The following is a 60,948-nucleotide window of genomic DNA, read 5'->3' as shown; positions in this document are numbered from 1 at the left end:
TCCAAAGCGCCAGAAGGCTGGATAAGAAACGATGGAGGGAAACTAATCAAGGAGAGAAGCAACCTGGAATTAAGGAGAAACTTCCTAATAGTGAGAACAATTAGCCAGTGGAACAACCTGCCTCCAGAAGTGGTGGGTGGCCCATCACTGGAGGCTTTGTCTCAAAATGTATAGGGTCTCCTACTTGTGCAGGGGGTTGGACTAGATGATCTCCAAGGTCCCTTCCAGCTCTATTCTGATTCTGACTGATTGCTAAGGTTGAGAAACAGTACTCTAGAAAGTGAAAAGGGAACTTCGGGTCATTCTTTGTCCTTCTGAAGACGCTGTTAGCCTGTATCATCTGAGACGCTTAAGAACACACGACTTCCACGTAACAAACAAAACAGCAAGCGAGCTTCTATGAATTAAGTTTGCAGTGTAAAATTTAGTATTAATTGCTGCTTTCGCCGAGTCCTAGATGCCATGGCCACAAGAAACCAATCACATTTTCAAAAAAAAAAAAATTCTTTCCTACGTATTTTCTGTTGACCCATTCACTGCACCATCATAGCATACAAATCAAAATACAATGGGTATACTGGCTCACGTGTCCAAGGTTGTTAGTTTCATATAAACACTCAAACTCGCATAACTACAATACAAAATAAGTATAAATTTGAAATGAATTTTTTTTTAGGAAGTGTTTTTAAACTTTTCCCACGGGTGGAAGATAACGCAAGGATGGATGTGCGCAAAAGAGCGATGTCCTTAAGAGTCTCTCACGTATTCTCACGGAAACCACGAATCCTATGCCTACATTTAGGGTTTTAAGAGTTGTGAAAAGTGACTCAGAGACTTACAGATAAGTTGCCCATTTTTAAACTTCGCCTGGGTAAAAAAAAGAGGCTCTTGATAGCCACAGCAAGTAGCTTGTGTCCAACTACTTAAAGGCCGACTTTGAAAGGGTGGCCCTACTGAAGTTCACCACGAAACCCACTCAAATTGGTCATAATAAAACACTCTGATCTGGAAGGTTCCAGAAGCCTAGGTAGAAATGGCCTTCTCGGGAAAAACTGGACGTTTCATGGGGCAGAACTGTCCCACTGGCTGACTTGTGATGTCCCATCAAGCTTTCCTTGAATGAAGTCCAAAGTTCAAAGCTACAATTAAGGGGCAAAGGAGAAATGGGACTAGCTTATAGGAGCCAGATTGCCCGGCAAGGAGGATGATCCCTAACACTTGTTTCTTCTTGTACCAAAACAGTTCCACGTGGTTGCTGTCCTGCTTCTTAAAAAAAAAAGGAAACAGTAAATAATTGCCAAATATTGTCCTGGTCTCTAAATGCATTCATTCCTGCTGAAGCGGACTCCCATCAGAAGCCATAGGATCTGACACGGTGGAGCTGGCCTGCATATAGAACCACTCCAGGCCAGAGGGTCTGGATTGGGTCCTCTCCGCAAAGTCCTGCCGTTTGGCTTTCCATGTTGGCAGCCCAGCCTGTGTTCACGTTTGGGCGCCTCTGTCGTCTCAGACCACCTCCCAGGAAGGAGACGGTCACCCAAAATGGAAACGTTGGCCGGAGAGGCACCGGAGAGTCCAAATTTGCTACTCCTTGGCATCCTGTTCGTTGCCTTCTGCAAGTCCATCTTCACTCGCTTCCTTCTCTTTGCTGCGCTTGTTCTTTTTGTGCTTGTGTCGACGGTGGCTTTCCCCTTCTTCACTCTCATGCTGCTTGCTGGGGGGTGGGGGAGAGTGGGAAAGAAACACAGCATTAAGCTCTAATGACGGATATGTGGCAGGGTTCAATCTGGGTCAGTCATTGGAACCGGAGGTTTCGTCTTCCGAGCTTTTGGACTTGTGCTGGAGCCCATCCTCAAGGAACTTCCCTCTCTCCAGGATGTTCTTACCAAATTCTGGTGTGAGATGGAGAAGTTCCCCAAGGACGGGCTCCAGCACAAGTCCCAAAGCTCGGAAGACGACCGACCCAGATTGGATTCCGCAGCGTTACCCTGGGACACGTATATTTGCCTTCATTCGTGAGGGCTGTTGACGTTGAGCTTTTTCAAGCCCTAACCCAGAAGATAACACTTCTTTCAAGAGATTCCACAGTATATTAGAATTCAGTAGCTCCAGGCGATAGGCAAGGAAAGTCGATGGAAAGAACTGCTTCCAGTATTCAGATAAAGTCAAAGAGAATACGTGAGTATGGTCATCCCAAATGAGGCTGACCAGCAGGTTCTCAATGGAATATCTTGCCTCCTGGGGTGGTGGATGTTCCGTCACTGGAGCTTTTCAAAAATAGCCTGGATAACCATTTGACTGGGATGGCATAAAATTTCCTGCCTCAAGCGGGGGGGTGGGGTTGGACCTCTGAGGTCCCCTCCCGCCCTACGATTCTATGTTCTACCTTTTCACGGTGAGGGTCACCAATTCATTACCTGCTGTAGCAGAGACATTTTTGCAGCCACTGCTACGGCCAGCCCTACAAGACAGACTAGCCAAAGAAACTAAAATGATATATAGACAGTGATGACAGTAATGGGAGCCTATCTATCGTGGTTGCAAGTTATGATGGTCATAAAATGGGTTGTTCGTGTGATTTTACCTTCTTTTTTTTGCATACATTGGAAGCAAATCATTCGGTCATTAAGCAAATCTTCATTGGTGGTCATTATGCAAACCGACGGCTTGCTATGGATACAGTTTTGCCCAAAATCGGAAGGAAGTGTATGACAATCGTAAAACACTACCGTGTGATTTTGAGACGCTGCGAACAGGTGTAAATGTGACCTAGTACCCCAAGGGCAACAAGTGAGCACAGAGGAATTTTGAATCCGGGTCATAAGTAACTGAGGTAAGTCCAACTGGTCTCTTAAGTGACTGGTCACAAGTCAAGGACTACCTGTAGATCAGGGCTACCTTCATTGTAAAGTTTTAGTAACTTCCTCCTCCCCTTCATATTCAGGTAGGAACCAGACACGGCCCGATGGAGGCATTCTCTCAGGTAACTTCCTTGACCAGGGCTCAAGAGTCTTATCCAGAGGTCTTCAAACTTGGCCCTTTTATGACTTGTGGACTTCAACTCCCAGAATTCCTCAGCCAGGCACGCGTGCTTGGCTGAGGAATTCTGGGAGTTGAAGTCCACAAGTCATAAAAGGGCCAAGTTTGAAGACCTCTGCTCTTATCTAACTGTTGTCTTGGCGATGGCTCTTCCTCCTGTCCTCCCTCGGCCCTCTGCAGCTACACTACATGGCAATGCTGGCCGAGGGATTCCCTGTGGTGGAGACTCCAGACTTTTGAAGAATTTGCTCCAAATCTGAGTGAAAGATAGCCGCAATATGGGAACAACCTTTAACTGACCAAAAGCTTTTAACTAGCGCAGTTTAGGGAGAGGTTTGTTTTCATTAATTCAAACTTAGTTTGGAATACAATTCAGTGCTACTCTTATCACCAAACGTAGGGATTTGGCCTAAACCAAAAAGAGGAGCTAGCTGAGGAGCAGGCAATGACCTACCGGCGTGACGATTTATGTTTGCTGCCCTCTTCTTTGTCTCTATGCCTCCTTTCCCGGTGACGGTCTTCACGCTCCCGACTGCGATCTCTACTCCTGCGGTAGTCGCGCTCAAAATCGTAACTGCGTTCCCGGCTGTAATAACGGTATCTCTCATCGTCACTAGGAGAGAAGAATGAAATATAGGCGTCAGGCATAAAAACCAAGAAGAACACGTGGACAACTTCTGAGTAACAGAATAACAGAGTTGGAAGGGACCTTGAAGGTCTTCTAGTCCACCCCCTGCTCAGGCAGCGAGACCCTATATCAGTGATGGCGAACCTTTTAGAGACCGAGTGCCCAAACTGCAACCCAAAACCCACTTATGTATCGTTGGGTGCCGGGTGGGCGTGGCCCACTGGATGGGCGTGACTGTGGTGGTGACGGCAGAGTGGGTGGGACTAAAAAGTTCAATCAATCAATTCCAACTTTGTGAGATTTTTTTTCCCCGCAAGAAGTTGAAATTGATTGATTGAAGCTTTTTTTTTTTTGCACATGGCGGCGGAGGCCCAAAGCGAAAAGGTTTTATAAAACCCAGCTGAAGGAGTAGGACTGGGGCGACGATGCAAGTGCCCACAGAGAGGACTCTGCGTGCCACCCGTGGCATGCGTGCCATAGGTTCGCCACCACGGCCCTATATCATTTCAGATAAATGACTGTCCAGTCTCTTAAAAGTTTCCAGTGTTGGAGCATTCACAGCTTCTGGAGGCAGGTGGTTCCAGTGGTTAATTGTTCTAACTGTCAGGAAATTCCTCCTTAGTTCCAGGTTGCTTCTCTCCTTGATGAGTTTCCATCCGTTGCTCTTTGTCCTGCCTTCAGGGGCTTTGGAGAATAGCTTGACTCCCTCTTCTTTGGGGCAGCCCCTGAGATATTGGAAGACTGCTATCATGTCACCCCTAGTCCTTCTCTTTGTAAGACTACTTTGTTGTTCACCTACAGACAGAATCTTGCCAGACTAAAGCAACTATCTGCATAAATATGAATATACTCCATAGATCCTCTTCCTGCCTACCAGACATTCCAACCTCCGCTGCCCCTTTGCCCTCTGGGGGGGGCAGCCCTTCCCTCCTGGGGCTCCAGACTACATTCCACCACAACAGAACAGGAATTGGGAGGTTATTCACTGTTCAAACTGATTTCTGATCTAGAGTAAGGCCATCTGTGGGGTCAACATCTTAATTTTCTGCAGGAGCACAAAAAATCTGTGACATGCCTATACAGTGCAGGAGCTGGCTGGGGGAAGACAGGAATTTCACACTCCGAATTTGAGAATCCAACAATGGGCATCCCCATTTTTAAAATGCTAATCCCAGCAAACAATTTGGGAGGTCTAAGGAAGGGGTGTGATCAGCTTGTCTCCCCAAAGCTTCCTTTTCCATTTCTACTTTTAAACCCAAATAAATTCTTTTAAAAGCTGAAAAACTGAAAGCCTATCATTATGGCCTCAGGTAGTCTCAACCTAGTTACTCATTTCTTGTCACTGTTGTTTATTCTCGGAATTTCCACTTGTGATACTTAGTGGATTTAAGATTACACTGTCAAAAGAACTTGACTTCGCTGCCAAGAAAAACTGAAGTGTGTACCTGCAATTACACTAAGCTTATCTCTTAGCAGCCATGAAATTTAACTTCCCAGCTCTTTCTACATTAGTTCACACTTTGTCTTACAACATGAAAGGGCTACGTTCTTATTTGAAATACAAGCCGAGATCTTGAGCGTGCAGATTGTTGACCAGAAAGAAAGGACAGAAAGAAAAGAATGAATACGGATAGTCCTTGACTTAACAACCATTCATTTAGCGGCCATTCAAAGTTACATTGCAGCATCCCCATAGTCACAAGATCAAAATCTGGATGCTTGGCAACTGATTCGTATTTATGACGGTTGCGGTGTCCCGGGATCGTGCGACTACCTTTTGCCACCATTCGAAAAGCAAAGTTAATGGGGAAGCCAGATTCACTTAACAACCATGCTAACAACTGCAGCGACTCACTCAATAACCGTGGCAACCGTCTTGCTTAGCAACATGCATTTTGGGCTCAATTGCGATTGCACGTCGAGGACTACTTGTGTATTATTGTAATGAGTAAGTTGTGAGTCCAGCGTCTGTTGCAAACTTGAATTATGTAGCTGTACAATGACTAATATTGTGGCAGAACCCACACTCACTTGTTATATTCGCTTGTGGTGGGCGTCCGGTCCCGGTCTCTGTCCCTCTCTCTCCTTGAGCCTGAGTATTCCCAGTGGCTGCTGTCTGAAGCGCTGGAGGCCTTGTCAACTGTGGTCACCCAGGGGGTGTGTGAGGTCAAAATGGGCGGGTAGGTGATGAAACCTGAATCTAGAGAGGAAACGGGAGAGCTTTGCATCAGCTGATTCGGACCCTCATGGAGGACATGAGAGACGTCATCCCTAGCCTGATGGAGCTAGGAAAGTAGAAATAATATCAGGTTTGTTAAGGAAAGAGGAATTTCATCAGTGCATTAAACCATCGCAGATATATTCAGCTCAAACTCTTTATCAGGAAGAGCTGGGGTCTTCATATAGAGCTGGGGACTCCAAACGTGGCAACTTTTAAGAAGCAGGCTTGGCTTGCTGGGGAATTCTGGGAGTTGGAAGTCCACAAGTCTTAAAGTTGCCAAGGTTGGAGGCCCCTGACACACAGAAGGGCTAATCCTGCTCATTTTAGAAAGCACCTTTCCACAAGATATGGGGACAGGAAGATGAATATGATCAATGGTGAGCTAGTGAATATGAATATGAGCCATGGCAACTGGATTCCTGACAAATATGAATGAATGAACCTTTATTGTCGTACAACCATGTATACATTGAGATTGGCTGAGCCTCCCTTCGTGCCCCCACCACGCAGCTTACAGTGACACAAACCCTCCATCTTACTACACCATGTGAACTAATTGCACAACACACTGGCCTCGCAAGTCAATTATGCATAAAGTTTATAAAAATTATTTCCCGTTCAAAGGCCTAACAGCCCATGGATAAAAGCTGTTTTTCAGCCTGTTGGTGCGGCTGGCTATACTCCTATATCTCCTGCCCGATGGTATGTTGAATGTACTCTCCTTCTGTTTTTTTTAATCCTGCACTGTAATAGGCATGTCACAGATTGTTGTGCTTCTCCAGAAAATTAAGATGTTGACCTTACCTAATGACCTTACCCTAAATCAGAAATCAGCTTGAACACCTAATAACTTCCCGATTCCTGTTCTGTTGTAGTGGAATGTAGTCTGGAGTCCCAGGAGGGAAAGGTTGCCCCCCCTCCAGAGGGCAAAGGGGCAGCAGAGCTTGGAATGTCTGGTAGGCAGGAAGAGGATCCAGATGGCCCCTCTTGATCCGTGGAGCATATTCATATTTATGCAGATAGTTGCTTTACTCTGGCAAGATTCTGTCTGTAGGTGAACAATGAAAAAAATCTAACAGAGAAGGACTAGGGGCGATATGATAGCAGTCTTCCAATATTTGAGGGGCCACCACAAAGAAGAGGGGGTCAACCTATTCTCCAAAGCACCTGAGGGCAGGAGAAGGAAGTGACAGATCAAGTGACCTATCAGCAGCAACAGCCTGCACAGCTGTAGCATCAGGCAGTCTCCAAGGATAATCCCAGCTGGGGGGAAAAAACAAACCAACATAGGTTCTTTTTTCTCGAGAAAGTAAGAAGCCTTTCTAAGTTGAAAGATGACCAAATTGGGATTTCCCAGTTGGAAAATATTTATAGCTACCCGATTCTGTTTTCTCAAGAAATAAGTCTATCTAAGCTTAAAGATAACCCAGTGGGATTTCATAGGGGCTACTTCTTTGTTTAAAGTGCCTGCCCCACTCAATCAGGTTCTGAGACAGCCCTAGATACTGCTGAAAGGATCATGTCTACCCCGCTAGGATTCACTATAAGGATTGTCCTTGACTCACGACCGCTAATGACCCCAACTTTTCTGTTGCTAACTCAGACATTTCTCGAGTTTTGTCTCATTTTGTGACCTTTGTTGCCACAGTTGCTAAGGGAATCACTGCAATTGTTAAATTAGTAATGCAGTTCTAGAATGAATCTGGCTTCCCCACATTGACCTGGCTGGTCAGAAGGTCGCCAAAGGGGATCACGTGACCCCCAGGGACACCGCAACCATCATAAATGGGAACCAGTTGCCAAGCGTCCGAATTTTGATCATGTGACTGTGGGGGAATGCTGCAGCGGTCTTTTAAGTGTGAGAAATGGTCAAAAGCCACTTTTCCCAGTGCCGTTGTAACTTCGAACAGTCACTAAATGAAATTATAGTCTTACTCAACACATCTGTTGGTACACAGCCTTTAGGGATGTGAATTAAAGGCCAATAAAAACAAACTCCTTCAGGATGCAAAGATGAGCATTGATGCTGTGTGGATGATACCTATCTGAACCTCTTCATGTAGTCTGTTTATAGACATTTAATTATAAAGTCAGGCTCCTGTGGCTTAGCTTTTAGTGCGACAAACTCTTATTAGCCTTCAGGAGGGATGTGAAAAGCTGGTTCTGTGCACAGGCATTGAGCTAGCATGGAAATGAACCCAGCAAATTGCCTCCAGAAGTTCTGGATGTGTCAACACTGGAAGTTTTTAAGAAGAGATTGGACAACTATTTGTCTGAAATGGTATAGGTTTCATGCCTGAGCAGGGGGTTGGACTAGAAGACCTCCAGGGTCCCTTCCAACTCTGTTATTCTAAATTAAATGTATAGAGTTGGTGGGAGGCTGTGGTGCTATGATGGGTTATATGATGGTATTGGGGGATTTTGTATGTTATATTTATTCCAATTTTATGGAATGTTTGGAGCTGTGGAGAATTGTCATGTATGTGATAAGTGGCAATAAAAGCTTTGTAAACTAAACAACAAACCTCTTTTGGTCAACTCGCACTCTTAAGCCCAGAAGGCTCGGAGGCTACACCAAGCGTAACACAAGGGTAGCATCCACCACCACTGCACAAACATCAAGAGGGAAGAATCTTCTTGCCCACTTCAGACACAGCAATCCACTAGAACAGGGGTCCCCAGTCCACGGACTGGCCCAGTCTGCAGCCTGTTAGGAACCATTCCATGCAAGTGAGCAAAGCTTCACCTGTGCGTGCACAGATCTAGGTAGCATGTGAAACCATTCCCCCCCCACCACTGCCACTTGTCCATGGAAAAAGCTGGTCCCTGGTTAAAAAAAAAAGTTAGGGGGCTGATGGAAGAACAGGGGTCTCCAGCCTTGGTAACTTTAAGATTTGTGGACGTCAACTCCCAGAATTCCTCAGCCAGCCAAGTCTTAAAAGTTGCTACGGTTGGAGACCCCTGCACTACAAGCATGAAGACTGAGCTCTCCTTAACACCTTAATGACTAGAACAGGCGGAGAATCTTGCTTATCTGAAGATGCTTCTTGCTTGTACGTCACCCCTCATTAAGCTAATTAGAATTGGAAGTGGACAGCCAGAGCTTTCCTATTCAGGCAGACGTTTAATTTCAAGCATCTATTCAAGCAAGATGGGACCTTCTTAGAATTTATTGATCAGAATTTTTTTTTCTAACTTCTAACCAAAATTTGCCTTCCTGTATCTTTAGGCCATTATTCCAGGTCCTCAACTATAGCGCAATGGAGAAGAATATTATATATCCCCTATTTTTTTTCTTATTAACGTGACCAGGTCCTTCAGTCTCTTCTCTTGAGTTGTCAGTCCATTGATTCTTCAAGTCCTTCTCTGCAGCTGATCCATTCTGACTGAATCCTTCTTAAATTTATGGCGTTGAGAAGCAGGCATAGTGACCAAGTGGGGCCAGGTGCAGTTAAAAGAAGATTTGAAAGTTGTTTTCAAGCAAATAGGCTGTCCATTAATCAAATTCCTTCAGAACTGGGCAGAACAAGAGATAGAATGGAGGAACAGGCATCTTCTACTTTCTCCCACAGGCCTGACACTAATTTTAAATGAAGGGGGATGTTTACAATCCCAAGCGTTAAAATATCTGACATCCTCAAAGTTGCAAAGCTGCTAGGATAAGTAGCTGCAACCCTGTCCCAGACTGTTACAACTATGATGAGTAAATCAGTTGTGCCTTCCTTATGCCAAAGGAGGAAAATTACACAGCTATAGAAGCTCCACTATCTTGATGTAAAAAGTCCTGCTAAACATTTTACTATTGCAGTGATGGACAAAGTATTTACTCACTTCCGCCTGACCTTTAAAGAGATGGTCTGTCAGTTCTAAGTGCCACTTCAGGGTAAAAAATGTTTCAATGTCTCCTTTTGCCACAAATCCTGTTTCATGATAAATCCCACTATGGCAAATGTTTCTTTCTTGGAGCCTTTGTCGTTCTGTCCTTGACGGGTTCAGCTATACTATACACAGATCACTGAACATTGTAATACATCTTGATGTCACAATAGTCACCATATCTCTGATCCCCACTAAGTCCTTCAGGATGAAGGCCACAAAGCTCTCAGCATGATTTCAAGATACCTCCTTGGGAAATTAGACTTACAAGAGATGATATGATTCTCTCTATATATATACATCATTTAGTATAATTAAAGAATCATAGTAGATATTATTTGACATGGTATGGAATCCTTACGTTAACTTTTCCTTTTGAGGTAGTCCTGAATTCAGAAAATCAATCACACAGAAATGCACAGAACTAGGTATAACCTGCAACTGTTTTGCACAGAAGTTTCCCTTTGTCTGCTACCTAAAAGGAATATTAGGGTTTTAGCCTGAATGAAGCCTGATACAAGTCAGTGGTAACAGCTTGCAACACGCACGGACAGTGAAAAGTAAATGGTGATCCATTGGAATACAATTTGAGGGAGTGGGTGGGGTCTTTTTCAGGTCGTAAGAATAAGGCATTGTGTGGAAAAGTGAAAATCCTTGCAAATAAATTCATTGACATGTTGAAGGAGGAGATTATTGCTAAGGGTCGAGCGCAGGTATAAATAACATTACAAAACTCCAGTTTAACAATGGTAACCCAAGTGATGCCCTGAGGGAAGAAACAGGACCGAAAGGCCAGGATCCTGCAGCACTGCAGGATGCTCTACTAACTCTAGTTTGGCAGCTGATGGCTTCCCAGATCAGCCAATGCAGGACAATCACAGAAGAGTCCAGAGCTGTCCCCCAAGAGCTGAACTGGCCAATCCTTGTGACCCATCATGGGTTACGCAAAACAACAATCCACTCCGCCTCTCTTCTGCAAGGCCTCGGAGGGGCTCACCTGTGGAGTTGTAGCCAAAGGGAGGTGGCTGCCGGTTGCTGTAGCTGGCCGGCTGGCTTTGGGGAAAGAGGGAGAGAACACACAAGAAGAGTTAGCAACATCTAATCCCCATCATTAATTCAGGCTGAAAAATAAAATCATAAAGGAAAGGGATAATCCCGTTCCCTCACTGTAAACAATGCTCTCCTTCCTTATAGCTTCCTGTATTCTTTATCCAATGCCTAGCCAAACATATCTCGGTTAACTGATCCACTGGGACCAGCACAGTGGTGAGAAGCACTAAGCAATTCAAATACAGGTAGTCCTCGACATACGAGTACAACTGAGTACAACGTTTCCATTGCTAAGCAAGTAAGTTGCTAAGTTTTGAGTTTTGCTCCGGTTTACATCATTCTATTCTATTCTATTCTATTCTATTCTATTCTATTCTATTCTATTCTATTCTATTCTATTCTATTCTATTCTATTCTATTCTATTCTATTCTATTCCATTCCATTCCATTCCATTCCATTCCATTCCATTCCATTCTATATTTCTATTCTATTCTATTCCGTTCCGTTCCGATTCTATTCTATTCTATTCTATTCTATTCTATTCTATTCTATTCTATTCTATTCTATTCTATTCTATTCTATTCTATTCTATTCTATTCTATTCTATTCTATTCTATTCCATTCCATTCCATTCCATTCCATTCCATTCCATTCTATATTTCTATTCTATTCTATTCTATTCTATTCTATTCTATTCTATTCTATTCTATTCTATTCTATTCTATTCTATTCTATTCTATTCTATTCTATTCTATTCTATTCTATTCTATTCTATTCCGTTCCATTCCATTCCATTCCATTCCATTCCATTCCATTCCATTCTATATTTCTATTCTATTCTATTCCGTTCCGTTCCGATTCTATTCTATTCTATTCTATTCTATTCTATTCTATTCTATTCTATTCTATTCTATTCTATTCTATTCTATTCTATTCTATTCTATTCCATTCCATTCCATTCCATTCCATTCCATTCCATTCTATATTTCTATTCTATTCTATTCTATTCTATTCTATTCTATTCTATTCTATTCTATTCTATTCTATTCTATTCTATTCTATTCTATTCTATTCTATTCTATTCTATTCTATTCTATTCTATTCCGTTCCATTCCATTCCATTCCATTCTATTCCATTCCATTCTATATTGCTATTCTATTCTATTCCATTCCATTCCATATATTCTATTCTATTCTATTCTATTCTATTCTATTCTATTCTATTCTATTCTATTCTATTCTATTCTATTCTATTCTATTCTATTCTATTCTATTCCATTCCATTCCATTCCATTCCATTCCATTCTATATTTCTATTCTATTCTATTCTATTCTATTCTATTCCGTTCCGTTCCGTTCCGATTCTATTCTATTCTATTCTATTCTATTCTATTCTATTCTATTCTATTCTATTCTATTCTATTCTATTCTATTCTATTCTATTCTATTCTATTCTATTCTATTCTATTCCATTCCATTCCATTCCATTCCATTCTATTCCATTCCATTCTATATTGCTATTCTATTCTATTCCATTCCATTCCATATATTCTATTCTATTCTATTCTATTCTATTCTATTCTATTCTATTCTATTCTATTCTATTCTATTCTATTCTATTCCATTCCATTCCATTCCATTCCATTCCATTCCATTCCATTCTATATTTCTATTCTATTCTATTCTATTCTATTCTATTCTATTCTATTCCGTTCCGTTCCGTTCCGATTCTATTCTATTCTATTCTATTCTATTCTATTCTATTCTATTCTATTCTATTCTATTCTATTCTATTCCATTCCATTCCATTCCATTCCATTCCATTCCATTCCATTCCATTCCATTCCATTCTATATTTCTATTCTATTCTATTCTATTCTATTCTATTCTATTCTATTCTATTCTATTCTATTCTATTCTATTCTATTCTATTCTATTCTATTCTATTCTATTCTATTCTATTCTATTCTATTCTATTCTATTCCTATTCCTATTCCTATTCCTATTTCTATTTCTATTTCTATTTCTATTTCTATTTCTATTTCTATTTCTATTTCTATTTCTATTCCACTCCACTCTAGGCAATATACAGAATGACAGGAACTACCGGTATTTAGGCAAAGTATGAAAAGAGAGCCATGAAAAGGATTACATTTAGGGTTAACCCTAACCCTTTATTGAAAAGACATGTATGAAAATAAAAAATGAAATGCAAGAAAAAGTACAGAACTTTCTTACTGGAAAAAAAACCAAGAGAAAATGACCAGTATTCATCTACTTGTTACAACAAGGAAGGCTAGGATGGCATTTTAGCAGGAGTATTTTATACTTTGCCTGTTTGCCTTTTGGCAGTGCATATAATACCTAAGAAATGTGTGAAATATTAAGCATTTCATACTTTGATCCCCCATTTTTGGCATCCTATAGATTTCCTAAGGATTCTATAAAATGCCTAATTTCACACACTGATGGCTAACCGTGAACTGAACATGTGACCTGCTGTGTCATCGTTTCAGAGAGATTTCCTTGCCAGATCCCTCAATGCTTTCCATAATGTCTGAGCTTCTAAAGCAGACATGTCAAACTCACGATGTCACGTGACATCGCGCAACGTTATCGGGACAGTTTTGCCATTGCCGGCAATGGGGTGGACACACCTTCTGCATGACGCATCTGGCTCGCAGGCCAGCAGTTTGACCATCCCTGTTCTAAAGGAACTGGGAAAGTTCTTAAAAATTCAGGGACCTATCCAGAGATGTATCTGCCTTGAAAGGAGCCCACGACGAACTGTTATAGCACAGTCAAACATCAGCAGCAGAACACAGGGAATGTTTTACGGCATTTTGTATTCTGCCATATACAAAATGCTTTATGATAATTTTTTATGTCATAAAGCGTGTTATCAAAATTGCCAAATTTCAACCCCTCAGGAGTCATGGATCCTGGAAAGTGGAGCCTTCTGCAAGTTAGCCCATTCAAAGTACTTTAGCTGAAAAAGTTTTGTCCTGGGGTGCCCTGTTTCGCCCAGTTAAAGGTTACAGAGGGGAGAGTTTTAATGAGTCTTGGTGGAGCAGTGGGCTAATGCCTCCTTAAGTAACACCAGCTGCCTGCAATTAGTGCAGGTTCAAGTCCCACCAGGCTCAAGGTTGACTCAGCCTTCCATCCTTCCGAGGTAGGTAAAATGAGGACCCAGATTGTTGGGGGCAATAAGCTGACTTTGTAATAATGCCGCTGGGGGCCCCCGAAAGCCCTAATAAGCAGGCATATACATAGAATGAAGGCTATTGCTAAGCACATTGGTTTGTGCTTAAATTGTAAGCCGCCCTGAGTCTTCGGAGAAGGGCGGGATATAAATGGGATTAAAATAAAAATAAATAAATAAATAATGGTATCCAGATTCAAAAACTGAGCGAATGGCAAGAACCAGCAACAGTGGTGCCCATCTAATTCTCACTTACCCATCCAGAGTTGGAATCAAGAGAGCTGGTGGTGGAGCAAGTGGGGGAGGAAACAGCCCTGTTAATAAAACAATTAGTGATAACAGTTAGAAGACACAATGGCCACTGTATGGCAAGCCCTTTCTCTTTGGGGACCACTGAAAAAGATTCCCATCTTTTCTCTTGTGTCTTATTCCAGTAATTGACTCACTTAACATAGCGGTCCCCAGCCTTGGCAACTTTAAGACTTGTGGACTTCTGGGAGTTGAAATCCACAAGTCTTAAAGTTGCCACAGTTGGGGACCCCTGACTTAACACACCAATGTCCAGGCGCCAGAAGTCAGCACATTGCACCTTCCTCCAATTCCGTCAACTGATAACGCTAAATGGGATAAGACTAAGAGAAGCAGGACACGTGGATCTGGTGGCCAGGGGTGATGCCATCGTGGGATGTCACCTGTAGCCTTTGACTGATCCATGTAAAGTAAATCAGATCGAATCAGAGTAGGTCAGCAACATCTGAGGAACAACTTCATTTTGGTGGCTTCAGCGAAGCATTAGCCAGGACCATGGACAGAGGTCCTAGACCAGGGGTAGGCAACCTCGGCTCTTTTATGACTCATGGACTTCAACTCCCAGAATTCCTGAGCCAGCCAAGCTGGCTCAGGAATTCTGGGAGTTGAAGTCCATGAGTCATAAAAGAGCCGAGGTTGCCTACCCCTGTCCTAGACCAATGGAGCCCCAAATTTCTGTTGCTCAGTGAGAGATTTCTTAGGTGAGTTTTGCCCTGTTGTACGACCTTTCTTGCCACAGTTCTTAAGTGAATCACTGCAGTTGTTAAGTTACTAACGCGGTCGTTAAGTGAATCTGGATTCCCCGTTGACTTCGATTGTCAGAAGGCCGCAAAAGGGGATCACATGACCCCGGGACACGGCAACCATCATAAATCTGAGTCAGTTGCCAAGGGCCTGGATTTCGATCACAGGACCATGGGGATGCTGCAACGGTCGTTAAGTGTGAAAGATGGTCACCAATCGCTTTTTTTTTGGTGCCGTGGTAACTTTCAGCGGTCACTAAATGAACTGTTGCAAGTTGAGGACTGCCTGTGCAGATTCTGGAAGGGCTTGGCTGTCTCAAATGAGAAAAATATGGCAAAAGACCATGCCTTAAAAAAAAGCAGGAAAGGCTTGATTTGCCATTGGCTCCAACCCACCAAATCTCAATATTGCTGACTCAGCAATCTCCAGATCCTGAGTAGCTCAGACCGGGACAAATTGTTCTCTTTTCTAGGAAAGAGTCTTTACTTTCAAGAAACTAATGATGGTTATCCTACACACTGTATACGTACATACCTACAAGAACTACATTATGTCCCCTTTACAACCCAGTTTAAAGTTAGCCAGGATAAAGATCACAAAGACATATGTGTGTGTGAATCTAAATCAAAATGGGAACATTTTGAAAAGGTCACTCTGATGCTTACAGGGGGATGTGCCTTATGATGGTAAGAGAAGTGTCCCTTATTTCTTTAGATAATCTCAGAAAGACTAAAGAGGACCTGACCTTAGTCCTTGGGTGGGAGACCACTAGGTAATATTAGGGATGTGAGCTAGCCAGAGAAATACAAGCAATAAGAAAAGGGAGGAGACCACATCAAACCACTTCTTGGTGGATGACAGAAATGGCCATGGAGACCCAGGAGTTGAGCTTGAGTTGAATGAGAATTTCTCTTCCAATCTAAGCAATCCATGGACAAAGCTGCCTATTTACACAGTACCCTGATCTGGACCGGCCTCTTTCCAATCTTCTCTGCAGAAACAAGAGTTCTCCTAAGGAGTAAATCATTCTTCTTATGCAACGGAAAAGTAAAAGCATCTCCAGCTTTAATTCCAAGGCAATTCTCCTGCAAATGTCTGCCAGAATTGATGCCTGGCTCAACTCATCGTCTTTAGAGACCCAGATGGTTTTGTGTCCTGATTCTGGTTTTAGTATCTGCACCTACCTGGAGGGTGGAGGGGTGGTGGGACGGAGGCAACTGGCGGAGGAGGAGGGTGGAGGAAGTGGGGGGGAGGCCCACTTAGTGCTGGAGGTGGGCCTGCCGGGGGCACAAATGGCTGCTGCTGAGGGGGCTGAGCAGGCTGAGGTTTGCTCGCGTGGTCTCCAAGTACCTTTCAAAAGAAAGTCCAGAAGAATAATCAGGTTAGATTTTAAGAAAAGAAAGAAAGAATCAAAGAGCAAGTCTCAAAACAGGAAATGTATCTGGCGACCTCGTGCTGCAATGCCATGGGAATGCAGAAGAATGGAAGAATGAGGTCCTGGAGGTGGAATGCAGCTGAACTTCAAAAGAAACCCAACCGAATCAAGTCAACCCTTGAAGGACATTTGAAATGCCCAAACGCCGGTGGCGATTAAAGAAGACTTCCAAAGTTTTAGATCTCCTGCGTAAGTTCTTATCCGTTCATTCGTTTGCCTAATTTATTTCAGCCACAGAGTCCAGACTTCATTGCTGCTGAGTGAATGCTTTTGAAGCAGGGAATACATGCAGCCCTTGGTTGAAGAATGCCTCCTGACTGATGATGTTACCTACTTGGGTCATGAAAGCTCAAGAGCACCAAGGACCCCCACAGTCCTCCCCCTTCCCCTCCCCTTCCTCCCTGCAAACCCCACTCCCCTCTAGCACTGATGATGTTACCTAGTTGGGTCATGAAACGTCTGCAAGCTCATTTCAACCCTGAGCTACAAAGGTTCTCCTTTATTGCTGTCTCTTTTTACCAGAACATCTCAAGAAGCAGAAACAATTCAGGACTGAAAGAAGAATGATGAGGCTTTTCATAGCACTAAAGACCTCGGGTGCACAAGATCCAATCTGAGTTGATCATTGGGACCAAAGGTTTATTCTTCCAAGCTTTCCGGCTTGTGCTGGAGACCAAGATCAGGAAACTTCTCTCTCTGCAAAATGTGTGACTGGGCTATTCTCTGTGTTGTAGTTCTAGAACAAGACATGTAGTATACACACACAATTTTGAATGTCTAGTCTAGTGAAAATAAAGAGTAGGGGTGATAAGATAGCAGTGTTCCAGTATTTGAGGGGCTCCTACAAAGACGAGGTGATCAACCGATTCTCCAAAGTACCAGAAGGCAAGACAAAAAACAATGGATGGAGACTAATCAAGAAGAGAAGCAAACTAGAATTAAATAGAAACTTCCTAACAATAAGGACAATTAACCAGTGGAACTGCTTGTCTCCAGACGTTGTGGGTGCTCCATCACTGGAGGTTTTCAAGAAGAGACTGGACAATCATTTATCTGAAATGGTATAGAGTCTCCTGCTTGAGCAGGGGGGTTGGACTAGATGACCTCCGAGATCTCTTCCAACTCTGTTATTCATGTTCTATTTAGATGGTTCATGTTGTGTGTGGCATTTAGTGGTTATTTAGTTTAGTTTTAGTTTTAGTTTTATTAAATTTTTATACCGCCCTTCTCCCGAAGGACTCAGGGCGGTGAACAGGGCATATAATAAAAATACAAAAATACAAAAGTTAAAATAGAATTAAATTAATGCCCAAAATAAAACAATAAAATATACAAATATTTAAAACCCTAAATTAACTCCCCATCAGGCCAGGCCAGCTTGTTCGAATAAGTGGGTCTTCAACCCGCGACGGAAGGATCGGAGGTCCGGTGCCATCCGGAGCTCAACCGGCAGTTGGTTCCATAATGCCGGAGCGCCCACAGAGAAGGCCCTCCCCCTGGGGGCCACCAGTCGACATTCCCTGACCGGAGGCACCCTGAGGAGGCCCTCTCTGTGGGAACGCACAGGGCGGAGGGGAGTCGACGCCGGCAGCAGGTGGTCCCCGAGGTATTCCGGACCCATGCCATGTAAGGACTTAAAAACCATCACTAAGACCTTGAACCTCACCCGGAAGACAACTGGTAACCAATGCAGCTCGCGGAGCAAAGGTGTAACATGGGAGTACCGGGAAACTCCCAAGACAACTCTCGCGGCCGCATTCTGTACCAGTTGGAGCCTCCGAGTGGTCTTCAAGGGAAGCCCCATGTAGAGAGCATTGCAATAGTCAAGACGAGAGGTCACGAGCGCATGAGTGACCGCACACAAGGCATCCCGGTCTAGATAGGGCCGCAACTGACGCACCAGGCGAACCTGAGCGAAAGCCCCCCTAGTCACGGCTACTATATGATCTTCTAAGGTAAGGGTGTTGATGGCTGGCTATTAAGTCATTTAACATTCATGAGCCCAAAAGCATGAGCCTAAAAGCTTGGAAGAATAAACCTTGGTCTCCGTGACCGACTAAGATTGGATCCTGCAATATTACCCTGGGATGTGTGTATTTACCTTCATTCATCTCAGGTTTCATTAAAAATATCCACGTTGGTTCAGTTCAGATCAAGTGCACTTGCTTTAAAGATATGTCCTCATGAAACTATTCGGACAGGATATTTTTACTTTGGGATACGTGTTGGTGAAGTTTTGCATCATTACCCAATTGATGTCACATTTGGGGGGATATGTCCAGTCAGTTTGGGAGAGAAGTTACTAGAAATTATAGATTGCTCTTCTCACATAACTTTTCCCAGCATGGTTGTTTGAAAAACTGAGATTTTATCTACAGAAGATTTGGAAACCTAGAATCTGGAGAGAGGGGAGGAAGCAGTCCCCTCTCAATTTGAAAACAGTATTTAAAAGAAAGAACGAGTTACAGCAACGGTTAGGTAATTTACAATTTGAGGAAAACAAAAGGAAAGATGGCGGTAGATTTACACAAAAACTGATATATTTTTTTTGGCTTAACATATTGAGACAGATCTCCAGATGACATTCAATACAGTTTGAAAGAGGAGGGACATTTTAAAATGGAATAAAATGGAGGAAAACCCAATCTTGCACAAATGATACAGAATAACAGAATGAGAGGGGACCCTGGAGGTCTTCCAGTCCAACCCCCTGCTCAAGCAGGAGACCCTATAACTTTTCAGACAAATGGCTGTCCAATTTCTTCTTAAAAACCTCTAGTTCTGGGGCACCCAGAACCTCTGAAGGCAAGCCATTTGACCGATAAATTGTTCTCACTGATGAGAAAGTTTCTCCTTAGTTCTAGGTTGAATCTCTCTTTCACAATCTTCCACCCATTACTTTTTGTCCTGCTTTGGAGAATTGGTTCATCCTCTCCTCTCTGTGGCAGCCCCTCAGATATTGGAAGACTGCTAACAGGTCGCCCCCTGGTCCTTCTTTCTTAGACTTTACTTTGTTTTACACCTACAGACAGAATCTTACTAGACCTGGGGTGGAGAACCCAATCCTAGGCCTTTAGCTGGGTTTTATAAAACCTTTTCGCTTTAGGCCTCCGCTGCCATGTGCAAAAAAAAGAAAAAAAAAAGAAAAAAGGTTCAATCAATCAATTTCAACTTCTCGTGGGGAAAAAAAGATCTCGCAAAGTTGGAATTGATTGAACTTTTTAGTCCCACCCAGTCTGCCGTTACCACCACAGCCACACCCATCCAATGGGCCATGCCCACCGCACCCACCCAATTGGCCATGCCCACCCAGCAACTGACAATACATAAGTGGGTTTTGGGTTGAGGTTTGGGCACTCAGCCTCTAAAAGGTTCTCCATCACTGTACTAGACTAAAGCAACTAACTGCATAAATATGAATATACTCTGTGAATCAAGAGGCCATCTGGATCCTCTAGACCAGGGGTGTCCAACTTGGCAACTTTAAGACTTGTGGACTTCAACTTCCAGAATCCCTCAGCCAGCAAAGCTGGCTGAGGAATTCTGGAAGTTGAAGTCCACAAGTCTTAAAGATGCCAAGGTTGAGGACCCTGTGCTCTAGACTAGACATACTTAGCTTCCTCAACCATTCATCATACAAGTTAGCCTCCTCTTTGTTGCTCTTCTCTGCACGCTTTCTATGGTCTGAACATCTTTTTTGTATTTTGGTGACCAGAACTGGATGCATTGTTCCAAGTCTGGTCCTACCTCCATCCGAAACGTCCAATCTGGATTGAAAGTTAAGAGCGTGCAAGGCCTGAAATCCGCTTTTCAGTTCTTACCTGAATGGGATTTTCTTCAGAAGCGTGTTTGTCACGCCGCCTTCCTTCCACCCTCCGGATGGTGCCAGCCTGACCACCAATCACGTCGATTGTCCCACCCAGCTTCCTGTTTCCAAAAGAAGACCCAATCAGCACCAGCAGCTGATCTTGATCGCATTGTCCTTCCTGTAACACAGCTCACCATTGGACTAATGGATGCTATAACACACTCAACTCCCATGTTGTGACAACTGCACACTGCACACCATCCACCAGTAGACCCTTATAATTTGAGCATCCCTTTACGTTCCAATGCACTGACCACCAAATTTCTTTTGTACCACGCTGTGGGCATTTGCTTCCCAATTGCCGGGATAAAGCTCAGTAAAGCAGAATTTACTATCAAAAGACCCGTCAAAGACTGACCTGCCTGCAAGTTGCTTTTTGGGACATTATTATACGTTATGCTAGAGACAGGAGTGTTGCAATACTTTCTCTAGCAGTAAACTGATGGGGCTATTGCTCACAAGTTCATAATGTTCCAAGGACTTAGTGCAGAGGTGTGCAACATGGCATCTTGGACTTGCACCCAAGACCAACTGTCACACCCCAAAGATTTCTTGGTGCCCACCAGCCTTGTTCTCCTTCCTTAGTTTTTAAAAAATAAAAATAAATCTATTTTTTTCAATGCCTCTGGGCTTCCTAAAGATCTGCATTTATCTATGGGGCCACTTCTGTTCTGATTAATGGTATTTTAGAACCAGCTATACTTACTGTGGGCGGCACTGAGGGATTAGATGTCTCTTCTGGGACCCATTTCCACCCTTCTGGACCTGCATTCAAACTTTCAAGCTGCCTATCTTTTCTTTAGAGCAGGGTTTGTCAACCTTGACAAGTTTTAAAATGCGTAGACGTCAACTCCCAAAATTCTCCAGCCAGCAATTCTGGGAGTTCCAGTCCACGCATCTTACAAGTTGCTAAGGTTGACAAACCCTGCTTTAGAACCTTAACTATCTACAAGACTTCAGGGGATGGACGATATTTGTTCAAATACTTGTTCAAATAACAATATTGGATGGGCAGATGACCGAGCCTTTTGCTTTGAGGCATTTACTATTTCTATCTCATAAACAAACAATGGTGATAAGCATTGAGGTTGCGGAGAAATCTGATGGATCTGTCTCCAGGTCAGCCACCTTCCTGTCCACAGCATTCTTTTGATAACCATCTAGAAGGATCAATCCTTCCTGGATGGGTTGGATCTGGGCTTCCCTAAATTGTAGCTTGGCTGGGAGCTTGGAAGCTTAAGATTCTTCATCTGAAATTCAGTGTCCTGAGACCATCCATGGGAAACTTTAAGTTGCTGGAACTCTTGCAAAGAAGAAAGCTGGAGACGTATGCTTCAAATCCTTGAAAAAGCAAAAGTCCTTCAAAAAACAGCCCTCCGAGTGACCAAAAAGTGGTTGTCCCTTCAGTACCTGTTCGGAGGAGGCCCGGCTTTTATCCTTCCGCCAACGAGAGCAACAAAATCAGTTTTAAAATCCATCTTGACGATGTTGTTCTCGGGTTCTTTCTCGGCATTGCCTGTTCTTCCTTGTTGAACCTTTAAAACAACAACGCAGTGTTTGTCTGTCGAGATTCTCAGACACTCAGGTCATAGTTATCCCAAAGATGCTTTTTCACAAGGCAACTGGATTTTGTTTTTCCTCTGAAGCCATTTCGCTTCTCATCCAAGAAGCTTCTTCAGCTCTGCCTGGATGGTGGGGAAATGGAAGGATTTATACTCCTTGCAGAGAGCTGGTCATTTGCATTTTTTTAGAGAGTCGCTAATGCCACCTGGAGGTTTGTCTATGTCCTCAGGCTCACCTGAGTAGCGCAAATGGGTGTGGAGCCTTCCTGGAACTGCTGAAAGGATTGTGTTGTAGACTGGAGATAGATGATATTGTAACCTCCCCCTCCGTTGAGAGAACTGTGTCAAAATTGTCCTTTCAACAGCTCCAAGAAGGCTCCACGCCTTTATACTACTCAGGTAAACCTGCAAGTAGCCTCAATGACTCTCTAAAAGAATGCAAACGACAAGCAGTCTGCAAGGAGTATAACTCTTTCTGTTCCCCACCATCCAGTCAGAGCTGAAGAAGCTTCTTGGATGAGAAGCGAAATGCCTTCAAAGAAAGAACAAGTAAATCCAGTTGCCTCGTAAAAACCATCCTTGGGACATTGCAGTGCTTCAATGACCTTTTAAATCATATTTTTCCTTACCCTCCAATTGAAATCATCAATTTTTCACTAACTCAAGGGGTCGACTTTAAATGGACACAGCAACCATTCTACACCTGCTGCTTTCCAGGAGATGCCATTCTACTCTGCAGCCACCACCCCACCATGACAGGCGGTCCTTGGCTGACAACCCTTCATTTAGGGACTGTTTGAAATTACAACAGAACTGGAAAAAGTGACCTACAACCATCTGGAAATGGATTCATTAAGTGAATCACTGCAGTTGTTAAGTTAGCAACACAGTTGTTTAAGGGAATCTGGCTTTCCCCTTGACTTTGCCTGTCAGAAGGTCGCAAAAGGGGATCAGGTGACCCCGGGACACTGCGACCATCATAAATGGGAGTCAGTTGCCAAGTGTTTGAATGTTGATCACGTGAGCATGGAGATGCTCCAATGGTCATTAAGTGTGAAAAAGTCACTTTTTTCACTGCCGTAACTTTGAGCAGTCACTAAATGAACTGTTGTAAGTCAAGGACAACCTGTATTTATGACGGTTGCAGCATCCCGGGGTCATCTGACTGCTCTCTGTGACCTTCCTAGCCAGCTTCCGACAGGCAAGTCAGTGGGGAAAAGCCAGATTCACTTGACAATTGTGTTATTAACAGCTGCAAGTGATTCGCTTAACAACCATGGCAAAAAGGTCGTAAAGTTGGATGTGACTCACTTAACAAATGCCTTGCTTAACAATGGAAAACCCAGTCTCAGTTGTGGTCGTAAGTCAAGGACCACCTTCATAAAGCACCTTAATGTGGAGAGGGATTTGGTTCTCCCGCAGAAGGGAGCAGATGGATCTACCTTTTAATCTGGAATTCCTAAACTTTCTGTGTTCACATACTGGCTATTTTTATCGGACTGGAAAGCCTTCTGCTATTTTCACACCTACCCGTTTGCCAAATGTTCTTCAGAGAGCGGCGGCCTACTGAGTTTTTTTTAAAAAAAATAGTACATTCTGGTTTTTATTATTTTTAATTAAGATTATCGTAGTAAAAAATACAAATTTAAATAAAGATGGCCGGAAAATGGGAAAAGGGGAAAGGAAGTGAAGGAAAAGTGTAGGGTAAGGGGGAAAGGGGAAAAAAAAATAAGCACTAACTTCCAACTTTTTTCAGTGCAGTAGAATACAGTATATTTTTTCCCTCACTCTTAGTAGATGCCAGCCACTTCTATAACAGTGACTAATCTAACTGGGAAATCCCAAAGTTAAGATTGCGTTGTTTTCCGTCCCAAAGATGCTTTTTCAAAGATGCTTTTTTCTTTAAAAGAGGGGGTCAAAGAGGCCATCCAGGTCAAAATTGAACCATCCTCCCTCAACAGAGGGGGAGGGATACAACATCACCTATCTCCAGTCTACAACAGAGTCCTTTCAACAGTTCCAAGAAGGCTCCACACCCATTTGCACCAACGACCCTCTAAAACAGGGGTGTCAAACTCAATTTCACTGAGGGCCGCGTCAGCATGGCAGTTGCCCTCAGGGGGCCGGGTGGGTATGGCTAGGGTGGGCGTGGCCTACTGGGTGGGCGTGGCTAGAGTGCGTATGGCCTACTGGGTGGGCGTGGCCAGCTCTACATCGTTGGCATCAAGGGTGCCTATGGGGGCCTGGGCAGGAGTGGGACAGATCTGAGGGTCTCTGGCAGGAGGAGGGTCTCTGGGCCAGGGCCAAGGCAGTGGGGGCCGTTCCCTCACTGTTTCCAGGATGGCTTCGCGGGCCACATGAAACCACTTCGCGCCTTGTGTTTGACATGTCTGCTCTAAAAGAATGCAAATGACCAGCTTCTCTGCAAGGAGTATAAATCCTGCCGTTCCCCACCAACCAGTCAGAGCTGAAGAAGCTTCTTGGATGAGAAGCGAAACGTCTTCAAAGAAAAACAAGAAAGTTCACTTGCCTCCTGAAAAAGCATCTTTGGGATAACTGTGACCTGGATGATTGAGAATCTCCATAGGTAGTTGTTTTCTGTCTCAAACACAAAGCTCAGGTAGATATTCAAGTAGAAACAAAAAACTGGACATATTCTTTTCTCTGACTAAAAGAGTTTAAATTTGCTCTCTCAGAGACTCCCATCATTTTTTCCGTCCATTCTTCTATCGTGGGAACAGATGACAGGGCCTGGGGATAACCCTAACCCTAATTGTGCATTTTAATGCTGAGGAGGCAAAAATTGAATGCTTCTCAACCTTGACAACTTTAATATGTGTGGACTTCAACTCCCAGAATTACCCGTGCTTTGAGATCTGTGGGTTTCAACCAGTGGTGGGATTCAGCCGGTTTGCACCACTTCAGCAGAACTGGTAGCTAATTTTGTGTTGCCCAAGCCCAGAACAGACTTCCGGAAGCGGCATCCACACAGAGAACTGGTTGTTCACCTATTTGAATCCCACCGCTGGTTTCAACTCCCAGAAATTGACTGGGGAATTCTGGGAATTTGAAGTCCACGCATGTTAATTTTGAGAAACTCTGGCTGGGTCCACAGGCTAGAACAGGGGTAGGCAACCTCGGCTCTTTTATGACTCATGGACTTCAACTCCCAGAATTCCTGAGTCAGCACAGCTGACTCAGGAATTCTGGGAGTTGAAGTCCATGAGTCATAAAAGAGCCGAGGTTGCCTACCCCTGGGCTAGAAGCAACTTATTGCCTTCTGCCTGCCTCCGAAGGGTCCAAACGTTGCGATCCGAAACTGACTTGCTTTCCATCTTCATTGCATTTAAAATCTACGTTCTTGTACAGGTAGTCTTTGATTTACAACCACAATTGAGCCAAAAAATTCTGTTGCTAAGTGAAACATTTGTTAAGTGAATTTTGGCCTATTTTACGACCTTTCTTGCCTCAATTGTTACTGTAGGTAAATCACTGCAACTGTTAGCACCGTTGTTAAGTGAATCTGGCTTCCCCATTGACTTTGCTGATAAGGTCACAAAAGTTGATCGCATGACCTCAGGACACTGGAACCGCCATAAACAGGAGGCATCCAAATTTTGATCACGTGACCATGGGGATGCTGAAATGGTTGTTAAGTGTGAAAAATGGTCATAGGTCACTCTTTTCAATGACGTTGCAACTTTGGTCATTAAGTGAACTGCTGCAATTCAAGGACCACCCGTACATCATTGCAGCTTTTGGATTACAGGAAGTCCTCGATTGACAACAGTTCATTTAGTGACCATTCGAGGTTGCAACAGCACTGAAAAACAGTGGCTTAGGACCATTTATCACACTTACGACTGCTACGGCATCCCCATGCTCAGGTGATCAAAATTCAGATGCTTGGCAACTGACTCATATTTATGACGGTCGCAGTGTCCCGAGGAATCAGGTGATCCCCTTCTGCGACCTTCTGACAAGCAAAGTTGACGGGGGAAGCCAGATTCACTTAACAACCGTGTTACTAACTTGAACCACTTCAGCGATTCACTTAACCACCGGGGCGAGAAAGGTCGTGAAATGGGGCAAAATTCACCCAACAACTGTCTTGCATATAAATGCTGTGGCTGTAAGTTGAGGACTGCCTGTATCCTGTCATGGGAGGCAAGACTCAACCGGGGAAGAGGACGGGCCCTGGGGTCCAATGAAAGTGCCGGCCGGGGGCTGCTTCACAGGCGACATCTTGGCCCCCCTCAGGAGAGGCCGTTGCCAGAGGCTCCACCCGAACCGCCTTCGCCGTTCACCTCCGCCGAGAAGGGAGGAGCTCATTGGTGTGTCTGGTTTATGCAGGCAGTCCTTGACTTACAACAGTTCGTTTAGTGACTGTTCGAACTTACGGCGACACTGAAAAAAGCGACTTATGACCATTTTTCAGAGTTACAACCTTTGCAGCACTGCCTTGGTCACGTGATCTACATTTGGACACTTGGCAGCTGATTCACATTTATTACAGTCGCAGTGGCATATGTTTATTGGATAAAAATCTGAATGAGGGATCCTTAGGGCTCTCTGAGCTTGGTTGTCCCAAAGTTGCTTTTTCAAAAGGCAACTGGCCTGGTTGCAGCCATCTTTGTTTTTAACTTGAAGACGTTTTGTTTCTCATCCAAAAAGCTTCTTCGGTTCTGAATGAAGAAGCTTGAAGTCGGAAGAAGCTTCTTGGATGAGAAGTGAATCCCTCAGAAAAAGCATCGATCCTAGGCCAGGGATAGGCAACCTTGGCTCTTTTATGGCTCGTGGACTTCAACTCCCAGAATTCCTGAGCCAGCCACGCTGAGGGGAAAAAGAGAGGTTTCCAAGCTGACCCATGCTGGTTCAGGAATTCTGGGAGTTGAAGTCCACCAGCCATAAAAGAGCCAAGGTTGCCTAGCCCTGGCCCTAGGCCAATGAAACTAAAAGGATTCTGTGAGGAAACTGCTTTCCCGAACCTGACAGAAAGCAATTTTTATTCCTTTACCCTGAATCTGGGCCTGCCATCAAGTGATTCATGGCTAACGAACAACCCTTTGCATCTCCCATTCAAATGCAGGTGGTCCTCGACTTACAACAGTTCATTTAGTGACTGTAGTTACAACGGGACTGAAAAAAGCGACTCATGACCATTTTTCACCGTTGCACCATGGTCATGTGATTGAAATTCAGATGCTTGGCAACTGACTCATACTTATGACGGTTGCAGTGTCCCGGAGTCACGTGATCCCATTTTGTGACCTTCGGACAAGCGAAGTCAATGGGGAAGCCAGATTCACTTAACAGCTGGATGACTAACTTCTCAACTGCAATGGTTCACTTAATAAATACGTCAAGAAAGGTCGTAAATTGGGGGAAAACTCACTTCACAAATGTTTCACTTAACAACAGAAATATGAGGCTCAGTTGCGGTTGTAAATTGAGGACTACCGGTACGCCTCTCCAGCCATTTCAAAACCATGCCTATTGATAAAATTCACTCTGAACGGGAACAGTCAAAACGAAGGGGTCCTGTTGGTCTGTGGGGGTGTGTGTTTGTGTGCGTCCAAGCTCTGCATTTTTACCGTGATCTTATTTTCGGCGCAGGTGGGGACCGAAGGCTCCAGGCCCAGCTGAAGCCGGCGCTGTTTTTCACAATAGGCTTTCCATGTTTCCTCGTTGAATCCGTAATTGAAATAATCGGAAAGGTCAGCACCTGGAAAGAAATGAAGCATGTTGAGGAAAAAGAGGGTCCTCCGGGACAAGTCGACTCTTCCGGCAAGAAAGAAACGGGGGGCCCTGAACTGGAGAAGTGGCTTGTACCCACTTCCTTTTGCAGCAGAGAAATCTTCTTTCGAGATTCTTCCACTAAAAATAAATAGCAAGTTACCGGGAAGAAGAAAAGGAGAACAGCAAGGAGATGCTGACATATTACACCTGTAGTTCAGTGCTCTCCAAACATGGCAACTTTAAGACTTGTGGACTTCAACTCCCAGAATTCCCCAGCCAGGCATATTCTGGGACTTGAAGTCCACAAGTCTTACAGTTGCCAAGTTTGGAGAGCCCTGCCCTAGTTAAAGTGAATTATAAAAGATGATCTGGAGAATAATCCAAGAACCGTATCCTTCAACGCTCCACCACACTCTCCTACCTCGGAAGACTCTGTCTTTCGATGACTCACAGGGAATTTTAACGACCTTTTTCATCATTGCCAATCATCTCTGCTGTCATATTTCACCAAAATTGGAGCCAGCTGTTGCTACAGTTAAGCATAATTGCAAGATATTTTTTTGTTTCCAGGGAGTGGACATTTTTAACACTCCAAATCTTACTGAAGGATAATTTCCATATGTTACGACCAGACACATTCATTAGGTCCTGTGCAGGCCGAAGGTCACCTGGTTAACCTTCACGAGTTGCCTGCAGGCCACCTGCAAGCCCCACACATTTTTGTGGCCCACAAACCAGAGGACCCCCCACGAGTTGGTGGGACCATTATTTTAGCACCATTTTTTTTGTTTAGGTTGGTGATTGTGAAGTGTTTCATCTTTTAAACATTCTCATGCTCCTGAAATCTGGGAACATTTGTGGTGAAATATATTTAGAATTCGAAGACACGCTCACACGCATGCTAATGGCAATAATCCCAAAGACTGAAATGTCTGAATGGCATCCATCTTCAATGCAACAATGCAAATCATAGCCACAATTTCTGAAACTAGGATTCAAAGCAGGTTCACAAATCGGGGTAACAAATTAACCAGAATTTGTAGCGGTGGCCCTCGACATAGAACCATTTGTTTAAATGACTGTTTGAAGCCACAACAGAGCTGAATAAAGTACCGTAACTGGCTGGGGCAATTCATGCTGGCTGGGGAATTCTGGGAGTTGAATTCCACAAGTGGCAAAGCTGCCAAGTTTGGAGACCCCTGGGAGGAGAGGAATCCAAAGAGGTTGCAGACTCCAGAGAGAGGATTGTGCAACAGGAGACAAGCCATTCACACCTATGTTTGTGGTTCTTTGGACTAGATAGGTGCACAAAACGCCACACTCTAGCCAAGAGGTTTTCTCTGAAATTCTCTTCTTACCCTTTGGAAAAAATAAATAAATTACCCAACAAGGTCTGTTTCTTTAAGTGCTGTGAGAGTAACCTTCCAAGGGGAAAGTGATGCAAGTTAGATAAGAGAAATCTGAGCCCAAAACAGAAATGTAACCTGAGAAAGTGTTTCAGGATGCACCCTCCCTAGTTCTGTTTAGGAGAAAGTGGGGAGCGGGAGATGCATTGAGTGTGGCCAAATTCTGTTACTGCAACCCCACAATAAAAGTAGACTTTTATTGTTCATCTCTTTGGTGTTCAAGTCTGAACTTGTGATGGAATGTGGTGAGGAGGGGGATTCCCAGGAGGGAGGGGGTCAATTCCAGAGGAGGAAGAGGCAGCTTAGCCCAGAGATTATATGTGACAGAAAGAGGGTGAAGACAGCTCCTCCCTAATGGTGCCCAGAGTATATTGTACATGCAGAAAGTAAACTCTTCAGTCTGCTAAGAATTCGGTCTATAGTACAGTAGGTGTGAAAACAAGAAAGATCTCAGCTTGAAAAAATGGTTCCTGGTTTTCAGCCTGACACAGGCTGACTGTGCAATTCTGGGAGCTGACGTCCACACATGATGGCTGATGAATTCTAGGAACTGACTGAGGGATTCTGGGAGCTGAAGCCCACCATCTTTCTCTCATGCATGATCTCTAGGCTAAGTTTGCCAAGATTTGGTCTATAGGTGTGAAAATAATAAAGAACTCAGCTTGGAAGAAAGTGTCATTCTGGCTTTGAAGCCTGACAGCTCTACCTGAAAAGTACATCAATCTTACAACTTTAAATGTGCCTTTCCCCCCTGCCCCCCGCCATGCATTCATGTTCAAGAGAACTAGGGACGTCCCATCTAAGACTCCCTCCAGTTACATTTTTGGTTTGGTCTCAAATTTCTCTTTTCTGAGGCTCTTCCTCAAGGTTATCCTCATTTCAGTTTCTAAATGAGGAGCAACAAGAAAAAAAGGGGGGAGAATCTGAAAATAGGTAGGCCACAGCCGCTGAAAGCTCAGTAGCTGAGCTCTAATGACTAAAATTGCCCATCCCTGATTGATCTGAGGGGGTCCAAAATCAAGGAGCAGCGTGGTGGCTCAGAGTTTAAGATGCTGGGTTTGTTGGCTGGAAAGACGGCACCCAGGTTCAAGACCCGAGCGCCGTGCGATGGAGTGAGCTCCCGTTCCGTGCCCCAGCTCCTGACAACCTAGCAGCTCGAAAGCATGCAAATGCGAGTAGATAAATAGGTACCACTTCAGTGGGAGGGTAACAGCGCTCCGTGGTGTCATGCTGGTCACGTGACTGTGGAAATGTCTTCGGACAGCTCTGATTAATGGCCTTGAAATGGAGATGAGCATCGCCCCCTAGAGTCGGCAATGAGTAGCGGAGTAAAATTCGCAGGGACTCCTTTTATCCAACCTCAAGTAAACAGATCAGGTGGTCCTACTGCACAGACAAAGATCTCCCCATTTCCAAAATGATAGTGCTGCTCTTAAATTTCACCGCACCGCGTTATGGAGAGCAGGCCCATAAATTTGAGACTGTATCCACCTGTCCCACCTCTCCTCACCAAGGACCAGCGATGCCAGGCCAAGCCAAACCAAATAACGGGGGGGGGGGGGAAAGAAAGCTGTTGATCATATTTACCACAAGAAACTTTGAGGCCCCACCTGGTTTCCTCCACGGTTTGTCTTCAAACGATTCTAAATCCACCTCGATTACCGGCAAGCCGTTAATATTCCCCGAAGCCTCTAAATCAATACCTTTAGGCTGCGACTTGGCTTTGAATAAAAGAAAACAGATGGTTAGTGCTTAAGGCTGGCTAGGGAGATGTTCCCAGGGTGAGGAAACTGTGCAGCTCAAAAAAAGATAAATCTCTTCCTGGATAAATTTAGCTTCGGCTCCTGCCCATTTGCAAATAAAATAGCTTTGCATGTGTGTGTGTGCTTCTCAACACAATGCATTGTTTTGCTCCATGGAGAAAAAATGGCGAGGAAGGAAGGAAGGAAGGAAGGAAGGAAGGAAGGAAGGAAGGAAGGAAGGAAGGAAGGAAGGGAGAGAGAGGAAGAGAGGAAGGAAGGAAGGAAGGAAGGAAGGAAGAGAGAGAGAGGAAGAGAGGAAGGAAGGAAGGAAGGAAGGAAGGAAGGAAGGAAGGAAGGAAGGAAGGAAAGAGAGAGAGAGGAAGGAAGGAAGGAAGGAAGGAAGGAAGAGAGAGAGGAAGGAAGGAAGGAAGGAAGGAAAGAGAGAGAGAGGAAGGAAGGAAGGAAGGAAGGAAGGAAGGAAGGAAGGAAGGAAGGAAGGGAGGGAGGGAGGGAGGGAGGGAGAGAGGGAGGGAGGGAGGAGTGAGGAAGGGAGGGAGAGACAGAGACGAAGGAAATAAGAAAGGGAAGGGACACGAAGGAAGGCGTGAAGGAAAGAACAGAATCAGCATGCTAATTAAATAAGCCTAATTAATTAATAGCATACCTTACAAGGACTGATGTGGTCTGAGATAGCCATTTTGATTGTACTGAGAAATAATGCAGAATAAAAGATTCATTTGCCCAAAGAAAAAAAGATAACCGGAAATAATGCTCCGTTCATACCTGATGCTGGTGCTCCGTAGCCTCGACCCATTTTTAGATTCAGATTCATTGGAGTCCCCCTAAAAAAGAATAAAAACAGAATTGCAGTTTCTGGGCAATCTATGCAGGGTTTAGTTCCAAAAACCATCATTAGGGTCTTCGACCAGTTCAAATCAAACCATAATGCCCACTAAAAAATAATAATTACTGGATAGTTCCAATCATCTGCGGAGCGGACAGGCTGACCCAGGAGAAGGGGTGAGTGGAGACAACCCTGCTGGGCTGGGAGCCCCCTCCCCAATTCTAACTGGGAGTGGAAGGCCTGCCCAGCTGGTTGGTGTCAGGTTGAGTCACTCTTGTTTAACTGAAAGCTGCTTTGGTGACTTTGTACATCCAGCAGAAATTTGATCTAGTGGTCAAGGCACCAGCTGGAAAACAGAAGATGGTGAGTTCCAGTCTTGCCTTAGACATGAAAAACTGGGTGAGTTTGGGCCAATGGTGAGTTCTAGTCCCACCTTAGGTTTGAAAGCCAGGTGGGTGACTTTCAGCCAATCACCAGGAGATGGTGAGTTCTAGTCCTGCTTTAAGCATGAAAGCCAACTGGGTGACTTTGGCCAATCATCAAGAGACAATGAGTTCTGGTCCTGCCTTAGGCATACAAGCTACCTGGGTGACTTTGGGCCAATCACCAGGAGATAGTGAGTTCTAGTCCTGCCTTAGGCACGAAAGGCAGCTGGGTGATTTGGGGCTAGTCAAGTCTCTCTTAGCCCAATCCACCTTCCAGGGTTAAGGTTAGGGTTGTGGGAAAAATAGGAAGAAGGATAGCTTCACCTCCTTGAGTTATTTATAAAAATAATCGAGGCAGGATAAAAATGAAATAAACAAAGCATTGCAGATCTCAAGAACCTTGCGCAACGATGGCACAAAGAAAAGAAGAGGATTTGGGAGAAGGTGCAAACACATACATATAAGATGGGGCTCCAGTCTTGATGTTGCCAATCGTGACGCGAATGTCATCATCGTCACTGTCACTCTCCTCCTCCTCATCTTCCCCGCTTGGGATGGTCTACAGCACAAAAACATGTCCAGCATGAGAAATTAGGCTAGAAACTGGAAGTCAGGCTAGGTGAGTTGTACAAAAAAGAACGTGGGGGAAAAAGAGAGTAGAGGTAGCTCCATCTAATTTTTTTTTAAAAATCCCATTTATATCCCGCCCTTCTCCGAAGACTCAAGGCGGCTTACAATCTAAGAAGCACAAATCAATGTGCTTAGCAATTTGGATTTGTGGCCCACCTGATTATGCATAATCAGATTAGTGTGTTGACTGTTACCAACCAGAGTGACAGCATTTTCCCCAAGGCAATTTGTCCCTAAGCTGGTCTTTCAAGTCTTCTAACAGTGCCCCAAACGCCACTGTGATTGGACCTATGAACCTACCTGATGGTCATCTTCCTCCTCTTCTCCTTCCTGCCACCCTTCCCAGCACCAGAGCCTTCTCCAGAGAGCTAGGTCTTCTCATAACCCTTCCAAAGTGGGATGATTGGAACTTGGTCCTTTGTGCATCGGGTGAGAACTCTGGGTTGGTTGGTTGGTCTTCTTGGTTAACCCACGGATTTCTTGGGAGTCTTGTCCAACACCAAACATGAGAAGTATCAATATTCTTTCTGTCCTGTCCCTTCAAAATCCAACTTTCACTTCCACAGAATGTCACAGGGAAAAAAAAAAGTCTTGTGTAATTCTGATTTTTCTGGGTACAGACACATCCAGGCATCTGAATACCTTTTCTAAGGCTTCCTTAGATACCCTAGCAAATGCTAGTCTTTGGAATACTTGACTGGTGGTCCCTGTACTCTTGACGGTTGGTCCTACAAGGCAAAAGCCATCCACCACTTCAATATTTTCATTGTCAACTCTAGCGCTGGCTGCTGGACCAGTTATCACTACTCTGGTTTATATTTAATCTTAGCCCTACTTTTTTCCACCGTGCTCCTTGTTTTCATTAATGAAGCCTCCAGATTATTTGCATTTTTAATGATCAGAGTAGTATCATCAGCACTGTGCAAATTATGTTTCTTCCTTCAGTTTTATAACCACGTTCATCCTCTTCCAATCCAGCTTGTCAGTAAAAATTCCACAGGTGGGTTGACTAATTAAGAACATATACTCTTATATATGTATAGTTTATAATTTATAAAGAGAATGATTAATTAGGGGAACAGCTTGCCTCATGAAGTTCTGGGTGCTCCATCGCTGGAGGATTTTAAGAAAAGATTGGACAGCCATTGGTCGAAAATGGGATAGCATCTCCTGCTTGAGCAGAGGGTTGGACTAGAAGACCTCCAGGGTCCCTTCCAACTCTCTTATTCTCTTATTCAAGCCAATTTTGCCACGTTCTGTCTGGACTGTGGCTTTCTGACTGCATATACGTACATGAGAACAATGAGATCTTCTGGAATTCCCATTTTTCTAGTGACATTCCATAGCCTGACATTGTCAGCACCATCATTTTGTCAACTAAGCATATGCTACCTAATTTTTTTGGTATTCTTATGGCTTTTTCAATTATGCAGCATGCATCGGTCTCTTATTCCTCGAACATTTCTAAAATCAGTTTTGTAAGTTCTTCCACGTGGCGCTCTAATTTGTGCCAGATGATCCTAACCGTTGCTAGCATGAGAAAATAAGATAATGTACAATAGCATCTGCACTCTGTTGAAGTCTCATTTTTTTGGGTATCCACGTGTAGTCCAACATCTCTGTTGGCCACTTTGTTATTCTCCAGATTTGCTGCTACAGAATGGTTGGAACCTTTACGATTACTTTTTGTTGTTGTTGTTGCTTGTCATATTTCTGTAGTTCTTCTGTCAATTGTTGTAGCCTTCTAACTTGGTAATAATGGAAGCACTGATCTAACTTCATCTATACTAAAGCTACTCTAAAGAATCTGGATGTTGACACCTGCACTGTACAGAATTTCAATCTACTTATTATTGGTTGATAGAGCCTTGGTGGCGCAGTGGGCTAATGCCTCCTTAAGTAACACCAGCTGCCTGCAATTAGTGCAGGTTCGAGTCCCACCAGGCTCAAGGTTGACTCAGCCTTCCATCCTTCCGAGGTAGGTAAAATGAGGACCCAGATTGTTGGGGGCAATTAAGCTGACTTTGTAATAATGCCGCTTGGGGGGGGTGTGTGTGAAAGCCCTAATAAGCAGGCATATACATAGAATGAAGGCTACTGCTAAGCTTGTAAGCCGCCCTGAGTCTTCGGAGAAGGGCGGGATATAAATGGAATTAAAATAAAAATAAATAAAATAAATCTTCACTGAACTGGTTAGTGTTTGTCCATCGGTGTCTCTCAGCATGACAATGTGAGGTTGGAACTTCTGTGTTCCAACCAAGGTCTTTGATCTTTTAGAAAATGTTTCTTGTTTTTCCATGTTTTTCAGTCTTCAGGGATTTTAAAGCCGTTGTTGTAATACTGCTTCTTGTCTCTGGAACTCTTAATTGTCTTTCAGGAGGGTTTCTTTGGGGGGGGGGGGCGCATGTCTTTCTCAGCACTGGCTTCTTTCTCTCCCCTTCTTGGCAGTTTCCATGGTTTGTTCTGACATCCAGTTTGCTTTCTTCTCTTTTTCCCCCTCTTCAGTGGTATTTTTTCCCATTTATTTATTTATTTTTATTTTAATCCCATTTATATCCCGCCCTTCTCCTTAACTGCTTCTTTAAATCCAATCCATAGTTCCTCTGGTTGTCTATCAATTACCAATCAATCCAATATTTATTGCAGTCATAGACTTGCATGGTATCTATCAATGATGTTCATGATTTCCAAATAACTCTTGATGCTCTGCTTGAAAATGATGGCTATGTGCTCGAGGCCACATAATGGAAACTGGTTGACTTTCTTCCTCTACTTTAGCTTGACACTCCCAGTTCTGCTCCTCTCTCCCAGGAACACCCCACCCTTGCTAGAATGAGGCAACAAAGTAGGACATGAAGAGGTAGGTCCCCAACTATTGTTAGTGTGAGCTCTGACCCATCAATCTCTTCATGGATTTCTCCTATGAGCATAGCCAGCCCTCGACAGAAAAATACCCAACAATTGTCTGTTTTGGACAAGACGGGAATGAAGCCCAACACGTTTGCCAGACACATGATTGGAAAAGGCTGTGCTGGACTTTCTACTTGAGGATCGTCACTTACCTGCTGCAACAGTTCTTGGTCTTCACTGATAACGATCCTGGTCTCCTTAGGAATGTCTTGCAATGGATGAGATTCGGTGTGCCTGATAAAAATAAATGCAACAATAAGGGCAACTCGTATTTCTTTGGGCCGTGTCCCAAGGTTTCCCATTTGCAGCAGTTTCCACCCAACAGGATACAGATTACATTGGCCGATCAGTAGGACAACTGACCCTCCAGCATAGCAAGTATTCCTTTCTAGGCAGATGTCAATATATAGGGTTATCTTTGGCACGCTCAACTGCAGCCAGAACTAAGCTTCTGCGGGACGCTGGAGTTGCAGTCCAAGGTGTCCACGGAACCGTCAATGGGCTTGACCAGAAACAGGCTTGTTTTCCATCCACTTGGCCAACTTTTTCATTGATTTCAAGAATTCCCATCTTCTTTTTAAGAAAAGTCCAAGACAGTTAACCAGAAAGTTGGAAAGAAAGCTTGCTCCCGTTCAATACACACATACATACATACCATGCATACACACATGCACACACACACACACACAAAAAAGAAATGTGGCTAAAACAGAGTTTAGAACTCCAAACGATAAAATAAAATGCAAATAAAACAGGTATATGAAAAGCACTTTAGTTTTTTTTTTAAAGTAATGAGGTTTTGATACTGGGAATAAGCCCAAGTGACAAAGCTACACTTAAGCTTTTACAATTAATGCAACATTAATTTAATCTAAGGTAATGTAATGTAATTAAATTAATTTAATGTAACATAAAAGTACGTCCATCACCTGATGTGCTCCAGAAACATTATATAATGTTATGAGAATTATAACATTTATACATAAATCATGTTATGTGCTATGATGTTCAATTAGCATGGCAAAAGCTTGCCGGGTGTGATGGGACTGAAGTCCAACAGACCCAAAGAGTTGGGTCATGTTACAGAAAGTTGCCACTTGATCTAAAAGTTTGGTTCTAAATGAAAAACTTGGAAGATTTACCCAGATATTGGTCCATCTTCTGGCTTACCATTGTCATCTGAAAATAGGGAGAAAGACAAATACTAATTAAAGGCAAAGATAAATCCTTCAACATTTGTAAATAAAAAAAGAACTCAGCGTTGACTCATGAGATGTTTCTGTTCAGCAATTTCTATGAAGTATGAAAGGGTGGTGGGGATGTGGACAAACGAGTGAGTGAGAAGGGAACAATTGCTCTCCTTGGCCTGTCCCTCTACTCAGCCTCTTCCTAGCTTATGTCTCACTTCTTCTAACCACAGCGTCACCCAAGCACCAATCCTTCTTAAAGTCTCCTGATGACTTCAGGGACCTTTCCACCGAGTTTTCTTGGCAGCCACATGGAAGTGCTTTGCTGCTACTCTCTTCAAGATATTGTGTTGTGTTTACAACCTCCAAGGATTTCCTAACTTCCCAGATCAGGAGACGTAACACTCTCAATTTCCAAGACAGCAAATTCCAGTTGGACAAGTGATAAAAGGACAAGTGAGAAGAGCAATTTGGCAGTTAGAAGCAACGACCAATCAGCTTCCTTTTGCTGGATGTGTTTGGACAGAGACTTAGACAGCTTTCTGTAGGGGATGCTTTGATCTGGATTCCTGCCTCTAGCAGAAATGAGAATGGAGGGTTTTCCAATTGAAGGGTTTCCAAATGGGTAGTCAGGGAAGTTTTCTGCAGCCAAGGCAACAGAACCCACCATCCTTCTGAACCTGTGCCTGGAGTCTGGACTCCACCGACTACGAGGATTGGTAAGGAGTCACACCTCAGACAACTCATTCATAAATAATTACTTCTTGTGCTTAGAAATCAGGGAGGAAGCCACGTTCACACCGTTTCCTGCCTCACATTTCCTGGGCAAAGAGGATGCACATGAAATTTGATCTGTGGCCTATTTTGACATTAGCAGGCTGACTGTATAGTTTATGTTTATACAAATGGATCTGCATGCCTCGCTCATGCAGAAACTCCTTAAAACTTTTGCAAACTAAAACTCATACTTCCCCTAGAAGAGAATATTGGTAGCTTAGGGTTGAGCTGTGGAGTCCTTGCTGCTCTCTGAGCTTGATGCTTTTCTTGTGGGCGTTTCATTACCCAACTATGTAACCTCATCAGTGTGATGGGGGGGGGGCTTGCTCCCTGTTTATATACAGTAGCTTGCCCTGCCAGTGTTGGTGAAGGGGTGGGTTCTTTGATTAAAATATTGTTTTCTGCTTGGTCGATCCTTGGTGTTAATCCCCGCTTATCTGGGTGTTGGCTGATAGAGAGGATGTGTTCTGTTCTTTTTTTCCCTTCTTATTTATTGTCTCTTTTAAATGTAAATGTGGTTACCTCTGTCTACAGATTGGAACATCTCACTAAGACCAACTGGCCATGGGGAATTTCAACAAATACAGGCAGTCCTCAATTTACAACAGCTCATTTAGTGACAGTTCGAAGTTACAACATCGCTGAAAAAAGTGATTTATGACCGTTTTTCACACTTACAACCATTACAGCATCCCTATGGTCACGTGATCAAAATTCGGGCACTTGGCAACTGACTCGTATTTATGACGGTCACAGTGTCCCAGAATCATGTGATCCCCTTTTTCAACCTTCTGACAAGCAAAGCCGGAAGCCAGATTTGCTTAGCAACCGTGTTATGAATTTAACAACTACAGTGATTCGCTTAACAAATGTGGCAGGAAAAATCATAAAAGGGGGCAAAACTCACTTATCAAATGTCTCACCTAACAACAGCAATTTTGGGCTCAATTGTGGTCGTAAGTTGAGGACTGCCTGTACAAACGTTAAATTAATTTCGACGGAAGCATGGCCAATAATAATAAAGTCAATCCAGAAATATGAGAGTTACAATAATTTTGACAAGAACATGGTCACCAATAATAAAAGCATGAATGAAACGATTAATATAGCATTGAACTGTCCTGTGATGAATTGTCTTAGATCCCTCTATGTCAGGGGTCTTCAAACTCGGCCCTTTTATGACTCATGGACTTCAACTCCCAGGATTCCTCAGCCAGGCATGCTGGCTGAAGAATTCTGGGAGTTGAAGTCCATGAGTCATAAAAGGGCCAAGTTTGAAGACCCCTGCTCTATGTGGTGGCTGGCATATGTTTATTGTATCTGTGTATTTATGAATGGCTGACACATGTTCACTTTATTTTGTTGGGTTTTTTTAATGGATGGCTGACATGTTTATTTTGTCTCTGTGTCTATGGATGACTGACAATATAGAGATAAACCTAGTTAAGCAGGGATCAACACCAAACCATCCAGTAGAAAACAATACTCTAATCAAGGAACTTGGAAGGAGCAAAACCACACCTCCACCAACAGTGGCAGGGCAAGCTACTATACATAAACAGGGGGCAAATCCTACATTCCCTTGCACTGATGATATTACCTAGCTGGGTAACGAAATGTCTGCAGGAAACAACCAAGCTCAGAGAGCACCATAAGATTCGCATGACTATACCGGGATAATAGTAACAGTTTCAATCAAGCAAATGCCAAAGAAGTGGTGTTTTCTTTGGTACTGATCTGACAAACAGCTTACAAAATCAATTTGGATTGTGATGGCATGTATGACAGTTCATTTCCTCTATACAACCTGTTTCTTCCTCCTTAGGTGCTCTGCCTGTTTAAATAGTTCACTGGAGAGATTTGTTCTTATTGTAACATTAATTCATTCTGGGTGCAATTACCTATCTTTGTTTATTTAAAGCACTCCTGCTTCAAATAAGAAAAGATGGAAACTCTGCACGGATGGCACATCTGCAAAGCCAAAGACTCAATTGCAGCTTCTCAAGAGTAACACACAGCCTGATGACTCAGTTCTTAAAATCCTTTTCATAGAGACCTGGAACCAATCTGCTTCAACAACTATGCCACTATAATAACCTAAACACATTAGGAAAGGAAACAAAACCCTATTTATCCAAGTAAGATGCTAAAAGTCCCCACAATGTTATTTTGATACCATCCAAGAGATGTATTATGGTTTACATTACCTAAGGAAACAAAATTGGATGGCTTTTTGTTGGTATATGTCTAGAAACACCTGGCTAACTATTCTAACTAGAGAGTATCATCACATCAACAATGCTAAGAGGTAGAGCAGGGGTCTTCAAACTCGGTCCTTTTATGACTCATGGACTTCAACTCCCAAAATTCCTCAGCCAGGCACACTGACTGAGGAATTCTGGGAGTTGAAGTCCATGAGTCATAAAAGGGCCGAGTTTGAAGACCCCTGAGGTAGAGCATAAAAGTCACCCTTGATGACCACCAGGAAACCCAAAATATAGACTGATGATAGATAAAAGCAGTTTGCAATGTAATGAAGACTTTTTTTTCTGAAAGAGACAGAGCAGCCTTATTTCATTCTTGTTCTCCTGGCTCAATACGAGTAACTGCGAGAGGGACCTTGGAGTCCTAGTGGACGATCACTTGACTCTGAGCCAGCAGTGTGCAGCAGCAACCGAAAAAGCTAATACAATCCTGGGTTGTATAAACAGAGGCATAGAATCAAGATCGTGCAAAGTATTAGTACCACTTTATAAAGCCCTAGTGAGACCACACCTGGAATACTGCGATACTGACACTGCCTATTGATTAAACACAGCCACTGCATATATCTTTTTGGAAACAAAAGTGGGGGGGAAATAAAAATTGAGAAATACCTGCAACATGTTCCTTAGCCTACAATACTGCATAACTTGATCCCATGACCCAATTATATCTATGTTTGTTTAGATCTGCAGCAAGAACTCAGCTAGAACTGCAGAGATGGATCCATAAGGCTGCTTCTGAACCACACGTTCACACCCAAAGCACCAACGTGCTACTACTGGAATTTGCGGCACTAATTTTACAAAGCCAACAATGGCCCAGAAACATTTGAATCGCTGAATGTTTCCACCAAGAATGTAAAACTGCGTATCCTTATTAATACTCTGCTAAAGCCAAATAAACCAGTCTAAGAATAAAAATCACCTTGCACTCAAACCAGGATTGCGTTTTGTTTTACATTCTTAATTTAATATTCCAACTACTGAATTACAGATAGTCCTCGACTCATGACCAAAATTGAGCCCTAAATGTCCGTCCCTAAGCAACATAGTTGCCAAGTGAGTTTTGTCCCACAGTTTCTTGCCACAGTTGTTAAGTGAATCACTGCTGTTGTTAAGTTAGTAACACGGCTATTAAATAAATCTGGCTTCCCACTGACTTTGCTTATCAGAAGGTCGCAAAAGGGGAACATGTGACCCCGGGACACACTGCAACCGTCATAAATATGAGTCAGTTGCCAAGCCTCTGAATTTTGATCACGTGACCAGGGGTACGCTGCAACAATTGTAAGTGTGAAAACCAGTTGTAAGTCACTTTTTTCAGTGCCACTGTAACCTTGAATGGTGACTAAATGGATGGCTGTAAGTCAAGGACTACTGTGCTGTACTGAATGACGGAACTTTGAGGGCTAAATGTTCTCTCTGACTGTATTCAGGCACGATGCTAAAGCACAGTTCTAAAAGTGGAAGAAAAAAAAAGAATCTATAGGAAAACCATCTAGTTAGCTCTGATGCCCAGAATGTTATTATATAAACCAGGAAATCTTGGCCTGATAGCAATGCAAGCTATTTTTTAACAAGGTTAAACAATACAAGGTTTGCAAAGGGCTAGATTAATAATTAGCAAGTGTTACATTTTACTGAACCAAGAGCAAGCAACTAGGAGAAATAAAACGGAACCATTTCTTTGTTATCTGTAAGAAGAGAACTAAAGCTTTGCTCAGTATGGGGTTGGTGTTTGTTTGTTTTTTTGCTTGTGCACTTAACTTTAAATCATGGTTTAATGCAGGGTTTCCCAACCTTGGCAACTTTTAAGACCTGTGGACTTCAACTCCCAGAATTCCTCAGCCAGCAATGGCTGGCTGGGGATTTCTGGGATTTGCAGTCCACAATGGTTGGCTGGGGAATTCTGCGGGTTGAATTCCACAGATCTTAAAGTTGCCAAGGTCGGGAAACCCTGGTTTAACGTTAAACTACTGTATTGAAAAATCAACTCACCCCCAGCTGTTAATCCAATGAGGACATAAAAGAATACCCCATTCTTGTCAGCTCTCCCTGAATTTCAGAAACCACAATGAAAACGGACATTCTTTTAGCATAGTTATGAAAGTCCACAATCTGGTTTCATCTGGAAGTCCTGTGCAGAACGGTTCCCACGGCATGTCTTTCTACCACCCCATTCTGGGCAAGCATGAATCCGTCTCCTCCAACCAATCTCCTGAATCCCCTAGTAATGCCGCAAGTTTTGTTTGAATTACTTACTTGGGAAAGAACTCTTCCTTTTTTTCCCCACCGGGCATTTCAATTTTTGCAAGCAGTTGGGCCTGAATGTTCCAACCGGGGTCTTGCAGGCGCCTCTCCTGAAATTCTGTTCCCTCTGAAGGGCCACCCACTAGCCATGCTTCCCCTTATTCCCACAACTGTCCCCTGTGGCAAATCACGTCTCCCAATCCCTCCTTAAAACCTCCCCTAAGTTTTTTGAAGTCTCCACTTAAGCATCGTTGTTTCTTGTGATTAACTCTAGGGAGGTGTCAGCCCACCTGAATGTAGATTTTCCAACCACCCCTTAAGAGTTTAAGGCCATCTTCCATTCGTGGTCTTCTCCCTGCTGCTCACTTTCCTATCAAATTATACTGTCACCCCCACGGGGCAGGCACCCCTCTTCTTCATTCATCTACAACTGACAGATGTTATGATCAACCTGGGTTGGACTAGGTGAGAGGTTAGGGAGGACTTTCCTAAACGCTCAGGTGAGTTTTTACTTCTTTACTTTAAGGCAGGACTCTCCCAAACTTGAGACTTGTGGACTTCAGCTCCCCAGCAAGTCATACTCAGCCTGAGAATTCTGGGAGCTGAAGTCCACAAGTCTTAAAGTTGTCAAGTTTGGAGACCCCTGCTTTAAAGCACTGACTCATCCTAAGGTGAAACCTGGTTTCATTAATCCCATGTCTTGGTTCACGTGAGACAAGAGGCCAGGATCACACAGCAGCCTGGATGAAAATGTGGCTGGCTACTTTGAGGTCCAATCTGTTGGGTAAACCCAGCCCAAGTGTGAATCACGGGAACGATCAATTGTTTCTTCTGAAAGTGGTTGTCCAGTCTCTAAGAAAAGACTGGACAGCTGCTTGTCTGGAAACATATAGTGGTCTCCGGTTCGAACAGGGGGTTGGACTAGAAGACCTCCAAGGTCCCTTCCAACTCTGTTATTCTGATAAAGGCAAGATTGAAATATTTCCAAGCCAGCAGGTTTCCTGCTGCCCCTTCCCATCTTCCCTCCCCATTTGCTCGGATTCCCAAAGGTTTTGACCTTGCGGTTGTGCCGTTGTGTTCCCAACCCTCCCCTGCCCTTTGGGGGTCTCACCGCGACCGCAGGGCCTTCGTGCAGCTCGGCACCGCGGAGGGTTGGCCCCTCGCGCGGAGCATCCCTGAGCCGGAGCATCTCCGGACCGCGCATTCCTGCGCCTGGGGGGCGCCCACGCTCAGAGAAGCCCCCGGCCGGCTCTTCCTCCCGACTCCCGTCCAGGGGGCGGCGGCCGAGAGAGCCGGGAGACCAATCCCATCACCCCCAGGCAGCCCGGGGATCACGGGCTTCCAAGCCCGGCCCGACGAGCAAGCCTTGTCCGGCGCGCGAAGCGCCCAGCGCTCCAATCTCCCCATGCCCCGCCGGGTTGCATCCCGGTCCGCGGGCCTGGAAACGCCCGGCGGGGCGGTCGGGAAGCAGCCCCGGGACTCGCCCGCTGCCCAGCCCGGGAGAGCCGTCGGCCTGCGCCCAGCGCCCCCGCCCCCGCCGCCGCCCCCACCTCCGTAGAGCCACTGCTCCTCGTCCTCGTCCGCCTCCAGCTGCACGGCGGCGGGCTCCAGCTCGGTGGCCATGGCGGGGCCGGGGGGCGCGCGGGCCGCGCCTGCAGCCAAAGGGACCGAGCCGGCCGGGCTCAGCGCCGCCCCGCCTGCTGCATCCTGCGCCCAGCGCTCGCTGCGGCAGCCCCGCCGGGCTAAAACGCCGCCGCAGCCGCCATCCCCGCCCGCCCGCCCGGCTCGGCTGCTCCCCGCAGGCGCCGCAGCAGCAGCAGCAGCAGCGGCCGGGCGCGCTCTCGCTCCTTCGCTCGCTCGCTCGCCACAAAAAGAGCCCAGCTCCGGCGGGGGAGCCGCAGCCGGCGGCGCCCAGGCCGGGAGAGGGAGGCGGCGGCGGCGGCGGCGGCGGTTCCTGCAGCGAGCGAGCGGCCGGCCGGGTCCTAGCGCCCCGCCGAAGCAGGCGAGCCCGAGCGCGCCGCCGAGCTGCAGGTTGCCCGGGACGGGGCGAGCCGTGGGCTGCGGGGTGGCCGGGAGCGCCCAAGGGGGGCGGGGGAGGGTGTCGGTCTGCAGGTATGGATGGGTCTGTGTGTAAGCTGGGACGAAGGAGAAACTTCCTGGACGATTAACCAGCGGGACGGCTTGCTTCCAGAAGTTGTGGGTGCTCCATCACTGGAGGCCTTTAAGAAGAGACTGGACAGCCATTTGTCTGAAATGGTACAGGGTCTCCTGCTCGAGCAGGGGGAGAAGAGAAGAGAAGAGAATCTGGAAGGGACCTTGGAGGTCTTCTAGTCCAGCCCCCTGCTCAAGCAGGGTAAAAGGTAAAGGTTCCCCCGCACATGCGTGCGAGTCGTTTCCCACTCTAGGGGCCGGTGCTCATCTCCGTTTCAAAGCTGAAGAGCCAGCGCTTGTCCGAGGACGTCTCCGTGGTCATGTGGCCGGCATGACTAGACGCCAAAGGCGCACGGAACGCTGTTACCTTCCCACCGTATTGCATTTTTTACGTGCTTTCGAACTGCTGGGTTGGCAGAAGCTGGGATGAGTAACAGGCGCTCACTCTGTTACACGGCACTCGGGATTCGACCCGCCAAACTGCCGACCTTCTGATCGACAAGCTCAGCGTCCTAACCCACTGAGCCACCACGTCCCTTTCAAGCAGGGTAACCTATACCATCTCAGACAAATGACTGTCTAGTCTCTCTTCTTGAAAATCTCTAGTGATGGAGCCCCCATGATTTCTGGTGGCAAGGTGTTCCACTGGTTAATTGTTTTCCCTGTTGGGAAGTTTCTCCTCAATTCTAAATTGCTTCTCTCTTTGATCAGCTTCCAACCATTGTTTCTCATCCTTCCCTCTGGTGCTTTGGAGAATAACGTGACCCCCTCTTGCCTTGTGGCAGCCCCTCAGATACTGGAACACTACTAGTCATCCCTGTCTCTTCTTTTCTTTAGACTACTAGGCAAACCGAAGTCCCACAGCCATTCTTCGTATGTTTTAGTCTCCAGGCCTTGGATCATCTTAGTTGCTCTTCTCTGAACTTTTTCCAAGGTCTCAACATCTTTTTTTGTGATAAGGTGATCAAAATTGGTTGCAGGACTAGAAGACCTCCAAGGTCCCTTCCAAGTCCGTTATTCTGTTAACTCCGTGTTTGCATTCCTGAGGGCAAACACCTTTCCTGGATTGGGCTTGTAGCTTCAGAGCCACCGGGCAACCCCTCCGTTGGTCTTGCCCAGGGGTAGGCAACCTCTGCTTTTATGACTCATGGACTTCAACTCCCAGAATTCCTGAGTCAGCTATGCTGACTCAGGAATTCTGGGAGTTGAAGTCCATGAGTCATAAAAGAGCCGAGGTTGCCTACCCCTGGTCTTGCCTAACAGGGCTTTTCAGAAATCTGGGTCCGCGGACCTTATGTTAGGTCGCATCTTTGCCTGCCATGTTTCACACTTATGACTATTGCAGCATCCCCATGGTCACGTGATCAAAATTCAGACACTTGGCAACTGGCATGTGTTTATGGCGGTTGCGGTGTCCTGGGATCACACGATCACCTTTTGAGTCCTTTTGACAAGCAAAGTCGCAAAGTCAATGGGGAAACCAACTGTGTTACTAACTTAACAACTACAATGATTCACTTAACAACTGTGGCAAGAACTCACTTCACAAACATCTTGGCTCAGCAGCAGAAATTTTGGGCTCCATTGTGATTGTCAACAGAGGTCAATCTGTTGGCCAAACTTTATCAAACCGAAACAGGCTGCAGAGTCCGCCAAACCCAGTCAGTCCGGCATCCAAAAGTTCCTGGCTTGAAACTTTGGGGGGGGGGAACCTGTACTAAGAGTTGGGGGATCCTGGGGATGCCTGGCATTTAGTCTGGGGCACGAGGAGCCCCCGAGTGAAGCCTCAGGCCTTCTGCTTCAGAATCGACTGCAAAGCTGAGACATGGCAGGAGATGCTGCAAGAAAGTCCCAGTTTGCACTGGCTGCATTCCCATGATCAACTGACCTGCAAATTAGCTAATTATGTTGGGTGTTACATTGGCCTGGCCAATTAATTCCATACACCAGTATTCAGACTCTCCCACGGAAGAAATTTCTAATCAAGAAATCAGTACCACCGTACATTAGTCTAGATACTAATGCCACTTCATAATGGTCAAGCCCAGGTTTAGATGTTCTTCAACCAAGTTCCACCTCCTGATTCATTGGCTTTCCTTGAATAGCTACTTGGTCACTGCTCCCGTTGGCTGTGCATCATGGGGATTTAATAGGAGGGCATGTGATTGGGGGAAGAGCTTGTGTGAGTATCAGGCTAAATGTGGGACAACCCATTTTCAGCTCTGCCTCAAGCCTGAAACAAGTGTTAAATCTTCTGCGAGTGAAACAAGACATCTCAGCCAGTGTCATCTGCCAGATGTTGTGGTTGCAGCTTCAGTCTTTCCTCAGGCTGGTTCCAGAGTTGAAGGGCTACAAGCCAGGTTTATCTCATGATTGATTAGACTTGCACATCATGGAGTAATAAGGATGCCACAGATTCTTGGAATGTTGACTATAGGAATGGGGGCCAGTGTGCTGCCTGAATGCTTACAAAATAGTTACAAAGGCTTGATTCTGCTTTCCCATAGAAGGGAGGGGGGGGGGAAAAGAATTTTTTGCAACTGATGGGCAGGATTAAAACTGAACCAAAACCACCATTTCACACATATATATGTGAAAAGCCAAATAATGAAATTATACACACAACGGTTATTTAAGCATTTATTTTTTACAAAATCTTCAAGGCATGAGGTCCTATTAAAAAAAGTAGCTATTACTTCATAAAGTGTAAGGAAACATAATTAAAATGTATACAGTTTAACAACGAAGCTTCATGGAATTACAAATTGTGGTTATAGCCATAAACAAATAATTCACAAAACTTGCAAAGTATGAATGTATTATACAACATTGTTTCCTAAACTGTTAAATATTTACACTGAATATCAATACTTAAGATCTTATTGCTCAATGCTAATATTTCCAGGCTAATGCAATTAATTAGCACGATACTAAAATACAATATTCACAGTTAAGCATACAAAGTGTGTTTAATCAAGACAAAATGGATGGCTAAATTTATTAGTGATAAATTTATTGAAAACTTTTCTTGAGATTTGGAATGAAACAGAATAAAGGATGCTTACTCCGTAATACATTAGCATGACGGATGTCCAATTTATTTGGATTTTTGCAGAAGTGTGCAAGAATTACACTACTGTCACACTTATCTTTGTTTCCCAATTTTGCACAATAGGTAAAACTAATTTATCAATCTACTCATTACACAAAAACATGTGGAATGTTATACCATAAACATTCTCCTACATTAGAGATTTTTGTATATAGGACGGAATAAATTAGGAGAAAGCATTAATTAGTAACCTACTTCTCGGCAAACCCAGGTATTTTTTTGGGGGGGGGGAAAGGGAGAGCATTTGTGCATATGATAAACCCTGTGACATTTTATAATAAACTCTAAATTTCATAGGAATCAATGGTATAAAGTCAGGGTTGGCTGCTTGGGGTTTTCAATTCTATCAAAGAAATACAATCTCAAAATGAATTCAATTCAATTTGCTTTGTTTGAACAATTCCAGACACTTTTTCCTCCCTTCCCCCATTAGCCGCCTACAAAATAAAAAGAAAAGTGATTTCAAACATTGTAATCTTGAGGGGCATCATGGAAGAAATAATTCAAAGCTGGACTACTGAACTTCAGAAAAGAAGAATCAGCACATGGGAGGGAATAAAGAACTGCATCTCCCAATTGTCTACTAGCTCCCCAAATTCTGAATGCATTTCTCAAGACAGAAGGACAAAAACCACCCTTAAAATGAATTTGCCTCTTCAAGAATTGGGCTCAGATGTTACTCACTTTTAAGGCAACCACTGCTCTATTTTACATATTTATATAATCTACACCATGATCAACACAGAACATGATCAGAACTTCACAGACCGGACCATCTGATATGACATCCCAAGAGCTACACTGCAGGGGTGTCAAACTGCCGGCCCGTGAGCCGGATGCGTCATGGCAAAACCACGCCCACCCCATTGCCAGCAATGGGGGGGGAAAAGTCGTGCTCTGTCGTGTGATGTTGTGAGTTTGACACCTCAAGAGCTACAGGAACAAACAGCAGCTTTTCATCACTTCTTGCAGCTTAGGGCAGGGGTAGGCAACCTCGGCTCTTTTATGACTCATGGACTTCAACTCCCAGAATTCCTGAGCCAGCTGGCTCAGGAATTCTGGGAGTTGAAGTCCATGAGTCATAAAAGAGCCGAGGTTGCCTACCCCTGGCTTAGGGCAAAGTGAAAGGACCCGTTTCCCATATTCCACTGCTGATGAATCCTGGGGTGGGGGGAGGGAGGGAGAGAGGAATGGGGAACTTATACTTCCTTAAAAAAGTCCCCCATTTGAAGCTAGATTTGCCCAAAGCACACAGTTTGGGAAAAAGTAAAGGTGTCACAACACATTAACCATTTATTACCAATCAGCTGCGCTCAGCCACATCTGCTGCATTAGACACCTCTTGTTTGTCACTTGCATACCTGAGAAAAGATGCAAGTATGGCCCCCTTAACAGAGAAAGACGGGGAGTCTACAGAGTGTAAAAAATGGGAAGTATTTTTTTACTACATTATTAATTCTACAAAGAAAAGAAAAGCTGAATTGGAAGTCAATCCCATTCATGCTGACGGAAGCTGCTTCCACCTAGCCTGGTGAGAAGGGTGGTCAAAGGGGAGACAGGTAATTCCTACATCTGGATTAGGAGGTATTAAGTGTTGCGTTCAGACACTGATAGGATCAAAAAAGCCATAATGTTTCTTGGCACAATGTTTAAAACAATATCGAAATAAAATCTCCAAGCCAACCTGGCTTGGAAGGTGCGAGGGGTTTCACAAAGTGCTGAAGACCTATCAAAGTAGACTTTGCTAGGATGAGGGGAAAGATGAGGTAACACTCAAATGAAGCTGCTCTTGCCACAGCAACAGCATAATTGGAATATGTATATTATACAAAATAACTCGGTAACAACAATGTAAGTAACACATGCTGGAGTAACCTTTTCAGCAAAGCAGGATTTTTAACACTATTTGTGAAAGAACAGGCTCAACTTCACCATGCGTCGTATTGTCTTCTGTGGGTTCAACTTCAACTCTCTAATGAGTTTACAAGCCTTACAATCCAAGAAGCAGCTTGAAAAGTTCTAGGGATTGGTTCCCCCCCCCCTTTTAATTATTCTACAATTCTCATACTAAACATTTCCTCTGGAGCTCGGGAGAGGAAAACAGCAGTTCAAAGCTCCAGTCTGCAAATGTGTTGAATTTATAGCCTGCCATAAAGTTTTTGAGGCGATATTTCCATGGGTATTTTGTGATGCATGCACACAGCACCCAGGAACAGAGGCTTCTGCATTCAGCTAATCGCGATGGGCAACTCTGTGCATGCATGATGTACAAAGTTACAGGAAAGATGCATGTGCTGTGGTGTCCACGACAGCTAAATGAGAAGGTGCTTATTTATACTGGAGCTCTGATGCACAGATCTTGCTACCTGTCAGCCTAAACTTGCTTTCCTTGTTAAGGATGTTACGGGATTTGCAAATGCAAACAACTGAAATCACAAATATTCTCAACTCTCCAACATTTTAGCTACATAATTGCTAAAAGCAGGGACTGAAAGAACTACAGTAGCCAAACCAGATGCACAGTGTATCAGATGAATTTTGTGGTTCTTGATTTCTGGAACTCTATGCTAACTAATTTATGTCTATAATCTCTTATTTATAACCAAACAACAGGAAAGGCACCCAAATGAGAAGCTATTGGCACAAAGCCTTAAAACGGGAGGATCTCAAAATACTGACCGTGAGCAGGTTCTAGCAACTGTCCTGCTATTTGAGAAATACTTTTATGTAGATTTTGGTGTAATACTTTATGCTTGTGAAACCGCAGGGCTGGGTCCAATCTTACTAACGTTAAAAGGAACTGCAGCCCAACATATTTGGAAGAACTGCTATATTAAGAACAGAGACATGGAAATGATTTAAACATCAGATGGACCAGTCTTTCTCAATGTTGGCAACTTGAAGATGTGTGGACTTCAACTTCCAGAATTCCCCAGCCAGCAGAGAATTCTGGGAGTTGAAGTCCACACATCTTCCAAGTTGCCAACGTTGAGAAGCACTGATAGACTAACATAAAAATGTAGGCCACCAAGCCAATTTTTTTTTAAATGTTGCCTTCCATCAATTATAGGGTTCCCAATGCCAGATCCTCAACTTCCTTTGAATTTCTGCCAGTGTTCTGGTAGAATTGTTTAGAGGCCCGTTGTGCTTAAACCAGGGGCTCTTATGGGCACTGGGGTCTTTGGGTTACATATAAATTCAAGGAATTACATCTTTTAAGTGTTTTACCAGCAATTTCATGGAGCAAGAACTACAATGGGTCTTTATGTTTGCTTAGCAAACCGCACCTGAGTCCAACTGTCAGTAGCATCTGCAAAGCCCTCATGGCTTCACCGCGTGGCCCATAAATGGCCAATACAATCAGAAAGATACGCACAACATCAATCGTAACAAATCTATGCAAAGCCATTGGCATGATATCACAATTTGTAAACCTTGGCGTTAATACCACACTTTATATATTATACAATGAGGTAATATTTACAAACCCAACCCTTCCCCTCCCCCCACCCCTCCCCCTCCCAGCAAAGAGAAAGGAAAACGAACAACTTTGCAAATGAAAGAAAATGGCACTGCTGTTCACTGTTAATCTTGGGGCAAAGCAGACCATCGGTACAGAGAAGAAGATATTAATTACTGTATGCTAACCTTGATCATCCCTATCAAGAATTCAAAGTGCCCGAAGATGCCATTTTTCCTCTCTTCTTGGTGCCCTTCAGATGTGTCAGGACTACAGCCTCCAGAAGTCCCAGCCAGCAGACCGGTAGAACGCTGGTTACACAGACCCTCTCTGGGAGCGTGTTTGCAAGACCGAGTTTTGGAAATGAATAAGGCAGCATGTCAGAACAAGACTACAAGCAGCACTGATACAAGATAATCTCCATAGTGACCATGTTCATCAAGTAAAGTTTATGCCTTGGGAGTGCACAAACAAGCCTTAGCATCGCAACCTTTTTGGAAAGTGCAGTTTTCTTCTTTTTTTAAAAAAGTAACACAGCAATGAAGATACTCTACTGACGAACACTTTTTTGAAAAACAATATCAGAGCAAAGTAGATAAATCTTCTCGTCAATATCCCTTACAAGGCACTACAGGTAGGATGTGACAGGTAACACGAAAGGTAATACTGCTCCTCAATCAGGTCGAAATATAGGGTATTTTGGTAGGAATTCTATGAGTATTACCTATAAAAAGGGGGAAACACAAAAGACACATTAACCAATACGTCCAGCTTTTCCTTGAATGTCAGAAAATTTTAGAAGTTAAGGGTGCTTGGCCAAAGAGTGGGGAGTTGACCATGGCGGGGCTGACCTCACTCAGCCTGGTCTGACCAGATGGGTATTTCAGAAAAGGGGTTTCCCCCCCCCCCCTCCTACCACCAATTGCACTTGGGACCTTGATAAATCAAGCCCTCTACAACCTTGGAACTTCTAATCACAATAAAATGTTCTCCCCAAAAAGTAACAAATTGTCATCCAATGCCTATTAGGTTAGAAAAAAGGGGCTTGGCTTCTTTTAATAGAGTTTGATGAGACAGTTTTCAGTGGCAAGAAGAGATTGGCTTCCGGATAGTCATTTGGCTTCCATGTGTTTACTTTCCCCCCTAGGTGGCACCAACAACTCAGGTTTAAATCTTGGGATGGATCCCTCCTTGCTCAGGTTAACAGCCCAGCTCCTTAATGGAGCAGAGCCTATGTGTCATCAAACGAGCTAACCTCCCCCACAAAAGGCAAAACTTGCGTATGTCCACCTTGGACTTGAAATTAAAAGACGCTTGCTCCTTGGGAGGAAAGCCATGGCAAATCTAGACAGCACACTAAAAAGCAGAGATATCACCCTGTCAACAAAAGTGCGTATAGTCAAGGCTATGGTCTTCCCATTTGAAACGTATGGCTGTGAAAGTTGGGACCATAAGAAAGGCTGAGCGCCAAAGAATTGAGGCCTTTGAACTCTGGTGCTGGAGAAGACTCCTGCGAGTCCCTTGGACTGCAAGGCGATCAAACCGGTCAGTCCTAGAGGAGATCAACCCTGACTGCTCTTTAGAAGGCCAGATCCTGAAGCTAAAACTCAAACACTTTGGCCACCTAATGAGAAGGAAGGATTCACTGGAGAAGAGCCTAATGCTGGGAAAGGTTGCAAGAGAAGAAGGGGACGACAGAGAATGAGGTGGCTGGATGGAGTCACTGAAGCAGTAGGCGTGAGCTTAGATGGACTCCAGAAGATGATAGAGGACAGGAAGGCCTGGAGGAACATTGTCCATTGGGGTCGCGATGGGTCGGACACGACTTCGCAGCTAACAACAACAACAACCTTGGACTTGCTATTGATGGGAGCCCACTGAGCAATGGAAGCAATTCCACTGGAGAGAAAATTTTCTGATAGGGAGAAAGAACCTTAATCAGTGGAACGGCTTGCCTCTGGGAGCTGCGGATGCTCCATCGCTGCAGGTTTTCAAGCAAAGATTGAACAACAAACAGTTGGTCTTGGATGGAATAGAGATTCCTGCCTTGGGCAAGGGGGTTGGGCTAGGAGACCTCTGAGGTCCCTTCCAGCCCTGTGTTCTAATTCAATTCAAAGCTACTTGGCATTTTCTTTTTACATAAAAAGCAGCAAGTAATTTGACACAGAAAATATCCGAGCACATTTTCATAAAAGCAGAGTGGGGAAAAGTCTCGACTCATCCTTTCAGACTCCCAAGAGGGCTATACTACTTTTTCAACATGTTTTGATTACAAAGTCAGTATTAAAAACAATTGGGTCCCTCAATATCCTTCAGAGCCACGGTGATATTTACTTCTCTGTATTCCAGAATACTTAGGAAACAGCGAACAAACAAGAGAAAGCTAAGTAAGTTCAACCAGACATTTATGCTTTAAAAATGGGGGAAAAACCATGTGTTTATAAGCTTGAACACTGCACAACATGCCATCTTAGATGACGTCGTGATCTGGCCTATAAAGGTTCACATATGAGCTATGGGTAAGTTTTACAATAGTACTTATTTTAACCGAATTAAATAGTACTAGCTATTTTAAGGATATTTATGCTGAAAAACCATTTTGTATTTTAATAAACTAAGATAACAAAGAACAATGACCAACACAGAGCAGACAAATTCAAAAGAAAATCAGCTGGTACGTTTGACATTATTCAGAATGATACAGGTTTGCTTGTGCATGTGTATCTGTCAACCCTATAAAGCCTCCCTGTAAACAAAGAACTGTGTGGCAGACAGAAGGCCGGGTGTATAAAGGCACTTAAAATTTATGTTGGAAACATAAATGGGACATTTTATCATATTGGTGGGCATGTAAAAAAGCTACTTATTCAAAGGACTTTAATGCTAATCTTTAATTAGCATAATTGAGGCAGAGGTCTTTCTTTTGGGACTGATGAGCAGAATTTGAAAAAAGTCATGGAACTTTGTTTTTGTAATGATACTTGCAGAGATTATTGTATGCACAATATATATTGTGCATGATACATACACACACACACACCTATGTTTATTGCTGACTAGAAACCGCTTATGGATTTTTTTGTGTATAACAGAAAAAAGTGAAACTTATTTCGGTTTCTATATTATAGAAAGAAGAGATATATGACCATAAGCAAGAGGTAAATTTAAAATTGTAGCTATAATCGCTATAACGAGAAAAGTTATTTCTTGATATCTTTTTTTCTATTTTTGTTATTACTTTTGCCCCCTTACTTGCACTTTTAGCTTTCTCTTTGATTTCTTTCCTTTTCTTACTTTAAATTAGTTTACATTGGTTTTTATCTTTCCTCTTTAAAATATTTAATAAGAATTATATATTAAAAAAAGGGGAAGGGGAGCTGGAGAAGAAAGACATGTGTAGAACGAAATTAAAACCTGGAAAGATAATACTAACTTTGCTAACATCTAGCTTTGATTTTATAAGTCGGTGTATCTGCTAATTCCACTTTCAGATGAATGACTGCGCCATGCTAGGCATATCCTAATTCACACATTCCTAGAAAGTAGAATTATGTCTCCAATCACTAAAGACAGGAATGAATTAATCAGAAGGGGAAAGTGATACTGTGAAACTGATACAGGTCCTTGACTTACAACCACAACTGAGCCCCAAATTTTTGCTGCTAAGTGAGAAATTTTACCCCATTTTGTGACCTTTCTTGCCACAGTTTTTAAGTGAATCACTGCAGTTGTTAAATTAGTAACATGGTTGTTAAGTGAATCTGGCTACCAACATTGACTTCTGTTTGTCAGAAGGTCGCAAAAGGGGATCACATGACCCCAGGACGCTGTAACCGTCGTAAATGTGAGTCAGTTCCCCAGCCTCTTAATTTTGATCACATGACCATGGGGATGCTGAAATGGTCACGAGTCATTTTTTTTCAGTGCCATTCTGACTTCAGTCACTAAATGAACTCTTGTAAGTTGAGGACTACGTGTACCGATAACTTCAAACATACTTACATATTCCATCATATTGCTACTTTCGCATTTCCGTTTACGCAACTTCCAATGCAAGCCAAGCTTAAAAAAAGAAAAAGATACTGCATTATCTTAACCAATAACATTCTTTAAACTGACAAACAAGCCTCTATGTCCCTTTGACCTATTTATTAAAATTCCTATATATGCTGCCCAGCACAAGATTATTTCTGGATTAGCTGTAACTGTTAATACTTCAGCTTTCTAAATCAGCCTGCCCCTGAGATGTGGAGTGTGGCGTGGAATTCCTCTCAAGCAAAGCATGATGCAATTCTAATGCTGCAAATCTGAAAGACATTGATCAGGAAAAAAAACACTCTCTATGTACAGATTTTTCTCATTCCTTCAATAAGAGCCACATTAGAAACTTCAGTCAGCTAGGACGATTCGCCTCCCTAAGGCAGCTAGATATGAGCAAGCAACTGGTTTCAATCCCTTAACATTAAGACATCTGGCAAACAAATGAATCGAAACAGCAGTTAATGAGATGACCACTCACATACACCCACAAATCGGAGTTCTGGGATTATGAATTAGTCTCACCTGTGATTTTGCAGTCCACACAGAACAATCTTTGACTGGTTAAGTGAAACATATTATTTCCTACCATAAATAAGGCAACTGCTCCTTATATTACCTTGTGATACAATCTGTTATTTTCCCATTGTAACAACTTCTGAATAGATCTTCTTGTCTAGGAAAAAAAAACAAGTTCCTGTTAAGTTTTTTAGTATTGCCACTGACCAGAATTATACACAATTTTTATAAAAGGGGTTAGAGAATTTAGGTACAAAAACAGTAAGAGCTCAAGAGTAAGCTGGGGGAAAAAATAAAATGGAGCAAACTGTTATAAATACAATTACCTAATTATGGAATACTAAAAACGTAAAATTAAGTCGCAAGGTTGTAAAACTGAACACGCTGTTGAGATGGCCGCTATTATCTTCCCTCTGCTGTGGTCTGTATCAGAATCCACCAACCTTTCCGGCTTTGTGGATGGGGGGGAGGGAGGAGAGGGGATGCACGAGTAGCAGGAAAGCGTGCACACCCATTGCTCGTGCAAATACGAGCATGAACGCACACACTCACCCACTGCTCACACAAATGGGGATGCCCACCTACATGTGCATGCTCGCCCTGCACTTCCACAGCCTTGTTTCGAACGGCTCAAGGCCCGGTAGTGGGCCACAGCCCAGAGGTTGGGGATCCCTGGTCTATATTGCTTGCCTTTCTGGCACTTATTAATATGGATTTTAAAGTTTTGTTTGTTGTTTGTTATCTGATTGTTGTTTGCCCCCCAGAGTTGCGTCCAATGAAGTGAGCAGCTATACAGGTAGTCCTTGAATCGTGACCTCAATTGAGCCCAACATTTCTGTCGCTAAGTGAGGCATTTCTTAAGTTTGCCCCATTTTACGACCTTTCATGCCCTACTCATGAAGTGAATCACTGCAGCTGTTAAGTTTAGTAACACAATTGTTAAGTGAGTCTGGTTCCCCCACTGACTTGGTTTGTCCGAAGATCTCAAAAAAATAATAATGATGGCATGACCTCAGAACACGGCAAGGTGCCCAGTTTTGATCAGGTGAGCACAGGGGTGCTGCAACGGTTGTCAAGTGTGAAAAATGGTCATGTCACTTTTTCCCGTGCCGTTGTAACTTGAAACGGTCACTAAATGAACTGTTGTAACAGCTTGGAAACTGGCTCATGTTTACGATGGTTGCATTGTCCCAGAGTTGTGTGATCACCTTTTGCGACCTTCTGACAAAGGAATTCATCTTGACATCTAAGACTACCCTTCCCCATGGAAACCCCCCCCCCCACTTTAAAAGCCACCTTTGCCTGGGCAACTAATAAGCCACTTGGAAGAGAGGGAACAGCTGCGCTGGCTGGTTGGCATACTTACTCTTTTGTTAAGACAGACGGCCGGCCAGAGGCTGCATCCCAGCGTGCAGCAGCAGCACAAACAGCCACAGAGAAGCCATTTTACAGTGATGGGCAGATTTTTCCTTAAACACGAATTCACACGGCTGATACTGGTCTTGAATTCTTCAGGGGCAACCTGGAAAAAGAGGACAAGGGGTGACCCCACACTGGGAACTAAAACCTGTTCTATATCTAAATATACAGATATAAAGTAAAGGTAAAGTTTCCCCCGCACATGCGTGCTAGTCGTTTCCGACTCTAGGGGCCGGTGCTCATCTCCGTTTCAAAGCCGAAGAGCCAGCGCTTGTCCGAGGACATCTCCGTGGTCATGTGGCCGGCATGACTAGACGCCAAAGGCGCACGGAACGCTGTTACCTTCCCACCGTAGTGGTCCCTATTTTTCTACTTGCATTTTTACGTGCTTTCGAACTGCTAGGTTGGCAGAAGCTGGGACGAGTAACAGGCGCTCATTCTGTTACGCGGCACTCGGGATTCGACCCGCCAAACTGCCGACCTTCCAATCGACAAGCTCAGCATCCTAACCCACTGAGCCACCGCGTCCCTAAAAATATACAGATATATCTTATTTTTATTTTTTTTAATCCCATTTATATCCCGCCCTTCTCCGAAGACTCAGGGCGGCTTAAAAGCTTAGCAGTAGCCTTCATTCTATGTATATGCCTGCTTATTAGGGCTTTCACACACACCCCAAGCGGCATTATTACAAAGTCAGCTTATTGCCCCCAATAATCTAGGTCCTCATTTTACCTACCTCGGAAGGATGGAAGGCTGAGTCAACCTTGAGCCTGGTGGGACTCGAACCTGCACTAATTGCAGGCAGCTGGTGTTACTTAAGGAGGCATTAGCCCACTGCTCCACCAAGGCCCTATCGTGACTTTATTATTTTTTTCCATTAAGACTAAGATTTGTGTTAATTTTAGTCAATCTAAAATTGTTTTCCTTTTAAGCTCAGTTATTTTTTGCCCTTGAACCCTGCCTACACAAATGGCCTAAAATGTTTTTGTTAATGTTGAATGTAATCTTTGGTGAACAAAAAAAAATGAACAATATTAGGGATGCATCTACAAATGCTGAGAGCCTGTAACTGAAACAGAATCTCCACGAATTCTTACCTGAATGGGAATAATTGAATAAAAAGAACAAGAGAATACTTTTGGTATCCTTTGGGTGACACAAAATTCATTCTTTTTTCAGTATTCAGTTCTAGATTCAATTACAGATCCCTTCAACTGAAACCAAGGGTTGTAAGAGTATGGATATTAAAATTATATTGCAATCAGCTCATCACTTTTTTTTCAAAACATATGAACATGCCATAACCTTTAGCAGACTGTTGAAGTTTATGTCATAATAAATTGGTTACGCCTTGAGGCATTTTTACACTGTTTCTGACGGGAAAGTTTAACTCTTCGTGTAGGTGCTGGGCTTCAGTTTTTCTAGGTACACAGTACACACATTCAGCCATTCTTAACAATGGATATTTTTCACGAATCCCCTTCAAGACAGGAGGTAAAGACAACAATACCTGGGCACTTCATGTACCTACAAAGGGAGCAAAAAAAGGAGAATGGCCTGAACTATCTAAAACTTCATCTCTATTTAAACTGTTTTCAAAGTGGGGGGAAAAAGCAGCAAATCGCTTGAGGAAAGTTCTAACAGGTTTTTATTTCAGAAAAGCTTTTCTTGCATCTGAAGCCTAGAACCACTGGGCCATTTTTTTTTAAACTTTGCTTCATTCTAGAGCACATCAGCACACCAGGCGACAGGATGCTCTATCCATATCAACAGCCATTTTACATACGTGCACTCTGCGCAGACGTTTTTTTTTTTGGCTGAACAAATTTCAGAAACGACAAGGGTGGCATTCCAAACTACCAAAGGGAAGTGCAGCTATTCTGACGTGCAAAACAATGCCATGCCGTGGTTGTGTCTTTTTTTTTTGGTGGTTATTCGGGAGTCTTTTTAAGCATCCTGTGATGCTGTAAATAACATGCTATTGTTCTTAAAAAACAAGTAAACCAGGTAAGCCCCCCCCACCCCCCAGTACAAGGAGAGCTGTAAGAAATCCATCTCTGCCTGAAGAGAACAGCTGCATTCCAAAGAGTTCCTTTTTTGCCAACAAGCCATAAAAGGGGTGGAAGGTGGACGGAAGGGCCATAATGTTTTACAACAGCGGGCAAGAAAGGAAGTGATCGCCAAAAGCCAGCAGGCCTGCTCTGCTTTCTTTGACCATGGTGATCACAGCCCCTATCCATCACACCTTCTGCTGAATCATAATACCAAAGGGAGGTTTTATGACTTGCACTTCCCTGCATTGCTCACTAAAGTCCGTATTGTTTCAACATCAGAGCAGGAAGCTGGACTTTTCCCCCCTTAAGGATGACCAACAGCACCAGGTGGCAGAACTATGGAAGCCCCATTTAAGACCACATTGCAAGCTTACATTTTTAATCAATAAGACCAAAAAAAAAGACAAAAGGTCCAAGGAGTTGAGTTGTGTGAACAGGCCACTCTAAGCTAGGCAGTCAATGTTGAAAAGCTTACAGTGCTATGAAAATAATTAAATGAACAGAAAAGGGGCTAGGGAAATTTAGAAGGTAAGTAGAATTCCCTAACTTCTGAAGATTGAAATGAAGTAATAACTCGGAATGTTTCTCTTCTTTTTAGTATTTTTATTGTCCAAAGACTGCGATATGCTCCAGTTGGAAAAAAAGCCACGTATTACTTTCCAAGAAAGAGTATTATCAGCACCTACAGTAATAGAAAACTAATAACAAGGATTCTGAAATACAGAGACAAAAACATGGTTATAACGTAATTTGGGCTTCCACTTGAGAGCAATTGACTTAATTCAGTTGGGTTCTCATTTGAAAGAAGAAAGCACTTTAGATCTTAAGCTACTCTGAATTAAACCTAGAGCTAGAGCCTGAAAATCAGTGACTTCGTCCTTGAAGTGGGTTCCTTAAATAATGCTCAGCTTGGCTGCCGCCATTTAACTATTTTTAATTTTGCATCAAAATGCCTGGCAATGGAAGAGCGGTTGCCAAGCAGAACACATGCTACTAAGAGAATACACAAATGCATAAACTTTGCTATCTCTGACCTAGTTTTTACAGGATTAAAAATAGAAAGAAACCTCCCTCTACCCTCAGTCAGTTTATGCCACGTTCCAATTTCTGGGTAGCTTTTGCCCGACTTTGAAGATGAAATGTTGTTTTCTGGGTATCAGAGGTGTTTTTAAGAGAGCACAGGTAGTCCTGTACAACAGTTCATCTAGTGACCATTTGAAGTTACAACGGCACTGGGAAAAAAATGACCTATGGCTATTTTTCATACTGATGATCGTTGCAGCAACCCCCTGATCACGTGACCAAACTCCAGATACTTGACAGCTGGCTCATGTTTATGACCATTGCAGTGTCCGGGGGTCATGTGGTCACCTTTTCCGACATACTGACAAGCAAAGTCAATGGAAAAGCCAGATTCACTTAACGCTCGCGTCACTAACTTCACCACTGCAGTGATTCACTTGACAGTTGTGGCAAGAAAGTGGGGCAAATTCACTTAACAAATGTCTCGCTGAGCAATATACATTTGGGGCTTAATTGTGGTCATAAGTCGAGGACCCCCTGTATAAAATCAATTCATAAAATAAATAAATAAATAAATAAAATAATATGGGGGAATCTTTATATAGTCTTTGGGGATGATGTCCCTGCCCCCGTATAGCACAGAGCAGGTCCACTGATGCTTCACTCGGCATCCAATACATTCCAGCCAACATTTCTAAAATACTCTTTCAAGTTAAATTCAATCAATCTGGCAGAGTAGCTCCCATCCCGGTTGCCACGTCAAATGAACACAACTTAGCCACCTCTGATTAGAGATGCTGTCACAGACAATAGCTATGAGTCTACACTGACAAATGGAGCCTACTCTTAACAGTACTGCAAAAAAAGCAGGTCTGCCTTTTGCTTCATTTTTTTAAGATTTACCCAAAAAGGGGGGGGGGAGAGAGAGGGAGGGAGGGAGGGATGAAGAAATGGAGGGTGGGTGTGAGAGAGTTACTGAAGTAAGCAAAGAGAATGCAAGTATAGACTGCCCAACCATTTAATATTTGTAAAAAGACTTGAACTATAGAAAGCATTCTAA

At 43.8% G+C, this 60,948-nt stretch overlaps 2 protein-coding genes across 3 annotated transcripts in view; both read right to left on the bottom strand.

Moving 5' to 3' along the window:
• Nucleotides 1-344: 344 nt before the first annotated feature.
• Nucleotides 345-43,787, bottom strand: LOC308673198 (pre-mRNA 3'-end-processing factor FIP1-like). Its single transcript, XM_081336697.1, has 15 exons — nt 43,660-43,787; nt 36,774-36,810; nt 35,784-35,865; nt 32,550-32,650; nt 31,606-31,664; nt 30,691-30,801; nt 27,530-27,660; nt 21,784-21,908; nt 20,327-20,432; nt 16,255-16,420; nt 14,274-14,331; nt 10,762-10,817; nt 5,699-5,867; nt 3,494-3,652; nt 345-1,714 (listed from the first exon to the last, which is right to left on the bottom strand). Exons 1-15 carry the CDS (start codon nt 43,730-43,732, stop codon nt 1,585-1,587), a joined length of 1,563 nt encoding a protein of 520 aa, XP_081192823.1. The 5' UTR covers nt 43,733-43,787; the 3' UTR covers nt 345-1,584.
• A 7,126-nt stretch (nt 43,788-50,913) lies between these two features.
• CHIC1 (cysteine rich hydrophobic domain 1) overlaps nt 50,914-60,948 on the bottom strand; it is a gene marked incomplete at its 5' end in the record, with an annotated part of 21,253 nt that continues 11,218 nt past the window's right edge. Inside the window, 4 exons of one of the 2 annotated variants that reach the window (XM_081336312.1) lie at nt 50,914-51,556; nt 54,835-54,894; nt 55,490-55,546; nt 56,756-56,911. In XM_081336312.1, coding sequence (XP_081192438.1) covers nt 51,506-51,556; nt 54,835-54,894; nt 55,490-55,546; nt 56,756-56,911 — 324 coding nt within the window. In that variant the 3' untranslated portion in view covers nt 50,914-51,505. The remainder of the gene's footprint in view (nt 51,557-54,834; nt 54,895-55,489; nt 55,547-56,755; nt 56,912-60,948) is intronic. The other variant, XM_081336313.1, reaches the window with a different exon arrangement.

This window comes from Vipera berus (assembly GCF_964194415.1).
Source record: "Vipera berus genome assembly, chromosome: 11".
NCBI lineage: Eukaryota > Metazoa > Chordata > Lepidosauria > Squamata > Viperidae > Vipera > Vipera berus.
This window is presented reverse-complemented; position numbering and strand designations above follow the sequence as displayed.

Coding starts and splice junctions, on each gene's coding strand:
- LOC308673198 (XM_081336697.1), bottom strand. CDS start 43,732: ATGGCCACCGAGCTGGAGCCCGCCGCCGTGCAGCTGGAGGCGGACGAG. Junction 21,909..27,529: donor GCGCCGAAAATAAGATCACG/GTAAAAATGCAG, acceptor GTTGTTTTAAAG/GTTCAACAAGGAAGAACAGG. Junction 16,421..20,326: donor CTGAAGAAAATCCCATTCAG/GTAAGAACTGAA, acceptor TTCTTTTGAAAG/GTACTTGGAGACCACGCGAG.